At 44.5% G+C, this 71,461-nt stretch overlaps 1 protein-coding gene across 5 annotated transcripts; it reads right to left on the bottom strand.

The window, feature by feature from the left end:
* Positions 1-23,106: 23,106 nt before the first annotated feature.
* On the bottom strand, positions 23,107-65,805 carry INF2 (inverted formin 2). Of its 5 annotated transcripts, none has more exons than XM_038138565.1 (23): positions 65,698-65,805; positions 47,131-47,539; positions 45,686-45,801; positions 44,987-45,146; positions 44,165-44,198; positions 42,995-43,136; positions 42,752-42,893; positions 41,317-42,252; positions 39,546-39,691; positions 39,399-39,460; positions 38,668-38,770; positions 38,499-38,584; positions 37,887-37,987; positions 36,494-36,564; positions 36,270-36,377; positions 35,305-35,375; positions 34,530-34,650; positions 33,798-33,962; positions 33,004-33,106; positions 32,032-32,190; positions 30,336-31,049; positions 28,803-28,862; positions 23,107-25,717 (listed from the first exon to the last, which is right to left on the bottom strand). In XM_038138565.1, exons 2-22 carry the CDS (start codon positions 47,522-47,524, stop codon positions 28,804-28,806), a joined length of 3,993 nt encoding a protein of 1,330 aa, XP_037994493.1. In that variant the 5' UTR covers positions 47,525-47,539; positions 65,698-65,805; the 3' UTR covers positions 23,107-25,717; position 28,803. The 5 variants fall into 5 exon arrangements, with proteins under 5 accessions (XP_037994493.1, XP_037994495.1, XP_037994494.1 ...); XM_038138567.1 differs by having other exon boundaries at positions 28,803-28,859; XM_038138566.1 differs by lacking the exon at positions 65,698-65,805 and adding an exon at positions 60,389-64,970.
* Positions 65,806-71,461: the final 5,656 nt, after the last annotated feature.

The raw sequence follows: 71,461 nt of genomic DNA, 5'->3' as shown, positions 1-71,461 counted from the left end.
GATCAAAGTAGGAGAAACTTGCTCATTGGGAGGAGTATTTTTTTGTAACATCCCTATCATGATTTCTTCCAAGCATTCACTTGCACTTGAAAATTGGTAATTGATGTCTCACTATGCATCTGCTTGATCACGACATCATCTAAGCCACTCTCATTGCATCAGATCTGCCAGAGCTAACAGATAAAGTCCTTCTAATTAGTAAAAGATTGGCTAATAAAAACAATTAATTGCTAAATGTATGACACTTTCCATACTCTCCCTTTAGCCTCTTTGCATCTTCTCCTTTAAACCGTTTCTTCCTTTTCTCAGATTTTGCAGCTTGCTCCTTCCTTTCTTGGTTTTCCTGCATTCAGACAGAATGACAAATAAAACAATAAATAAGAGTTTCTGAAGGAAAAGCTTGTTAAAAAACTCTCAGTTTGCAATGAATAGGTATTCTGAACATGCCCTGTGTGCATTTAAAACTCTCAGCTGCTGGGGGGTTTGAGGGTAAATAGCAGAACAGAGCTTCCTGGTCAATCCCTTTGGTCTTCTCCATGTGATGATGTTACCAGCAAACTATTTCGTCAGCTTTAACTGCAACTTTCAACTATGGACTGAAATGCATTCTTCTTAATTAGTCCCTTTGTCCACAATAGAGAACATTAGTTTAACTTAATTAGCATTCTAGAGATTTATCCCATAGCAACCTTGTTTGTATTCAGGGATTTCTACCAGAATTTTCAGGAGCTGTTCAGCTGTGTTAAACAGCAATTCACAGTTTCTCTTCAGGCTCTCATTAAATTTGCCAATAGTATTTCTGCACTACAGTTCAGGGCCAGAGTCCAGGCTGGATGTTTATTGGTACCTCTCACACAATTGCCAGAATGGCATAAATCCTGTTGGGATTTATGTGGATAGGCAGGATTCTGGTTTCCACAGAGCTGCTAGTACCAGAATAATATGATTAATGGAGGAAGAAAAAGGATTGGAATGATTACTGCTAGCAAAAGAAGACAATTATTCAGTGCAAGAGTATTCCTGGCTTTTGATAACTAGCACAACAGTGGGAGGAGGTAGTTCTGACCAACTGAGATAACTATAGTATAACATAAGGATGATGAAAGCCATTTTCTTAAATGCTCCTGCAGTTCTTGTTCCAGAGCTGCATTTGTCACCAGAACATTGCCATCCCACCTGCCATCCCACCTGGAGGCTTGCCTGCTTTTGATTGCAACCAGTAAGTAGTTAATCTACACATTGCAGGTAGATCAGTACTTAATAGGCTGCTGTGTCATATGACAAAACCTAATAACATCCAGGAAGATGCTGATGATTTGGTGCAGATAAGATTTTTGATGAGACCTGTGTGGTCTGCTTTGCAGAGAGTTTTAAGCAGAAAATACAATGTCCCACAGTAGTGATAAATCTGTTAGATTGCTGTGGATTATCTGCCAATATTTCCATGAGATGAGCTGAACAAGTCCAAGAAAATGTGCACAAGTTTATAGAATCAGCCTTTTAAAAAAGCAAAAATCCAGGATCCTTTGGTCTGAAGGAACTTTCAAACAAATAGAGAAAACTTGCGAGCAGTGAGAGTTAATCTGTTTGAAATATAGGAGCATTAGAATCTCAAAGTTGTGGAAACTGTCACTGGGTGCCTTGAAAGGGAAAAAAAAATCCATGTACTCTTGACAGAGAAAGAAAATTATCAGTTTGCCCCAAATAGAGGGTACTTCTGAAAGGATGGGTGAAGTCTTACGCAGAGGCTAGAAGCCTTCACTCAATAGAGCTCCTGTGTACTTGCCTGATAAATTCCTGCTGTGTCTTAGCATAACATCTTTGAGATACTATGGCTGCTGGGAGACTTGCAGATATGTGGGCCCTTGGAGAATGTCTCCATGTATTATGCCATAAGAAATAAAGGAGGTGAATTCAGGGAGATGCTGTTCTACTAATTGGACAGCACACACAGTAGCAAGAACAAGCTGAAACACATTAGGAATAAATTTCAATATAATAATTTCAAATCAATTGAGCAAGCCTGAACCAAATTTTTCTTCAGAAAAATTGTAAAAAACCCTCAAACAACATAACAATTCAATGCAAACACATTTAACAAAGTTTCTTCAACACAAGAAAGCCCAAAAAGGTACAGTGGTAGTAGGGCAGAAGAATAAATACTCACAATCCTTTCTCCACCTTCCTGGATTAGTGAAGGCAGCTGCAGGGATGAGATTTGGTGAAAGAGGAAGTCACTTCGGATTTGCACTTTGTGGGATGTTAGATACTTGCTTGATTTTTGAATTAAAAGATGCTCCAAATAAAACTTTTTATCCCCACACTATCTGAAGCACATCCTGTTCCAACACCATATGCACCTACTGAAGAGCAGCTGCTCCAGCGTGGCTGTCCTAGGGGAGGACACAGAGGAGCTGTCCCAGTGCAGAGCTGTCTGTATAACCTCTGTCATCAACTGAATGCTTCCTAGAGCAGAATTTGTGGAACATTTTTTTCTCCTTTTCCTGAGATTAGACCATCTCTTTGCTGAGAGGTCCCTTCTATGAACAGCTGCAAATGCTAAGGGAAATCAAACATTTCCCACAATCCCCTACAATCACACAATGATTCTTTTCCCCACAATTTTACCACTCAGTTCTCAGCAAAACTCCATTTCTGATTTTTTGTCTTTGAGCCGAGGAGCTATTTTCTCCCTGTCTCCTTCCTCCTGCCATCTGCTTCTTTTATTTTTTGAGAACTGGTGAAACAGTCATCAGCCCTGGGTGACAAACCAGCTCCCTTGCCTCCTTTCACTGTGTCAGTTTTGGATATCATTTGGATATTTGGAAAGGCTTTGTTGATTTGGGTTTTTTCCCTCCAGGTAGATGGAGAGGAAGATGGCAGAGTCTTATTAAAGTAATTCCATTTGTGTAACTCAATTTTTTTGTTACCTGAAGGATAAGACATCAGAAAGAACCCTCAGGGAAGGGAGAAAGATTTTGTTTGAACAAAGTAACAAACCCCAAGTCTCTGTAGATAAGCTTAGGAGACACGAAGAATCGCTATTTATCGAAACTATTTCCCTTCTTATTTGATGTGGGAATGGAAAGATAGCACTAACAATTTTGGCAGTGCTAAGAGACCCGCTTTACACAGAAGACTTATCTCAAAATAAAAGTTACACCTTAGCATTAAAGCTTAAAATAAATGGCACTGGGAAGAGATGATGCCTGTGGCTGATTCTAGTGTAAAAATCAAAATCACAGAATAAAAAGATGCTTTAAAAATGAAAACCTTCAGCTTTTCAGTATGTTGCTGTTTCAAGTACAAATAGTATCTTTGCCGTTGTGATAATAAGAAAGCAAGGCAAGAGGAAGAGGAGATTAATTCTAGGTCTGCAGTGGAGGAGAGGTGCAGACAACATGGCTAATAGCTGTGGAACCTTTGAGGCGAGGTGCTGCTGAGAAATGGAACGCAAAATAAGATGGAAGGGAGTTTATATTTTGGAATATAAAAGAAGCTTCTTTCTACTTGCTCTGACCTGGCTGTGAGCAAAAGGCACCCAGAAATGTAGTTTGAATCTCCTGCAGCTGTACTAGGACACTCCATAATCTTTACTGGGACTGTTTCTCGAAAGAACTGCAGTTGCTGAAATTACCCTTCACGGTAAATTTCCAGTATAGCTCTCCACAGATGCTGACCCATTATGTTCTTGACTCTCAGTTCTTTCCTTTGTGCCTAGAGTTTTAGGAACTTTAAGGATCAAGCCTATTGCCAAAACATCTGTGGTTTATAGGGTTAATTTTCCAGACTGTCTGTGGCAGTTTCAGTTCATTTCAGAGCCTGGGTAGCTGCATTGCTTGGAAAATTTCAGCTCAGTGCTTCACTGGAGAAGCGGATAGTGGGAACAGTAGAGGATATATTTTTGTCTTTCATCTTCTATAACTTCCTCAGAAACTTCATTGTTTTCATCTGAATCCATACTCTGCCCTGAAGCACTCCTCCAGCCTCTCTTGGCAGCAGAGCTGTCTGTATTCTTGAAGTTCTTCCTGCAATGCAGATGGTTCTCTCTACAGAAGGTTTATCCAGGCTGGGGCTCTCCTGGAGTCAGCACAGGAATGGGTGATTCTTGCTGTTAAATGTGTATGAATGTGAAGCCACTATCACCTGGCATTAAGAAAACCCTAAAGGGAGTACATTAGGCCAGGAGTGAAGTGTGTAGTAAGGGAAATGAAATAGAGGTTTACTAGAGAGTTTACAAATTGGAAGGTGCTCTACACAACTTTTATGGTGAAGTTGCTCCTCCCTTTTTCCTTATTGCAAGAAGTGAAGTCCTATGAGTTAAGAAATATAATCCATTGGGAGATTTGGAAGGGTTTTGTGGGACATAAAACAAACTCTTTGGAGCTAACTGGTACAATGAAATACCAACACATAAACACACCTTCCAGTTAGGCTTTGCCTATTGGAAAATTTACCTTTGTCTATCAGCAAAGTCTATAAAGAATGTCAGGTTGCTCATTCTTTCACATGCCACAAAGGTCCTATTACACTGAGGTCTGGTTAATAATTTTCAGTAGGAGAAATGACTTAAACTGTTCTCAACAGCAAAAAAAAAAAAAAACACAACCCCAAAAAACCCCCAACCCCCTCCACCCCCCAAAACTAAAAAACAACCCAACCAACCAACAAAACTAAACCTCACAAAAAACCAAAAAAAGCCCCAATTTTTATATTTGCCCACATACTCATTTTCTGCTGCGGTTTGCAAGCACATAAATTTACTTTCTTTTACTTCTTCAACCTGGGTTACATAGCCCAGCTTAGAGTAGAAGAAAATATAAATTATTGCTCGATTAAAAAAGAAAAAAAAATTCTCAGCCTATTTCTAAACAGTCACAAGGGCAAACCACCTGTAAAGTCTTGAGGAAGATGTCTCTGAAGGTTTTCATTGTGCTGAATACATCTTCCAAAGACAGTTTTTTTCTGTCTTCACAAAGATAATCTGCAAGTTCTTCCTTCTTCTTTCCAATGGTGGCAAATTCCTTCTGCAGGTCCTTTGAAGCATTGAGGCTGCCCTGAGACACATTTTGTAACACAATTTATGCATATTAAAAAGTAGCATATTCTGAGCTGCCTAGAAGACTTCAGCCACTTAATAGAAAACAGTCAGTTTTAAAAAACTAACGACTAAGATTGGTTCACCATATGTGATATTTATTTGTGAATGGAATCATCTGCATTTTCCCTCATTTCATCATACAGCCATGTGGAAATGTGGCACAGCCTGGGATGATTGAGCACCAGGATTTCTACCTTACAACTTTAGTTAAGTGATCCTTTCTGAGAATACAAAAATCTAGGATGTTAGGCAATATGATTTTGAAGGTGGGAGGGGAAAGCGTATTGCAAATCTATCCACTTTTTTCCCCACAAAGCACAGTGAGACAAAACATGTTTCTGTGCTGCACTGTACACATTTATAGTTGCAGCCTACACTTCATTTTTAGGGCCTTCGTTTCTTTTACCCACAGAAAAATCTGTCTGGTCCTTGGCTGTTTCCATATCCCAGTACCACGCCACAGAAATGGAGGAAACTCTGGGATACTCCTTCCATCAGGGCACAGTGGGAGGGTAGTAATGACCCCTTTCCCATAGGGCTTTATATCCAGTTGTAACCTGAATTACACTGCCTTTAAGAAGAGAGTGTTTAGGAAGAAAGATGGGGAACATGTCACACTCACATTACCTACTTGCACAGATTTTCCATGCTGTATTTTTAAATCATCTGTCGACGAAAATAAACGCTTCTCTATTTCCAACAGTTTCTTCAAATTGGCACCTGCCTCGGCCTGCATGGCGTCAATGTGGATTCTGAAAGGTCCACAAAAGGGACAGTACATTGAAGGGGAAAGTCTTTTGTTTGCATTAACTTAAAAGGTTATTATAAACATTATCATCTCTGCAAATGAACATGGAATTAATTGTCCGACCCTGCTTTTGCAGGTAGCTCTTTTCTGTATAAATGCTTTTTCATGTGCACAAACCCTCATCTAAGAAAGACTCTGTGCTTTTGCTCTCACTACCTCCCTGGCCTCCCTGGATGGACTGTGGAAGAACTTCACTGTTCTAATATTCAAAAAACTCCAAAAAAAATCCAGCCTATTTTTATTCATAGGCAAACCAAGTTCATCTCCCCTGTGCCAATACTATCCTTATGTAGCTGGTTCTTTTCCCTCCTTGCCTTTTCTCCCCAGTCTATTTATAGTCCAAAATGGTATCTCATCTCTGTGTTACTTTATCTTGTGTGCAGATCCAAACACAACCACTGCCAAAACAACATCTTCTCTAGTTCTGAATCACTCTCTGGGCCAGACTAAATTTACTGAATCAGCAAAACCTGGCTTGGTGTTTCACAGTGCATCCAGATGTGAGCAGCATTAAGAGAATCCCTTGCAGGATTTGCACCATGCACAGTTCTCCACAGGTTGATTAGCAAATCAATTTTGTAAGTTTGAGAACTTGACTAAAGAAGAGGGCAATTACTTTATACAGAGTACATTTTTATCCTTGGCCAGCAATATCTACTTTCAGTCAAGAAAAGTATTTCTGTTATGACACAATCCAAAAAGAAATTCACAGTTGAAAATAGCATTCAGTTTAGCTTCTGCAAAGCTAACTCACAAAAGCCACAGTATTTTTCTGTTTAATTATAGAGTTAGAATACTTTCAAAAAATTATTTAGCAGCTACATAATAAATGTCAATCCATTGGCAGATTTAAAAGTTATTCCTTCTTTGAGTTACAATGACATCTAAGTATCTACACGGTGCCTGTGAATCCTCTGAATTCATAACAGGATTAAAAATGTTAATCCTGGTGCTACAAATTTGGATTCTGATTGGCGTAACTGAACATATCTCCATGACTCCTTTGAGTTAAAGAGAAAGAGCTGGTGATAGACTCATGAGGCTTTCAGGCACATGGGAGAAAGTCAGAAGTCTCCACAAACAGGTTTTTTCTTTCTACCCACATGTATTAGAAACATGTGCTGATAGTCAGCTCTGGGAGTCCTGAGATCCCCCCAGCTGCCAGTAAACCACCCCAATCATTCCCTTCTTACATAAGCTTGGTACCTTCAGATGGGCTTTCACCTAAAAATCACAGAATGTGCTGAATTGGAAAGGATGCACCAGGATCATCATGTCCAACTCCTGGCCCTGCCCAGGACCATCCCCAAGAGTCACATTGTGTGCCCCAAAATTATTGTCCAAACAATTCTTGAACTGACTGAGAAACCTCAGGGAAGATATGCTTCTATTGCAATATGTGGAAGAAGATTCTGGTCCTTGAAAATGAGGGAAATTCACTATCTACACAGTTTTCTTCTAAAGTAGTACTGGATCCACAGAAAGAAAAATCACCCTGAGCCCCACCTAAAAGTCTTAACCAGGCTGAACTATAAAAATTTCAACACTGTGTGGTGCTGAAGGGAACCACTCTCTCCTACAGCAGAGAAATCCTGTGACCTTATTACACCCCCATAAAATGACTCAGCTCCTTGCTGGCTTTAAAGAGGCTGGCAATTCATACATTACAAAAACAAACAATAACGTCCTACCCCACTGCCTTGGAAACCAAGTCAAGATCTCTGGGAAGCTGCAGGAGATCTCTGTGTTTTTTTTCAACCTCCTAAAATTGAAGAGAAAAAATGGTTATCTTATACAGGCTGTCAAAGAGCATGAAAGTTTTTCAGCTGGGCAACATCAGGACTGAAAACTTAACACTTCAGTTTCGTTCTTATAAGCATAGGGATAAATTTAGTCTTGTTCATTCTTTTTCTCATGTTGACATCCACAGGGAGTAAAAAAGAAAGGAAAAGACTCATTTTAAGTGCTCAGGCTGACACCCCACAAGCCTCCACAGTGTGCAGGCTGACCTGAGATTTTTTCTTCATACCACAAAAATAAATTTCATTTGACAGATGCATTTGGGATATGTGTCAACACAAGGGAGCAGTTGAAGAAGAGAAAGAAAACAGCACGCAGACATGTCAAGTGAACTTCAGGAAGGAAACCTAGTGTTACCTCCCTAAATATTACTGTGTATGGATGTGATCTCATCTGCACAGAGAGCTGTGGAAAAGTTTTCATGATATTTCCAGCCAAGAGGCTCACCCTCCAGGTACCTATAGTGGGATATTATTGAGGTAAAAGCCCCTTAGCTTCTGGGGAATTAATATTTCAGAATAATGCAAACAAGATTAATTTCTTAGTTTTTTTGTACCTCCAAAATATGATGAAGCAGGGTAATGTTGTTTTGGTTTGCTTTTGTTTCTGTTAGTTTGAGCAAGGCATTAATTTTAAAACCTCCAGCATCTCCACTGTGACGCCCCTGGAAGATACAGAAAAAAGTTCCTTCCTTCAGTTTTCGAGTCCTGCATTATTTTCTGTTGTCTTTAGAATACAGCAAGTAAAGACATAATTTTACTTACATAGTTCAGAAAGTTTCCAACTTTAAGAATCAATTGGCAGAACACTGGCAGTCGGCGACTGGTAAGAATTGCTAAAAAAGAAGAAGAGAAACATTTTCAATAAATGAAATTAAATTATCTGAAATAGGATTTTCATTAGGTTTGACAGTGATGGTAACAAAATTGTCATCCAAGATTATGTCAAGCCATTGTTATGGATTTGGAAAAACACCAGTACAGAAATAAATCAGCTGAATGGAAGTCAAATGAGTAACTTTCTATTGTGATCTTTTCTTTACAAGTAGATGGAAAACTAGTTTTTCCATTAAGTTTGGAGTATAGATGGGTCAACCCTGCAGCAGCCTTATGAAGAAGAACCACATACAAGAAAGTGTGTAAACTTGTGAAAGTCTATAGTCCTCATTCCCAGCACATATTGTTCTAGTTAAGAAAAGCCAAGGGCTTTGTGCCTCGTTATCATTGCGTTTGATTATCATTGGGGATGATAATCAAAAGATGCATATTTTCACAGGAGAATCTGGGGTAAGAGTAAAGTTTTTGGCAGAACTAGAACAGAAACACTAATCCTCACAATGGGATGGAGGGGGAGCAGGGATGTCAGGTGAGACTACAGAGAGCTGTTGATTGCACCCCAACAACCATAACATTGACATCAGACATCCAGGTATAGCCCTGTTTTGTGTGTAAACATAAAATTTTGCAGTTTAAGTGTTTAACAGGAGATCGATGACTCTCTAAAACCATTGAACTGAAGCTGGAATGCAAGAGCATCTTCAATAAAGAGACAACTTAAAACTAAAAGCAGGGCTAATTTTGGGTGGAGGAGTCTCCTGAAATATTGGTGAACATTATCTGGGATGCCTTTTTCTGGCCACGTCAGATTCTGGTATGTTGCTGTGTCCTGTTCCACCACAGAGCTAAGCTGGACTGCATCAGTGCACACCACAGGAAAAACTGGAATTGATTCTTTGTTAAAGACAAAAATCTCTGCTGCACACAAAAACATAACCTATACTTGTACAGGATCTGGCACTGACACCTCCATCTCAGGAGAGACCTTACTGCTGTCTACAAGTCCCTGAAAGCTTATTGTCAGAGGGAGTTTGGCCTCTTCTCCCAGTGAGAGGATGAGAGAACACAACCTCAAGCTGCACCAGGAGAGGTTCAGGTTGGACATCAGGAGGAATTATTCACAGAAAGAGTTGTTAAGCAGCAGAATGAACTGCCCAGGGAGGCAGAGTCACCATTCCTGAAGGTGTTCAAGAAACTACATGGCACTTAGTGCTAAGGTCTCGCTGATAAGGTTTTGATGGGTCAAAGGTTGGACCCAGTGATCTCAGATCTTTTCCAATCCAAATGATTCTGTGAACCCTGAAAGTGTTCAAGGCCAGGTTGGGTAGGGCTCTGAGCAAGCTGGTCTAGTGCAAGGTGCTCCTGTCCATGGCAGGGAGGTTGGAATAGGATCATCTTTAAGGCCCTTTCCAACCCAAACCATTCTGTGATTCTCTGATGAAGGAAATTTCCTTATTTCTCATCAGAACTCCTACTTCAGAGCAGAACAGCACAAACTGCAATTCTTCGGAATGTGTTCCAGGAGCAAGAATTTGCAGAATCATTTTGATGTTCACCACACATTCAGCAATTAAAAGGTTAATTTTGATTAGATTATAGCATAGGCTACCACTGATGCTAATCAAGTAGAAGAAAGTGGCTGAACCCAGGCACTGGTGCAGCACTGATGTACTTACTTTCACAGGCTGTCCTGATGGCTCGTGCTTTTGGCCACAGACACTCCAGCAGAATTTTTGTTTCCTCACAAATCAGCATACATTCAATCCTCAACTGGTAGCTAAAAAGAGATCGGTGGAAAAAAACACAACAAACACCATGAAAAACAAGCCCCACAGGCCTGATTAATTGACTTGTGTTCAGCAAGAGCATCATCCATTTTAGGCAAAGCGCAGTACCAACATTCTTATGGTCTCCTTAATGCTCTCACATGAGAACTGGATTATAAATAAATCAAACACAGATATTTCCAAAGATGTCCTAGAAACTATTATCATCTCCTCTTTCACAAAGCAATGCTGGACTGACATCTGGCAGTGACTACCTTGCATAATGAGGCCATAATTTTTTACAATTCCCGGGCAAGACTAGCCAGGATTTTAGATCTTTTTAACTTCACAAACAAATTTGAAATGACATTTATGCTTCATCACAGATTAATATTGTGGAAGGAAAACATTTTCTAAAGTACTTTTAAATCTAGCTGGAAGTTTGAGAAAATGAAAAACCCCATTTTCACCACCACATTTTCAAAAAAAGTGTCTCTGGTTGTGGCATGGCAAGTGATCAGATTTATGGAGGGCTACTGCTATTAATTATAACATATCACCATCTTTTTGTGAGCAGCAGAAAGAGTTCTCTGTGTGCACCTCATTTGACTTGGTAAAAACTGGGGAGGTGGTGAAAGCACAGGCACTGCTGTGATTCACTCTTGGATTTGTGGGCTCTCCAGTGGGTGAACTGGGATCTGTAGCCCAGGGGTGGAGTGAATCAGCAGCCTGGTGACAGGATTCAGTCTGCAGCTTCACGCCACACAGGGATAGCTGTTCAACACTCAAGAGTTTTTTCAGACCAAGGTTATTTTAACTGTAGTTTGCCAAAGGTGTCTGAAAGTCTTTCTGGCCTTTGGAAGGAAAAGAAAAATTCTCATACAAGGTCTACAAATAGCAGTCAGATGATTTATCCTGAAGACTGGATGTCAGGAACATTCCTCTAGCACAAGAAACAGAGGCCTTAATTTTTATGGACAAGTCTTGTAAGAAACATACTTATGGAAAGAAACAAGAAAGATTTTGCCTACCTGGGAACTTCCAAAAGATGTAGATAAAACTGATCTGCATTTGCCAGTTGTGATTTTTCTTTTTTGCAAGATTTCAGGCTATTTATCTAACAGGGAATAAAAGAGCAAAATAACCAAACAATTTAATTTAACAGGGAAAATAACCACACAAACATTTCTGGTGCCATTTTCTTCTCACAGGCACGGAACTTGTTTTTCTGAGCTTGCTGTGTGAACAGGCAATGGGAATAAAGCAGATGAACAATAAATTCTATGTATGAACTGGCTTGCAAGGGCAAACACGTAGGTTTTGTTTTGACTGGAAGGTCCTTTGCCTTTGTACAGCATCTCCTAGGATGAATTCCTGACCTGTAGGCAGAGATTCAGGAAGCTATAATGCACAGGCACCCAGAAACCCTTTAAAAAGATGGGTCCTTTCCCTTCCTCCTCTTTGAAATGTGCTCTGAAAGGCTCTCTATTCACCTAAGTCTACAAATCCTACTGTGCTTCATCCACTTAATTAAAATAACAGGACAGAGAGCAGCACTTGGTCTACACCTGTGTTGAGTCTCCCAACATGTTCTTGCTCAACCTTTGTGTGAAGAGGCCAGACTGTTGCTGGGATGGACTTCTCACCCCTCTGCCTTGGAATTTCATTGACCTAGATGCAGCAGGAGGATGTGGGATCCAATCATAGCTTCTTGCTTTAGCAGTGCAAGTATTTCAAGCTGAGCACACAGCACACTGAACTGTACCAGAATGACACATTTAGAGATACCTCTTGGTCTTCAGGCAGCAGTTTAAGTAGCTGTCTCAGTATCTCAGCATCCAGCTTGGATCTGTCCCCTTTCTGAATCATGGCAGCAATCTCTTCATTGGAGCTGCAAGAAGGAGAGAAATGATGTGGAGCACCGGGGGAGTAACATGGCAAAAAAAGACCTCAATCTCTCTGCTGGCACTCCAGGAGCAACTGAAGTCATTCATAATATACCTGCCTGCCATTACAGTTTGGATCATAGTCCTCAAAATTACTGTGGAGATATGAAAACGAAAAGGTTTTTCTTTTAAGCCTAAAGCAATATTCCTTATAATTTAGGTGTGCTTTTTGGCCTTTGCTCATATTTACACAACAAACCCCAAAGCTCTGCTTTTACTGTGGGCATCCAGTGTCACTGAGAAGGTATTTACATTTGAATTCCCCCACAATTTGCAGCAAAGACAAGGATAAAACCAATGGCTCACAGAAGGTTTTAACTTAAATCCTTGCCTGAAACTTTGGCAGGCAACATGTGTTTGAAATGCTTCCAGATTGCTGTGGTTTGGGCTCTGGAGAGCTGGGCTCCCTCAACCATCAGTGCTAACAGAGGCTCCAGAGCAGCCTCATCCCTCACAAGAGCAGTGGGACTCAGCTCTTTGATCCCAGCTGCTCCCAGGAGAGCTCAATCCCTACCCAGGGAATCATGCAGGAAGGGGAAATAGCATCTGCATTAGTCCATGCACCATTCTCCCACACTGAGAAGCAGTTTGTCATGGAAAAAGAATAATAATAATTAAAAACATCCCTCCGACTGATTCTGATTTATTCTTAATGAAAAGGGATTTCTTGGATGAGTTTTTTCTTGAAACCCTTTTAACATGGGCCATGACACAAAGGGCAGAGAGAGAGAGCAGAACATCCATCATCATCCTGCCATAGTTTCAGGGGATCTAAGAGTAAAGATATTTTCCCAAAAACTAGTACAAATTCCTTTCCTCCTCCACCCCTCCATGAGGGCTGTGACTTGGTAAATTTCCATTTATTTAATTATTCAAACAGTTTCCTATTTATAGAAAAACTTCTCATAAAAACTATGTATGATTTTGGATCTGAGGCCCTGGAAATGCCTCTTTAAAAGCAATGAAGTGACTTGAAACTTCCACTCAAAAATCTTCACTAACAGTTCCTGCCACAATTTGATATTTATGACAATAATGCCAAAGAAAAATATGTCTCTACATAAATGTACTCCTATTTAAGAATATTGTCTCTTTAGGAATCTGTAATCCATTCTAAATTTAATACCAGTTTGAAAAATTATATTTGTTGTCAGGAAAGAGACTGTCACCTATCATTATTTAAAAAAAAGGAAAAACGTTGACATCTTGTTAAAGAAAGATAGTACTTGAAAAGTATTTCTTCTAAATTAATTTCATTTAATATCTGAATAAACACATAGACACATCAAATCAGTAATTCAGATGCTATTCTTCAAGTCTTACCACTTAAATTGCTTCAGAAATATACTCAGAAGGAAGCTTTTCTTTGGACCTATGAATGTGATCTGTAAAAAGGAAAAAAATCAGTCAGCTAGAAATACATTTACTTCGGATTTAACAGGTTTCCTAGAGCTTTTGTTTGTTTATTGGTCGAGATTTATTCTTTTTTGGTAATATTATAATCAATAACCTTCATTGATCAAATTCCAATGATAACAATACAGGATATGAGATACGTTTTAGAAAGAGGCAAGGGCATAAAGAAGGAAATTGATTTGCTTACTCCAGTTCATAAGAATTAATATTGAAATTCCCATGTCCTCCCTGCCTCAGATGCAGACCTATCCCTCAGCAGAGTTACTTCAACTTGTTTCATTCTAAACCTCCCCTGTGGTTTTTTTTTAAGGCAGCCTCAGGCAGTGGATCTCAAAATATTTCAAACTTTCTTGTTATAAATGATTGGCAACAATAAAGAATGAATAAGCTTTCCACTTCCAAGAACTTTGCCATTTTCTACAAAAAGTGGGCAGTCTAAGTACCTCTTCTGTTTTCTTTATTTTTGGCCTTGTTTTCTCTGTAGGGATTGTTGGTGGGACAGAGAAAAGAAGCTCCAAGCTTGCATAGTCAGGTTCCACAAGCTCCTTGCTGCTGCTTGGCATCACAGCCCATATGGAGTGGCTTTCTGGAAGAGAATAAAAAGCTCAAGATGGACCACAGAGGTTGAGGAGCAGTTTCAAGGTGGTGTGATTTGTAAGAGGGAAAACACTTTTGAGGATGAATGAAATATGGTGCTCATTAGCCCTGGACAAATGTGAATTATTTAAGAGTGACAGCTCCCACAGAGAGCATCCCAAAGGTTTGAAGCCTAATTAAACCTGGAAGATTACTGCTACATTCAATTCACTGAGGTGAAGGCAGGAGATGAACTTAATGGGCTGCTTCAAATTGTTTTTGCTATTGCTGACCAGCTACACATTGGAGGATTGTGGTACCAAAACAGGGGATGCTGCATCCAATTAGGTAAACACCTCTTTTTGCAAGAGATAAAGACTCCCAATCCCAGCATTATTACCAGAATCGTTGGGACCTATCCAAAAAACAGACAGAACTTCCAAACATCATCTTGTACAACAGGGGAACCTTTAAGACAGGATCCCACCTCCTTTTGCTTTAGGAGAGATTGCAACAGTGACACTGAATGCATTGGGGATGAATCTCAGTTTGTGTCTCTGCACAAGAAAAGTGGTCCATGGCTTAGTTTTTTTATATCTGTGTTTATATATTTTATCATAGCAGCAAGTTCTTGCCCCTTATGACCCCTTGTCCTGGAGATAAGCAAGGAAGAACAACTGAGATTGGTGTTGTGTGAACTGAATATTAAAAACTGCAGCAAAACTGGAGATGTGTTTCCAGCCTCTTTTCTGGAAGTCAAACAAGACCTTCAAGCCTCTTTGGCACACGCTAACCACAGACTCTTAGGGTTATTTTGTGTGTGCGTGTGTGAAACACCACACAAATCACATGCCTGTGCTTGGGGGCTACCCTGAGGGTACACATTCCCCAGCCCCAGATCTTGGCTGATCCACCTTTTGGCTGTGCAAGAACATAACAAGCAAAGTAAAACCTTCAACTGAGAGTTCACTCACTAGTGATGCACCAGCAATTCATTAAGAAGAGCCACAGAACATGACCATTCAGAGGATCTTTCCATTCCACACACTCAGAGCATTTTGCAAACCCTAATCAGTGCAGACTCACAACACCCCTTTAACGAATAACAGAGATTGAGAGTTAAGAGAAGGTAACTTCAGCAGCCACACAGTCTCAGCCCAGAGCTTCTCCCAAACGAATATTTCCTCCGCTAATTGGCAGAGGACTGCCTTTCCATATTCATTTTATGATTATGATTGAGAGCAAGCAATAGGACCGCATGTGTGACCTGAGTTATGAGTGAAGGTTTATTCCCCCAACATCAGTGCTTTCCTTTGGCTGCGAAGTGCACGAACCCATCAGCCCAGTGCTACAAACAAGCACGTACGTCTCACCACGTCAGAGGGGAGCTTCTGCCAGTGAAGCACCTTCATCCGCAGCGTCGGTGCCTTCCTAGCGTGGAGTTGCTCCCCACACCCACAGGTAGGATGACTGCACCCAGGATTGCTGCATGGCTGACGAGATGGGAGTGATGGGGCGCTTATGCCAGGCATGGAAACAGGGGGAAGAGGCACCTTGCACCCAGGAGGTAGGGGAGGAGGTGGAGGCAGCTGTGGTAGCAGAGCTGGCATGACAGACTGTTCTTGGGAGGAAGAGGAAACATCTTTCTGTGAAGGTGATGTGCTCCCTGGACAATGCTCTGACTTCCTAGAAAGGCCAGTTGTTGGAGAAAGGCTGAAGTCTGCCCTGGGGTTCTCCTTTTCCAAGTCCATGTTAACTTGAGCATATTTGTTCACCTTGGGAAGAGATCTTCTAAGTGCTGTTTTGTGGTGATTTGAGCAGTGCATGCTTGATAGCAGGCTCTCCATGGCTTGCCCTGGTCCCATTTTCCTGCTCTACAAGACAACAAGGAGGCGCATGGATTAGCAAAGTTCCTCATGACCGCTCTCTACTTGTAATCCCTACAGAGACACAGAAATAACAGTGGCTTTCACATTAAGGTAAGCAACAGGAATATTTCTATCTGCTGTACAAGTGATAGTTCATAGCAGTTTCACCTTGGCAAGTGGCAAGCAAGGCAGCAACCCTTACCTTGTTGTTTTCCCCCTGTTGACAGCTGTTTGGTGGGATGAATGAAGGGATGAAGAGATGCCTCCTGGAGAACTTACTGCAGTTGCTCTATAGAGGGGACATCTCAAACAGCAGGGACACAGTCAACACTGAAAAACCACCACGTTGCCACAATTTACCTTGAGTGTAGAAGGGTGCAGGGGATTTAAAGAGAAACTCTCAAAATAGCCTGATAAAATAAACAAGCTACAGCTGAGGAGGAGGAGGATTCAGGATGAGCTGCTTAGGTACTTGTGGCTACACACAGAAATTACTTGTAAGCATTTCAGTAAATAAGATTGTATTTCCTATTTTGCCTTTAAACCAAAATTAATCTAGGGAAAATTTTATATTTGTCTTTAGACTATACAGTTTCTCTCAGAACTCCTTGCAAAAGACTGCAGAAGTCCCTATCTTGTATGTATGCCCAGTTTTAAACATGGAGACAGTCCTACCAAAGTCAGTAGAGCATTTGCTGGCTCAGGACTTTGCTTTGTTTGCTTGACTGAGCAAACCTTTGCAAACAATTGCACTTCTTGTGGATGAGCAGCATCCTGGGACACTTAATCTCAGTAGCTGGAGCTGCTGTGTGATTTCTCTCTTTAGAACCTCTACAGCTATGACCATCAAAAATGGCAGGAGCAGCACGTGCTGAAAGGGGAGCAGTGAGCAAACTATCAGCGCTGCAGAAATGACACAGTAGGTGCAGCATTTTTGGGGACTATATGTAGGCAGGAACAAAGCCCCCTGTCATCCCATTCCTGAGCAAAACACACATTAATAGCATCAGCAGTTTTAACTAGGTGGGGACTTTCATTTCCAGTGCAGCATGAGAGATTTTTTTGGCACATATCCCACATTTATGTCCTCAAAGAGCTAGGTTAATACTTATGAATGATGATATATTATGATGTATCATGATACTTATGAATAATTTTCCTCCTGACACAGCAATTTTGGGCAGTTACCGACACAGAAAGAACTCATTAAGGGAGCTGCATTAAAACCTGCAATTGATGCATTTCTAGTCCACGGTATACCTATAAAGCATCTCTTATAATTTGGAACAGTTTATCTTTGGAACCTAGCAGCTCATAATGATGACAGTCTCCAGCTCTTACAGCCCCAGTAAAATTGTGAACCAATACATCTAAGGCAAAAGAAAGCAATAAAATTTTGATCTCTTTTTTCAGTCTTAATTTAGTAAGAATGGCTTACATTAGAAACATTAAATGTTAAATCAGCCAGTAAATAACATTTGATTTACATACTAAATGGTACCAGTTAAAATAACTAAGTCAAATGCTTATAATAGAAAATTAATATTAACCACATTTGCAGTTTACTTGAATTAATTTGTTGTTGGTTTCCATATTTCTTTTTGCACAAATAAGCAATTTCCCCAAAGGTAAAGTAGGCTTACATTTAATTTAAGTAAACAACTTAATGTATACCCTTTAGGACTTCACAATCTTTGTGGTAAACTTGTACATATGTCTGTAATTACCCTAACAGGACAAGTGAAGGATTCAGCCCTATGAGAAAGCCTAATGAGAAATGAGAAAGCCTAGTAAGAAATAAGCCACTTTTTGATAGAAGTATTAGGACTAAAATGAGCTGATTAAAAAAAAATCTTATTAGAAATGCTCATGTTAAAATTCTGCTGCTTGTTTATTTTAATTAAGCTATAGGGAGAATCAGCAAGACTATTAATTAGGAAGCTCTTTTTCTTTTAATCAGAGTGCTCATCTAAATTGCTACAGGGTTTGTGTAAAGAAAGTCTTATTTTTAAAAATCCTACTAACAAGTAGTACTATAGAAGAAACAGCTAATGTGCTTTGAATGATAAATAGGCTTATAATAATGTATCTCCAAAGATTATAGTTTAGAGACTATGTAAAAAAAAACCAAACAGGCTTTTAAAAAGATTAAAGTTTTGGTTTAACTTCAAGGCAGCTGTAACTCACATTGCTGATAATGTTCAAATGAGCTTGTGGGTATATATTAAAAAGAAATCTCTGTGTGAAATTTCCCCTTAGAAAGGGCAGCCTCCCCTCCCTGGTGAATACATACATTAATAAACACACATCTCAGTGCAGCCAGCCAGGCACTGGCACCTCTTAGGCAGGGCAGGGGACAGAGATTGACTCAATACATCAGCCCGATTCTGATGATCCTGTTGAATCAGTTAACTTGCAATTATCTGTGAAGCTGTTTTCAGTGCTCTACTACTCCACCTTTTGTTTTATGGGGAAAGCTGATGATGCTTGAGGACCACAACAATCCAGGCTTTCATTTCCACTTTGTTATCTGACTACTGACATGCTAAAAATAGGCACGCATCTCATTAGCCTTGAAAGATAAACTGTATTTTGACAACATAGGGTTTAGAATTTTAAGGCAGATTAAAAAAATATCTTACCTCTGTAATTTGGATCATGTAAGCACTCCCAATTTTTTACTGCTTGTGTTGCTAATGGATTGATGTGGGACTACCTTGTTTTGTAAAACTTGATTTTCTTTGTAATGGGAATTTAAATTATTTGTCATTATTATTCTATCAACAGAGATTTCAATGTTTCAGAAGACCTGATATTTCTCCTTATGTGCTATAAATACCGAAAAGGCTTCTCTTGAGGTGGAAGTTGTTTAAAAACTGTACTCCACAATCATTCAAGGTAACCACCAAAAGTGCAAGCACAGAGTCAACACCTGCAGTGTAAGGTAGTTCTGAGGATATGAAGATGTACTTCTTACCAAAGGGCTGGAGTTGAGCAGCAGGAGGTGCAACCCAGCTGGGGACAGGCTTGGTCACTTGTTTATGCAGACAGCTGCTCCCTAACTAGAACAAAGCTGTTGTTCATTAGCTCCCAATGGGCTCCACTTGCTCTGCTTTGGGTTCAGGCACTGACTTGCATTAAGATGCTCCTGGTGTAATATTCCTCTCTGTTGACTTTGCAACTTGTGCAATTTACTCGTGATGATTATGATTCTTACTGGGATAAAAATAAGAAATAGGAGAAAATAGAAATCATAATCCTTTCTTGCACAAGCAATCTTCTCACTGTAAGATTCACTCTTTTCCTTTCAGATAAATTCCTAGGGGTTTTCAAGTTTTTTCCGCAACCTAGGGTCAGAGAGGCCTTTGGGGAGTCGGAATTCCTTGCAGGTGCCCCTCTTCCTTTTGTTTTGATTCTAGTATGGCTGCAAACAGTAAAGAGGAAAAGGGAATTATTTTTTTTTATTATTGCTAACAATATTTCTGTTGTGGTATTTTTCATCAGTGTTTTTCAAAGTGTTTCAAATGAAGCCATTACCCCCATTTTAGAGATGGGGAAACTGAGGCACAGGTTCTCTGCTTGCCCACAGCCTCTTAGGGAGCCAGTGGCAAAAAATGAGTAATCTCAGTAGCCCAAGTTCCTGGCATTTCATTTCAGTGCTCTGTCTGCCAAACCCTCTTTAGTCTTTGCAGTACACCTCTCACTAAGATCCACGTACTGCCGTGCCTCCATTTCCTCTTATCAAAAAGCTGGAAGTTGTTGGAAACTGGAAGCAGTTGGAAAAAGCTGGAAACAAAGTGAAAGCGTTCGCTTTTCACTCTGTTCACTTTTCACATTCCTGCTGGCAGGAATGTGGCTGCTGAGTATGTGTGCTTAAAGCCTGTGGACTCTGCCCTAGGGATGGAGTTAATGAAAAAGTCCTCTAAGGGAGCTGGCTCCACTTTTTGGCAGCTGGTGGTAAGGCAGGAACCTTGGGATGCGCTGCAGAAGGAGCCTGGGCCAGCAGCAGCAGCTGTGGGTGGCAGATGTAGGAAGCACTGCTGCTAAGACCACTTTGCTGGGCTCTGGGCCCTGCAGCAGTGATGAGGCAGTCCAAGGAACCATGGAAAGGTGTCTGTAGAGTATGGGGACAGACTCTGAGAAGCAGAAGACTGGGAGAAGATATGTTGTAGGATCAGCAGAGGAATTTGTAGAGAATAAATTCTTCAAAATTTAAAGAAATGTCAACAGTTGCTTCAGTTTGGCCTTGTATAGCTAAAGGGATTAAAGACAGGACATAATAGCTTTAATCTTTGGATATTTGCTAGGTTTGAAGACAATGCTGTGTTCTCTCCCATTAGATCTACACATATTTGTGCCATGGTTTGCACCCAGGCCTCTGCAGGCAGCTGTGTGTGTCACAGAACATGCCTTATGGAGATCATGTCCTTCTCTGTCCCATAGACCTCTAGGAAGGTAGAGCAGTTGAAAATATTTGGAGGGAGAAAACCTCCTTCTTGTGCTGTTGTCGCTGGGGTCTCTCCAATTCAGGAGGTGTTTTAGAAAAAGGAACAATTTGTCTGTGATTCAGGATGGGTTTGTAGACTGTTGGCATGGTGAATGCAGTCACTACCCCCAGGGCATATTCTTCTGCGCATAACACTGGCTCACCAAAGAGGATTAACACACAGACCTGAAAGGGTTTCTGGACTCTTTATTACTCCTACCTTTTCTACTTCTCTTCTATCTGCTTCTTGCTGAACAGAGAATCATAAAAGCATTGGTTGGAAAGGACCCTGGGAATGGTTTTGTCCAAACTGCCTTTCAGAGGATTATCATCACTGCTCTGGTTTTGTCTAACTGAGCTGTGAAAATCTGAACAAATGGAGGTACAAGACATGGCAGAGTGTATAGAAAAACCTGCTGGTCTCAAAGGATGAGTCCCAGGAACTGTGTGCTACTCAGGGTTTCATTTAGATTACAAAATCAAGTTGTGGGTTTCAAAGGATTCCAGGACCAGATTTCACAGACCTGTTACCCTTTTTGCCTGTGCTGATTCTGCTTCTCCTCTTTCTTCATCTATTCTGACTGATGGATTTGGTCATTAATTGTCACTAATTCATGACTAAACTTACAGCAGATTGTGCTGTATGAAGCCACATAAGCACCAGACAAACACATCAGGTTCTGCATGCCCTGAGCAGGGCAAACCAACCCTGACCATAATAATGTAGGTGTCATCAGCAAAGACTGCTGCTCTTAGAAAAAACCTACTTTGACAGGCTGGGAGTGTATCTAAACTGACTTGATGGGAGCTGACTGCTGCAGGGTGATTCTTGTCTTCTGACTTTGAGTAATGCAAGCTGAGCCTGCCTAAAATCTCCATTAGGGAAGCACAGGGCTCCTGCTAATTCCTACAGACACCTGGCTCTGTGTGAACTGTCACACACAGCTCTTGCAGGAGTTGTTTATGCTGCAGCAAAGAGAGCATTAGAGAGTTCCTAATGTGAATTAAGTGCTAGCACAGCATGGATGAAGGGGTGAGTTACTCACAGAGCTGACTGAATACGTTGATTAACTTGCAGTGATCAAATTCTCACCTGGTATTTAAGGTCTAGTACCTGCTCTGTACTAAGGAATTGGAAACATTTTTCATTACTATGGACCTCATTTCTGTCGCAAATCCTGCAAATCATGTGGTTATTTTGCAAGATTGACACCATGCAGTAATTGCAAACATCTAGAGAGGCCCTGTCTCTATCGCTACCCCATTTTTAACCCTCTGTAGTCACACTGCTAGTAATGGGAAAGCTGTTTATCATATCCTGCCCAGTTTTGATTGTGAGGTGACCAAACAAAATGTGGTTTCTGATGGAGTTGGTTCATGACTGCATGACTAACATGTTCACCCATATTTCACGGCCATGACTATTGCCACACAGACAGAATGAGCCAGGGTTCCTACAGTGCTGATGTTCAGCAGTGGTAGGTTTGCATGTTGAACTTGGCTGATCACTGTGTACCAGAAATATGAAGCCCTAGATCCAGGCTTTACATTTAGATGGAATGGAAACTGGGTAATTTTCCTAAAACAGGCTTATGCATTTTTCTTTTATTTCAATTTATCCTGCCTCTTTCTAACTGGAACAGAAGTATTTCTCAGCCCCCATGGCTGTATGGAATGTAGGAGAGGACCAAGTGATACACTCAGCCCAAGAGATATTGGCACAGCTTTGAGATTTCAGCCATGCTCCAAGTAGAGTGCAAAGCTGTGGCGGTGCTCATGAACAAGATATAGCTCCACTTCTTTCTCTCCTTCTTTTCACAGAATCATTAACGTTGGAGAAGGACCTCCAAGATCATCAGGTCCAACCTTTGACCAAACACCGCTGTGCAAACTAAACCACAGTGTCACATCGAGTAGTTTGCTGAGCATTTATAGGGATGGTGAGATGTCATATATAGAGAAAATTAGGAAAGCAAAATTTCAGCTAGAAATCAATCTGGCCACTGCTGTTAAAGATGATAAAAAGTGTTTTTATAAATATACTCCCAACAAAAGAGGGACAAGGAAAATCTCCATCCTTCATGGGACGTGGAGGGGAACATTATCACTGTGGATGAGGAAAAGGCTGCCTTCTTTGCCTCAGTCTTTAACAGTAAGACTGGTTATCCTCAGAGCAACCAGCCCCCTGAGCTGGCAGACAGGGACAGAGAGCAGAGTAGATCCCCACAATCCAGGAGGAAATGGTCAGTGACCTGCTGTGCCACTTGGGCACTCACACATCCATGGGGCTGGATGGGATCCGTCCAAGGGTACTGAGGGAACTGGCTGAAGAGCAAAACAATTGGTAATTATTACTAAGCATATATGACAATTATTTCCATATATATGACAATTATGCTTAGGTGCTTTATAGCCTATGTGGAAAATATAGGACTTTGATGGATGAATTCTCATGAATTATGATCTACCCCACCCCCACCAGAGAAAGGAAACTCACCAAGTATTTATTTTTATTCTAAACTTTGAAATACTTTCAGTATTGGAAAAAAAAAAAACAAAACAACAAATCCCACCAAAACTCCCCAAAAACTAACCCTGAAAATCCATCTCATTAAACATATCTGATTTTTGATGTGGAATATTTGGAAAAGACTTCTGCTGATTTCTCCCATACTTTCAATTTATCATATAGCCAATGCTTAATTATAGAATATGCATTTATTTGGCAGCAAGAAGCTTGTGGTGGTCACAGCCTGGTTTACATACCAGACCCCATGTGCAGTTGCTGTAATTCACCACAAGAATTCTGAGGTCTGTACTCATGGTTGACTTAAAAGACCACAGCTCTGTTGAATTGGCCATGATACTCTTTTCACCAACAATTAATTTGGTCTTGCAACCACTGAAAAATCTTTAGGGTCATGAGCTTTATTTCAAGCTCATAAATGGAACAAAACTGCACATCCCAGTTGAATTTCAGTCTTTGACCCACTCTGATTCTTTTTTTCTGTTCTTCTGAAATAATCACTGTAATGGAAGCAGAGCTGCTCTGGAGCAATAAATTATAAATGTTGTGCTTGAGGCTGCTGATTGGGATGTGATTGAATAGATAATTTACAGACGACTATTGAACAAAGAGCCTCTGGTGGCTTAAAATAACCCATTTCTTTGTAAACTCTTGAAAGCAGGGGAAAGATAATGCCAAAAACCTTCTCTTTAAAGGCCAAGGTAAGCACACAGAGTAATAAAATCTCTGGCTGTGGAAATGAGCTGCTCCCTCTGGGTGGAAATGAGGGAAGCTGAAAGACCCAGATGGAGAAATGGACACATGCTGTAGCATCTAAAGTGAGCAGCCAGTGGGGCATCAGCAGGAAAGGTTCCCCAGGTAACAACCTGTTCCCCAGTCCTGCATCTCCAAATGATGATGTTCCTATTGATCACACAGTGGGGTGGTGAGGAGGAGTGGCTGTGCACTGCCAGCCTGGGCTGCAGGTTCTTCTGGAAACACAGAGCTGGGAGAATGTGTTGAATACTCAAGTTTTTGCAGCTTGGAGTCTAATCTGAGAGCAGCAGAGCTAGATTGAGGAGTAAAAATATGGTGCTTGGGTGATGCACTCTGAGAGTGGAAAAGAGGGGGAAAAAGGGGAGATACCTGTAGATGTGATAGAGACAGTCGTGCAAATCCAAGCTGGGTGACATGGTTCTGCAGGGGTGCTGGGGGTATCCCTGCTTCTGCCAGCAGGAATGAGTTTTCTGTTGCAACAGGGCTGTGCTACTCTGCAGTGTCTCCTGCACTGAACCTGCCCACATGTCTGCTCTCATCTCTGCTTCTGTTGACCAGTTCTCAATATGCTCAGTGATGCCTTGGTTAAAGCAAACCAGTGATTTAATTCTTGGTTTCACTTCTAAATTTTCAGTATTACAAGGGCATTACAAGTCCTATTAAGCAGAGCAAAATAAGCTTTAGCCTGCACATTAGTTTAGCCACAGTGAGTTACCATATAAACGAACAGTTCTGAAATGTACCCAGCTCTTCCACTGGATTTATGTTTCAGCACATATCACACCATAGATTCAACAAACATAGATCATTTTAAATGGACAGCTATGTACAAAATTATTATACAGTGTTATTACAAAACTTGAGAAATAAAGCTCTGAATTTTGAAAACACGGTACTGCACAGTCCCAGTTTTAAAGCCAAAGTAACATGATTCCACACGTTCTGCAGCTTGGACACGGACCCTTGAGTACAAGCAGCTGACAATGGAAGTCAAACCCAGAGGTTTACTACAGGATAAACTGAAAATGTGTCCAATAGAACACTCTGGAAAACCTCTTCCTTTTGCTTTAGTAAGAGAAACCAGAGCCCTGGCTCTCCAAAAGTTGATGAGTGCATCAGCATGTGTGACAAGACTACTTAAGACTACTGATGCACTTCAACTTAATTGCACATAAGCATCATGTAGGAACTAGACACTGTTTATATGGCCATATGCTTAGTAAAATATATACTTTTTCTTTTACTTGGTTTTTCCCCTGTAACCAATTTCCCTTGCTTTAAGTGCTTGAGAATAAAAATACATTTGTCTCATCTGGGTCTTGGACCTGGTCCAATGTAAGTCATCAGTGGGCAATGAGAAGAGGGACTTAACACACCTCCACCTGTGATGGTACAGCCACTGCTTAATTTATATCCTTAATTTAGTTGAGGCACTGCTGTTTTTAACACTTCTTTAAGGGCTAAACGCTGCAGTCTGTTCTTGGGCCACACTCAGCTGTCATTTCAAGAGGAGTTTGGCCTAAGAGCAGGTTGAAAGCCTTGGCTTCCAGTGGATGACAGGTCTGACCCTTTCACTGCCACTATGCAAAGAACCATCCCCTGCCCCCAAAGGTGCCCAGTGCAAGGGGCTGGGGGGAAAAAGTCTCTGGGGAGGCTCTTTAGGTCCTGGGGAGCGGAGTGAAAGGCTGCATGAGGAGAGGCTGTGAGTCTTCATGGGGCAGAAGTTGTCCATAGTGGCATTTCACTGATGCAGAACCTGGAGTCTCAGAAGCTGGCAGCACTCCAGGGATACATGAGATGTTCTTTCATACCTTCTGCCTTGCCATGACACCTGCAGGAAGAAGGGGAAATGCAAATTATTTGCAACTATGAACAAAAGTGGTGTGGTTTTGCATGCATGTGTATCTAATGGTTGAGGTACTACTAGGGAAATCAGTTTCATCTGTTCCTCAGATAATCTAAAAACAGGTAGTTTGATGTACTTAATAAAAACATGTTCATGTTTCCAGAACCAACCTTGATGCTCCAGAGCTTGGGCAACTTTGCTTTTAAGTTTAGTCCAATAACATTTATCCTTCTAGGTATTAAATTGCTGAGGTAAATAAATCTAGAGGATTTAGCAGGACTGTCAGAAAGATGGGGCAGCACACTGTAGCCTGTCTCACTCCGTAACTGAATCAAATACCATTTCTGAAAGCAGACATGAAGGCTAGCAGGAAGATTAGATTGATGATATTCTCACAGTCCATTTAAAAATTGCCCACAGACAACACTGGGTCTGCAGAAGGGGAGGTGAAGCATCTGTCCCTCAAGAATTAAAAGAAAACCTGGACTCTCAATCCCTTCTGTGTCTTGCAGGGGAAGCTTGATGTGCCACTGTGCCATGTGCATGTCATAGCTGCCCTTCTGCCCTTGCCCTCCCTCCTCACCAGGCTGTGGTCTTTGAGCTGGTCTGTACTCCTGGTTTGGTTTTCCTTTTATTTTCTAGGGAATAAATCAAGTAGATTTGTGAGCAGGGAAATTGCTAAAGCCCAGTTGCTCACAGACTTGTGCTTTCAAGGCTCTTCTTCCCCCTAACCATTCCAAGTGACATGCAGAGGGGAGGAAAAGGGGAGCTGCACAAACAGCCATGAACATTTGTCTGTAGGAATTCTCTAGGGCTTAAGGCAGGCATACTGAAAGAACAGCTCTCTTGAGTTCAGGTGTTCATACAGTCTCTCCTCTCTTTTACTGTCACCTTTATAAAATGATTCTTTAAGCTCTTTCTGGACTTGGCTGGAAATGAGATGTTACCAGGGTGCACACAAACAGTGTGACCACCATGCCTTGATTCCAGAGAAAAAACAGCTAAACTATTTCTTTCAAGAACATGAAGATAATCTGGAATACCACTCTTTAGATGTAAAAGCTGACATTTAAAGACATTATTACAGAAATTGCTGCATAACAAGATATGGTCAAGGTGAGGCAAGAATTCAGTAGCTGATTACAGTCTTTTACTGCTCTGAAATATTATCACAGAGTTTCGGGCTAGTCCTGCCCTCTGCTGCTGTCAGGGAAGCTCTAAAAACTCATAAAGGGTTTGAATCTTGATCCCTGCAGCTGGATCTGCACAAAGAAGGAGGAAGATTTCTGTGGCTTCACTGAGACCCATTAACTTCCACATCAGCAAATCCACCAGAGAAAGAAATATCCTGTACCAAAAGAGAACTAGTGGGGACCTGAACAGACCACGTATGCTTGGGAAAAAACATAAAATAAAAATCAGGTATAAGACCCTAGGAAAAAATATTGATTGGTAACACTCCAGGCTTGCTGAATCTGTCTTATCAAGAAGTTCTCTCTTATCTGTCTCATCAAGACAGGAGCTGCATTTGGGAGAGGAAGCTCTCTGGCAGGAGACTAAGACAAGCAAATGGGCTTTTGCTCCTGTCCTGCTGCCCTTGCTGTGTGACATACAGGAGAAGAAGAGGAAAAAGAGAAGTGCAGGTTTCAAGGTGCAGCTCATTGCTGCCCTCCTGGCATCAAAGCCCAGGTAGGCTCTACTGGTGCAGTGCCAGGCACTGCATTCCAAGGATGCAGTGAAACTCCTGCCTGGCTTCATAAAGGTACTGTATGCCCATGCATTCGTCTGTGCTGCATTTCTGTGTCTTCCTAGGACAAAGCAAAACTGTGTTTCATATATTTTTTTTTCAAATAGGACTTTTTTATGCCTGTATGCTTAAAAAAATCTTAAAGTTAAGCTGATCTCATGGTTCCAGCTGCCCTTCCAATGCAGCATGTCCTCTGTTCCTGGTGTACTTCTCACCTATGCTCCACTGCTACTGTTTTCTGTTCCTGTAGGAAATCTTCCTTAGGATTTATAAACCAACAGAGCTACTTCCATTTCATATACTCCTATGGTAATGCAAGAAAAGGGCCAAAAGGAGGGCAGGAGTAGTGAGGACTGTAACTACCCAGTGCATATCCCATTTTCTCTTGCTAGCAGTGATGCTCCAGGTGCAGGAACAAAAGCAGTCCTGTGGGGAAATCCTGCACAGATTCCTCCTGTCTCTGTGCAGGAGCAGGGCTCCCAGCTGGGCTCCCAGCCCCAGGGAACTGGGGATGCTGGACAATAAATACATTCCTTTCAGGAAACAAGACAAAGAGATTTGATGATATTGATTCAGTTCATAAGAGATGTTCATCAGCATGGAAAGGACAATGCGTAACTATGCAATTTCAGTACAGCGGGTGTTTCAGTTGTTGATTTTCCTTGCTTTTCTTTCCACTTGCTGTAAAAACAGGGGAAGTTTTGCAAATGGAAGTCTCATCCTAGGACTCCTTTTGAGGGGCAACTGTATGTTGCCAGCATCAGTGAAGGATGCAGGGATGCAACTCTGGAGTTGAATTTAGCTTTGAGTGGGAGCTGGTATCTTGCCCCAGCTAGTATTTGCCCCTGGGTCCACTGTTTTATTCCCTTTTCCAGATACCCATATTTAAACAGTACTCTAGAAAGTGGTTGCCCACAAGCAAACCAAATTTTGTTTGCTGGTAGGTACTGAAATTGCATTTTTACAGTTTTTGAGAAAATAATGTGATCAAAGCAAGGACTTTGTTCATCACATGAAGTCTGATTGTTTGGTTAGAATAATGGCTTTTAATTATCTGCAGGGAGAAGCAGTTTGGCTGCTGCTGACACAGAGGACAAACATGTGGGCTGTGACCCTGTGTCAAATGGAGATCAGCACTGACTCCACTCAACGCAAGATCAACACCCTGGAGAGTAAAAATCAGAGTAACAAATTTATTTCACATGTGTTTGTGATTAGACACAAAGACAAAAAGCTTAGGTGATATGCTGAATACTGATTAGGTTTGTGAAGTCCCAGTGCTGTGGTTAGTTCACCAAAAAAAATTTTTGTGAGTTTACATACCTCATTGTGCCACACAATCTTTTTTTGTTTTATTATCTCCAGTATCAGTCTCAACCTCTGCTTTTGAACAAAAGAGAGACACTAAATATATCTGACCATGGCAAGGCCGAGGTAACAACAGGGAACTTTTTAGGATGAAAATACTGTCTGGTAGCAGAGAGGGTCCTGAGAACACAGAATCTTTGAATGGTTTGGGTTGGAAGGGAACTTAAAGATCATCTAGTTCTAACCTCTCTGATGCCATCCCTGGATGCCCAGGGAACTCTGGGGCTTTTGCAGGCTGGGGTCAGTTCTGAAGCCAGAAGTCCTAATTTCAGGTGTCAGGAAAGAATTGCCAGGGCTGGGAACACAGGATGCTCCCATTGCTGCAGCTTCTGCTCCTCAGATGAAGCAAGCTCAGGAACCAACACTACAGGAAATAACTTCTCATTTCTGGCTTGTTTTTAACCAGGGGAAAGCGGCATGTTTAAAAATGTAAATTACTACAACCCTGGGGCATGCTGCATTAAAAGGCTAAGTCCCTCTGTGGTAGCTGCTCAACCTCTGCTGTCTTTCTCAGCAATGGGTATTCAAACACTCCTTTCCTTCCTCCTCCACCCTCCTTGAAATCAAGCATTGGTAAAAAGAGACTTTCCCAATTGCCTGCCCATTTGTTTCACCTCAGGATCTTGCAGGAAACAGGCTTTGGAAAGTATATTCTAAGTTCTAAAGGCTGACAGACCCATCTATCTTCCCTACAAGGCATCTCCAATTTGGGATTAAGGTACCCACCCAAGGGTGGTAGGATCTAAAGGACTTGGACACTCTTCCCAGGTTTGGGACAGGCTGAGGACTTTTGGTAAGAAGAGGGGGGCCTGTGTGGCTCCAGGAGCTGAGCTCCCTCCCAGCCCCAGCAGGGCAGCCCAGCTGGAGGATGGATCCTTGGTGGAAGCATCAGCAAGATGCTCTTTTTCAGTCTCTGACCTTTCCCCCTCCCTCTGCAGTGATGGTTTGAGGGCCTGATGTTTAGACGAAGTACCCCTGGGGCAGGTTCTCAGGCAAAGTGCTGTTGCAATGAGGGGAAAAACCAAACAAGCCCAAGGCAGCATTGATGTTGCTGCTTTTATGTGTTTATAAGTAGTTCAGAGGGGTGATTGCTCATTAAGTACCAAGTATTAACTGCTCTTAATCACTGCTCTGGAGCCTAATGAAGCTCTTGTTTGCACATAACCGTGCCTTGTAGCTGTCTTTAGCACACTTGACAGATGTGCTTATTGCCATCTTTACTGCATATGTGTAATGGGCTTTTGAATTATTGATTCATCATTACTCCTTTATAAACTACTTATACACGTCACCAGAATGAACTATGCTTGTGTTTTTCTTTTTAAAGCTCTTTCAGGTTTGAAAAATATAATAGCTGCACGAAACAGCGTGACTCTAGGGGCAGGGGGAATTGGGCCTTGAAGTGGAAAGAAACAGGTGTGTACAAATATATCAGAAGGTTCCCAACATTTGAGTCAGTCCCCAAGGGCTATTTATAAAATAGGCTACCTGAGTAGCTTTTGCTGTGCCTCTTCTTCTTCTTCCTTTTCCCTGATGGCCTCTGCTTTTCCCTGTCGCTGTGAGTTTGCTCTGGGGGAAGTGTTGCTGAGCAAGAGGAGTCGGTGGCTGGCTCTTCCGAGAAGGACTTGTCATGAGAGGTGTCCAACAGCGAGTCTGTGCCAGGGTCTTCATTTTCCTTTGTCATTTCTTTTGACTCTGCCTGCTGAGCCTCATTGCAGGGAGCAGGCTGAGCACTCTCTGAGCCATCAGCTGGGCATTCCTTGTCCTGGCCTCCTGACATGGACCCGTTAGTCCAGCTGAGTTGGTCCCTCACAGCAGGGGCTGGACTGCTGCTCACAAAGCTTATCCTTGTGCCTATGTCAGCCACAGAGAAGGCAAGGGAGCCGCTCTTTGTGCTGGGCTGGAGGCTTTCCACGTTGTTTGCCTGCTCCATCCCGGGGCCCAGCGTGGTCTGACTGGCTCCATCAGCTTCCATCATGCTCTCTGAGGGGCTTTTGCTCTGGGACTCCAGTGGCAGACTTCCTCCAGCACTGTTTTTAGATAATACCTGGCCTGAAGCTGAAGCACTTGTAACACCTCCACCTGTCTCCATTGGGGCAGTGGTTGAGGGAGGAGTGCTTTCTGAGGGATGATCATCCTTGTTTTGCTTGGTCTTGTCATCAATCTGCTTCCCTGCTGCTTGTGGATGCTTCAGGCCCTGTCCTTTAAACAGAAAATACACAATGAGCCACAGGTGCAGTTTCACCAGGAATCAGCCAAGATACACCTACCCTGCAGAGGTTACAGGTCAGCAGCTGCCTGTGGAGGGAACAATGGCCCTAAAGCAGCTGTGCAGAGACAGCACAGTTTATTCTCCCCTTATACCTGTGTGGTCACCCTGGCTGGACTCCAGGCTCCAGCTCAGCAAAGCCTCTGATTTGTTTTCAGCAGGTGTTAATGTGTCTTTGCTACAAAATGGCTGATTTCCATGGAGGCTCCAGGACTTGCAAGGAAGCCAGAAAGTTTACAGCAGAAGAGAGAACCTGCCTGTGAGGTCCTGGACCAGGCTGGACTGTTGGCTTGGCTGTCTGAGGACTTCAAGTCTGCCCATTAGCCAGCCTTAACCTGCCCTTGCAGAGCAGGCCTAGGAGAGCCATGGACAGACCAATGTCCTTGGATCTGCCTAACTGCACTGACACTGAGGTCGAGAGACTAAAGAAAACCTAAACCCATGGGCTGTCTCCTCACAAGCACCTAGAAACGTGGGTACTTCTGCAAATAGGGTTTCTTACCTTTTTAAAAGGGTTTCTTCAGTCTCCCAAGTGTAGATAAGATGGGATGCAGCAGTCTCCAAGACAGAAACACACTGTACTACTGAGACTTGAGAGCATGCAGGGGACTTGTGTGGGGATAACAGCAGTGCCCCATCAGCATGGTGCCATGGCTGACACATGGGTCAAGCACCTCAGAAGGTTTATCAACACAGATGCAGGGCCATGCTCCTCCAAATTCCTGCTGATTTTGGGACAGACCTGGCTAGTAACAGCTCAAGGCTCTTTGCTCCTCTTCTCCTTGGCTGCAAAGCCTTCTTAAATAAAATTCCCCAAATACAAACACAAAGGCTTCTGGCTGGTGCATGCTTGGCTCAGGCTCAGAGGCAGATGGGAATGAAGAGCTGCAGGTACAGTCAGGTCTGTGTCCTTACCAGACTGGCTTTCCTCTGGGCTCTCTGCAGACAAGGGTTTAGGAACTGCCTCTGACTCGTGTCTGTTCTTTGTCTTCCTCAGCGTGAAGCCTTTCCTGATGTCGGCGAGCAGGGCGTCGATGACACACACCTCCTCCTGCTTCACCAACCCCTTCTTGACTGGGGGAGAGAGATGGGAGTTACACCTGCCCCTGAGACAGGCCAGGAGGAGACTGCAGCGATGCCACTGCTGGAGGTGGCTCCTGCTGTCCCAGCACAAGCAGCCACCAGGCAGGAGCAAGGCACCTACACCAGACCTGGGAGCAGCCAGTGCTCCGTGATCCCACAGCAGCCTGTCCTGGTTAAGACAAGGGATTTGCTCCCAAGTCTTGGTGCTACAGCCTGGCACCAGTGGCACCAGCTCTGCCTGGACATGTCCCTGGTTGTCCCATGACAATATTCCCCGTTTGTTATCAATGTTGGTGGGAACCCTTTCTTTTTTTTTTGGAGGAAAAATGATTTTGATTTTTCTTTCCTCTCAGCTTCTTCCAATTACATTTTTCAGTCTTTCATTTTCATCCAGAAGAAGGCATATTTAAGCAACATGCAAGATTTTTGGGACAACTGTGGTAAAGAGAGAGTATTCAAGTGTATACAGGGACCTTGGATGGTGCATAAGTCAAATGTTTCTTTTTAGATTTGGGATTCAAAAGTTATGTTTAGAAACTGGAAAAGTTAACTGAAATATTTAATTTGTGGTGATTTTCTTTCCTCTTTGCTGTTCAGTCAGCAAACCTAAAATTAACTTCTCTGCCCAGCTGCAACTGTGGAAAGTCAATTCTTAGCTATGGCTGTAAGACATCTAAAAGCCTTTAGTCAGCCATCACCTGGAGACCTACAAAATAAATTATCACTAGTGCTCCATTAAAGCAGGACCACCAAAGAGCTCCTATGGCTCCATCTCTATTTTTTGAAGCCATTTCAGATACTCACTGACTTTTCCATTTTCTCCCTTCTGTCTCTTCCCCTCTTCCTCTTCTAGCTGTTTTTTCCTCTTCTCTGCTTTGGCAGCTTGCTCCTTTCTGTCCTTGTTCTCCTGCAGGGAGGTAACAGTGACATGAGAAGGTTGGGTAAATGTCTGCTGAAGAAGCTGAGGAAGAGAAATGAGATCTATAGATGAAGGAAGAGAAATTCTGGCTTTGTCCTGTGCAGTAAATAAAATGGGCATTGGGAATAAGGGCTGTCTTACCAAAATGGTGAGAGGGGACTGCTGATTTGGCCAGGACTCTGCCACGTCCCAGTCAGAGGTGGCAGTGGTGCTATGCTTCACACAGCTACCTGAAGTGTGCTCACCTGCCTGACCTCGAGCTGAGGTGAAAGTGGGAGACACTGAAGCCACAGCTTTTTCCAAACAGGTGGCTTTTTTACTCCATATCCCCCTTCTGAGCCTGTTTGCTCAGGCTGGAGCAAAGGGTTAAGTTTTGTAAGCCCTTTTCTCTACAACTTGCACACTTGGCCCAAAAGCATCTTTGTGACTGATTGTGCAGCTGAAGTTGCAACAAAATCACCAATCCCTGGTGTTTGGGCCAGGCCCAGCAGCACCAGAGGATGCAGTGGAGGAGGGATCACACACCACTTCACTGGGAGACCTCATGCCAAGTGCCAAAAGGAGGAGGCTGGAACCAGGTTCCCCCCTGGATTTGGGGTGCCTATTCCACCCCTGTCCATTGCAGTGGAGGCAGCTTCCAGCACTAGGGGTGCTCAGCATCCTGTGTGCAGATGCCAACCTTCAGAGCTCGGATGAAGAGATCTCTGAAGGTCTTCATGATGCTGAATATGTCCTCTAAGGACAACTTGCTTGGATCTTCACAAAGATAATTTGCAAGTTCTTCTCTCTTCTTTTCAATGGTTTCAAATTCTTCTTCCAGCTTTCTGGAGGCATCAATGCTGTCCTGAAACACATTAAATGCACACAGTAAAACACCATCCAGAGGACAACGAGTGAAGTACAATGAGTGAAGAGAAAGGATTAGAGCTTAGAGCAGGACTCTGGGTCCTGGCTTTTTTAACTGCAGCTTTTGGAAAGCAGGTGGGAAGAAATTAACATTTGCAGATGATCTTTACTCTTGGCAACTGTGCTGTGCCAATTTACAGGGCAGTCTGGCTTGAGCAAGACATGGAAAGCTTCATGCAAAGCTTAATTCCAAGCAAAGAGCTTCACTCTGGTGATCCACACAGAAGGTGACCATCTTCTTTGAAAGTGAGGAGTCCCACAGAAGCATGGACACAGCAGCTGGGGCACACACCCTAAGAAATGGCCTCACCAAAGGTATCTAGGTTTGGGGTGCAGCTGGCAAAAGCATGTTTGGGTTGTGCAGCATTGCATCCTATTTCCAAATCTGAGAGCATGTCTTGTGGCAATATTTTCTCCCCTCCCATGAGGCTCCTCAGCTGCAGATGTACCATGCACCACCTCTCCGTGTGTAATGGGGGAGATCTAAGGCAGCTCCATTACTGACCTGGATGGGTTTCTCATACTGTTGTTTCACATCCTCATTTGATGATAAGACTTTCCGCTGAAGCTCCAGCAACTTCTTTAAATTGGTGCCAGACTCCGTGCGTATAATATCAAGATTAATTCTGAAATCACACAGAACCCTGCCATTAGTTGACACTCCATCATCAGTTGACACAGCCTCTTGAGCTGACCAAGGAGTGGACAAGTCTGAACTGGTGGTTTGGTCACCCCTCTGCTTCCCACCACTTCACTGAACTGAGCCCTGTGCTCTGAACTCTCTATACAGTCCAAGCTCATGGAAAACAGCTTTCCTCCACAGTACTTATGGAAAGGCTGCCAGGCCTACCTAAAATTTTGTGTATTGGGTAGATAGATGAGTGCCAAAAAAAGCCCACCCGTTCAAAAGGCTGTTCTCCACCCATGCTCAGCATTAGCTCACTTTCCCTCCCTGGAGGTACTTTAGAAATGCTTCTGGGTGGCTGACCTTCACCAGCTCCTGCCACCACAAAGGCAGTGAACATTTCAGAAGGGTCTGGGAGGCAGTTTTAACTGACTGCTCTGCAAATTTCAGTCCTAAGTGTTGCCAGCTGTAGTAGAATTACTATATATTAAAAGGCTTTCAACATTCATCAACCAAATCTTTCAGTTAAAACTATGTAAGATGCCATCTTGTTAATCTCTATACCAGCTGTGTGTGTCCTAATTTCTGGTACATTGTTGATGTGCATGGGATTTATTTTTGTTTTTAATTCAAAGGAAGTGACACACAATTTTACCCTGCTGCTTTTGAAACATATTCAAGATCCTTTGGCAGTTCCAGTAGGTCCTTGTGGCTGTTTTCTACTTCCTGAAGAGGAAGAGAGAAAGAAGTGTTATTTGGTGTGTGTCAGGAGCCAAGGGGAAGCTGGGGGGAAGACACATGGACAGAAGTGTCCAGGAAGGATGACTGTGCTGTGTTCTGCTACTGCCCCCCTGTCTGTAGTTTGCACAGAGAGGAAAGGCGTTTCCCCTGGCTATAAAAACACAGAAGAGTACTGCACCCTCAGAAATACTCGTAGTTCAAAGCAAAGCAGAGCTCCTCTTGAGCATGGAAGGAGGCAGGACTGTGGTTTGATGCAATCTGACACTTCCTATGGTCCCAGAAGGGTACTAAAAGGCCTTGAATCTTGCATTCTTTACTTTCACAGCTGTCCTTGCTGAAGCTACTCCCAGCTAAAGCAGGGCTTGAACATGCATAACTGAAACCAAGGGACATTGATGAATGAAGGTGGCAGAGCAGAGCATGGAGAAAAAAGATAAAAATAGCATTGCAGGAAATAGGAAAGCCATGGGGGCTTGGAGAGAAGCATGAAAAGCCTGAGCACAGTCTGGAGGAAAAGGGAAAGTCCATGGAAAGGCAGAAAGGCTGAATGGGTACAGATGAGCCAGGACAGCTTTGTGCTCTGTGGTTTGCAGCTGCTGATGTGCAGATTGCACAAATATGAAAGGAAGTTGCAGACACTGTGGGAAAAGATGCTGGAGGGAAGCAGATCAAGTCTTAAAATAAGGAGTAGTGCCCACAAGCAGCCTCCACCAGAGTCACCAAAGTGATTCAAATCCTCCTGACTTGTGACACTCTGGGGCTTGCCAGGGAGGATGTGAGTATGAGCATGGGGCATTAGCCAACAGCAGAGTAGGAGAAATGTTTCATCAGTGATAAAACCCTCCCTCTTCCCTGCTGTGCAGGACTTGTTATTGGTACCTCTAGAATATGGTGGAGCAGTGTAATGCGGGTTTGGTTGGCTTTGGTTTCTGTTAGTTTGAGTAAAGTGCTGATTTTAAACCCATCGGCATCGCCTGTGTGACTTCCCTACAAGAGAGAAAAAAAAAGCAGATGTAACTCCTGTGTCCATCCAAATTAAAAGCCTAAAGGAGATCATTCACAGACTGTAATGGGGGGAGGAGAAGACAAAAAAAAGTCCTTACATAGTTCAGGAAGTTTCCAACTTTGAGAATCAGTTGACAAAAGACTGGCAGGCGATGGCTGGTCAGAAGATCTGAAAAACATAAGGGACTTTTAAGCAAAAGCCTCTATTACACCAGAACATTTCCTAAACTGCATTGAAATTGGGATTCTGAATTCCACTAAATCAAATCTGGTATTTTGGCTTTGCAGCCCAATGCCCAACCAGCAGAGAAACTGATTCCATGCAGATTCAGTTCAGTGGTTTGTCAAAGTCTTTGTTGATTTATGTTTCTTTCTTTACATCTGGTCTGTCATTTCCTAATGGCAAATAACCTGCAGTTGGACCCTCCTCACTAACAGCAATCAAGGTCCTGCCTTCCTTGCAAGTTTCCCAGGGTGGGGCAAGGGTAACTGGGCTGCAAATTTAATCTTGCCAACTTTCAGCTGTGCTGTGGAGCCAGTTCTGACTGCACTATGATCACCTGCTAGCTGCTAAAACCAGACATGCTCACCCTATTCCTGGTCTCTCATGGTAGAGGTGATTATGGACCAGGCATGAAGAGTACAGTCCCTGTCCTTGCTCTTACAACAGGGTCCTGCAGTCCTGTGCTTTCTGAAGCACTCAGCTTTGAGGCAAGAGCAGCTCCAAAAGAACATCTGGGCTGCTGGGAAGTCACTTTGGGGGAAGCTTCAATTTATTCCAGCGAACAGCTGTAATGCCAGCTGGAGAAAGCCCCAGCAGGAGTTGGGGGAACTGGCTCTGCAGGACAGGTGACACTTGACAGTGCCAAGAAGAGCATACTGCTCTCGGAGGAGTGGGACCAAAGGTTTCTGCCACAGGAAGCCAAAATCTATTGCATAAACTTTCTGTGTACTCACCATATTGGAGCATCAGCAATTTATAACCCAAAATAGCAACCTTTTTCTTCTGGGTCCATTTCTAGGCAGGGAAATACTAAAGCATTGCTGCTTTTGTGGGAAGTTTTCTGGCAGTAGAGAAAACTGCTGTATGAAATTCTTAATTTGGGAAACAATGCTGGATGGATGAATTAGCGCAGCAGGGCCAGCTCTGCTGTCTAAATTCAGCTCCTTTGAAAGGACTGATGAACTTCCAGCACTTCCCCATTCAAAGTGTTTCAGAGATCTGAAACATCTGCTGCAGAAAAAAAGGGATAAGGATGAGAGAAAATAATCTTTGGGGGCTTTGACCATCAGTGGAGATACCTAAAGTTGCATCCCATTTGCAGCAAAGCAGTGAATGGACCACACGGGAGTTCTTTGGGGTTTGGGTAGAGCACTGCAGAGCTCCAGGGGAGTTTTGGGGGTAACACTGCAGAGCTCCAGGGGAGTTTTGTGGGGGTTAAAATTTCCTGTCTTAAATCAGACGCAGAAATAAGCTCAGGTCATCTATACCTTCACAGGCTCTCCGGATGGCTTCAGCTTTGGGCTGAATCATGTCGAGCACGACGGCGGTCTCCTCGCAGATCAGCATACACTCAATGCGCAGCTGGTAGCTGAGGGCGGAGATGGATGCTCAGCATAAAGGCACTGGGATCTCAGCCAGCACAGCCCCTTCCCCACACCACCAGCAAGCCCATGCCAGCCCACACTGCTGTCAACCACATCCACACCAAGCCACTGGTGTGGCCTGTGGAGGGAGGTGAGGGGCCCTGAGGACCAGCAGGGATGGAGGTTCTGCTGGTGCATTGTGATCAGCAAAGAGAAGAGCTTCCCCTTCTTGGCACTGCATTCGGCACTGCCTTTCACTAAGTTATAGACCTTCCTTGGGCACATCTGACCCTGAGTCTGGGCAGCTTCAGCTGGTTCAGAGGGAGAGGATGTCCTGGATCAGGAAGAGCCCTTCATCTAAGGGTAACAGGGAATGGGATAGCTCCAAGGTGGAAGGGGGAATCCACCAGTTATATCCATCAGTGTTGGTTTGTGAGGCTCCTATAAAGAAACTTAAACTTCCCAGAGGTAAATCAAGAAACAGACTTGGCTGAAGTTTATGACTAACAACCTTACCTGGGAATCTGAAGGAGGAGAAGATAGAACTGATCTGCATTTGCTAGCTTTGATTTCTCTTCTTTGAAGGCCTTCAGGTTTTCTATCTAATGAGAAATAAAGAATCAAGACTGCAGGGCTGCTCTATGTACTCAGCTCTGTGAACCAAGGGTAGTGTTTTCCTCCTGACCTCATGCTTTTCAGGCAGCAGCTTCAGCAACTGCTTCAGAACCTCAACATCAAACTTGGCCCGGTCCCCATTCTGGATCATGGCAGTCACCTCTTCATTGGAGCTGCAGGGAGGAGGAGCAGAGCCAGCTATCAACCAAAGACCACTTTCCAACTATCACACACTACCGAGAGATTTATCTGTGCAAGCACTCTGTGCTTTCCCTAGTAAAGAACCACAGTAATCCAAAAGGAAAGGGATCTCCCCACAATTAACTTAGAATCAGGACCTGGATCCCTGCTATGACCCAACTCTTATTTCTGGCCCTGATCAAATGACTCAAGGTCAGAGATGAATCCTGCAACTGGGATACTATCTCTGAGCTTTTTTTTTAATCTTAAAAGAAAATGGAACTCTTCATTTGTTCATATGCCCTGATTTGAGGAGGGATTTGACCTCCAGGTGTGTCTCACAGTCTGTGTCACCCTAAGAGTCTGTGCCACAACTTTAACTGTAAAATGAAGATCTAACTCCTTTGCCAACATATGGGGAAGTTATATGTAAAAACATAATTAAACACCTAAACTCAGTATATTAAAGACAGTGTAGGACAAAATGGGGAATGTTCAGATGATTTAGTAGCATGGACCACCAAAGCACATTGGCTAGAACAGATTTTGTGAGGACCTTCCGGATACTGCAAAACCTGCTCGAAGTTTTGTCAACTGTCATGAAAACTGGCCATATCTTACCATTTAAATTGCTTCAAAAATATGTTCAAATTGAGACTTTTCTTGGAGTCCAAAAATGTGATCTTCATTAAAGAAAAAGAAGATATCTCATATTAGATGAGCTGTCTGCAGGGTTCTTTACTCGAAAAAACGAGGGGGTCTCCTCACCTCCTTCGGCTCTGCCTTCACTGGTGCTGCTGTCTTCTCCTTGGGGGTTGGCTGTGGGAAGCAGAACAGCTGCTCAATGCTGCTGTAGTTGGGCTCTATCATTTCCTCACTGCTGCTGCTCACAGAAGCCCACATTGAGTGGCTCTCTGAAAGAAAGAAAAAGTGTTCAGACTTGTCGCCACATTTTTCTTCACAGAGAAAAGCAAGGCGCAATTCGTCCCGAGAATATTTCTCGGTTTCACATTCTCTGAACCTCAGAGAAAGGAAAAAAATTCTTATCAATTGCTGTGCCTATGTTTGTGCAAAAGTAGAACGCAATATGGAGATTGTTTACCCAGAGTGATGGTGTTTTGTTTCCTTGGCATATCAGGGCCAAGTGTGTGTGTGTGTGTGTGTGTCAGGACTGTCAGCTGACAGTCAAGAGATTTCTGTGCAGAGAGTGCAGTTGTGTGCAGAGTTGAGTGCTCGGCAGATTCAGTTTAGATGTAATGTAATATAGTATAGAATATTACAGTATTATAAAGTAATTAATTAGCCTTCTGATAAGATAGAGTCAGATGCATCATTCTCTCCCCTTTGTCGGGGTTGCCTGATTCGATACAGACTGGCTGCAGGGACAGCTGAAAGCTCCTGGTCCCTGGGACAAGGTGAGCTGCTAGCAGGGACACTCTTCAGAACATGAATGAAATAAGAAGAGATATATTTGTCTCTTAATATGACATATTTATCCTTATTAGTGGACAAATTGTCATCACTGAGGAGGGGCAAGTGTCATAGGTGGGATCCAAAGGGGCTGAAGGGCAATTAAACCTGGTAAGGGGAGGCAGCACTGGGCACACAGAGGCTGTACAGCCCCATCCCTCCCTGTAAAACTGTGTTCTCCTCCATGCTGGGCAAACTGGATCAGCATGACAAGGACCTCAGACATTTAATTTCTAGTCCCCTGGTTGATATAATTTTTGCTTCCTTGCATACTAACAGAGGGACTGGACACAACTTGGACATTTTCTGACAATGTCCCTCTCAGTTTTTAATTTTATACTCAAGTCTCCTTGTATAATGATGGCCACAGGACTGCTTGAATTAATTTCCACTGCAATTTCTTATATCTTAAAAATAAAATCATCACCTTAACATGCCTGCAGAAGCCTCTACTGCAATAATCCCAACATTTTACAGCTCTTGTGATTGAAGACCTGCCTTATTTAGATTTCACCTCTGCCTACTTTCATGCAGTGGATGCCTTGCTTGTCTAGGACAAAGCTGACACAGCTTGTCCGAGCTTCTCACATTTCATGCTTCACTTTGAATCCACTAGTAGAGGGAAATGTAACCCAAAAATCAAGAGATATGTGATGTGATCCTCACATGTACTCTTACTCATGACTTCAATGTACCCAGATACAAGCACAGATGAGCTGGGTAATAAAAATGTGGGGAACTCAGATCAGAGCCTGATCTAAGGCACATCATAGTGATTAGGAAAATATTCCCACCCCTTTCTCTTCTTTTAAGTTCAAAGTATTTTAGTTATAAACAAGCTATTCCAAAGCACTAATCAGTTGGAATAGTTACTATCACATGAGTAATTTCATGTTCCTTTTGTATCAGCTCTGTAAGTCAAAAGTAAAAGAAATCAAGGAAGTTCTGTATCCAAACAGACTCAACCACATCTGACAAACTTTAAGATAGTATTTCTTCCCCTGGGAAGCAAAAGCAGCAGTGCAAAGCACCCCTAAAGCAGCAGTGACTTTATGCCAGAAGCACCCACCTCTCACCACGTTGGAGGGCAGCTTCTGCCAGTTCAGCTTCTTCATTCTCAGCGTTGGTGTCTTCACTGCCTTGCGGGGAGGCCTGCCCAAGCCCAGGGGGCAGCTGTACTGGGAGGCCACCACGGCTTCTATGTGATCTCCTGTCATGCCAGGAAGGAGGGGTGGAGGGGGAGGGATGCCACCCATGCCAGGTAATGGAGGAGGAGGGGGTGGGATACCAACCATGCCAGGCAGTGGAGGTGGAGGCGGTGGGATACCACCCATGCCAGGTAATGGAGGTGGAGGAGGAGGGATACCAACCATGCCAGGCAGTGGAGGTGGAGGAGGAGGAATGCCCCCCATGCCAGGCAGTGGGGGTGGAGGAGGAGGAATGCACCCCATGCCAGGCAGTGGGGGTGGAGGAGGAGGAATGCCCCCCATGCCAGGCAGTGGGGGTGGAGGAGGAGGAATGCCCCCCATGCCAGGCAGTGGGGGTGGAGGAGGAGGAGGGGGAGGGGGAATACCCCCCATGCCAGGCAATGGGGGTGGAGGGGGAGGGATGCCAGGGAGTGGAGGGGCTGGAGGTGTATTTGTCATGGGGGATGTGGGGGTCATGGCTGCTGTGCCAGAGGGTAGAGGTGGTGGGGCTGGAGGTGCCGGGTTGGGAGCAGTGTTGGAGGGAGGGTTAGATTTCTCTGGCAGAGCACAGCAGGCTGTGAACTGGCAGGATGAGATTTTCTTTTCGTTGTCCAGTGGCCCTGAGGATGTTGCTGGTGCTCTGGTGGGGTTTGATGATCCCACTGGACACCGAGCTGCACGTGCAGATGGCTCTGGCTCAGCCTGGACACCCCCAGCTGCGCTCCCAGACAGGCGGTTTTCAGCTCGCTTTTGCTTGTTTGGATGTTTTTTGATAGACAGCAGCCTCTCAATGACTTCTTCAACTGTGTTCCCTTGGACTAGAGAAATGAGTCAGGGTCAAGGAAGGGAACAAGGCCCACAGGCTGGTTCATGCTATTCAACCCTCACCAAGCAGGGGATCTGGAGCCATGGAAAGTCCATTTCCTGGAGTCACTTTACACAACTACACTTTTGGCTTCTAGGCAATTTCCTTCCCATGTGCCCAACCCACAAACACTTCATAGCACGCCTGCCAGCAATACAGGCCAGCACCAGTGGCAGGATGCCAGTGAGGACAGATTCCCACTGACTCCCATGGGCCAAAGCTCAGGGATTAACCATTAAAACAATACTGGGAATCCCAAGCCCACTGCTAAATGTGACCACCCACAGGGATGAAGCTTCACTTGACCTTATACAGGAGGTATAGCTTTGTCTCACTTCTGTTCAGCTCTTACCAAGTCCCGCAGATTATTTCCTGCACATTGGGGAAAGACTTTTATAGGACAAGGGAAAACAAGAGCAGTGTGCAAGGCTGGATGGATGTGTCATTCTTACTGTCATTGGCGAGTAAAAGGGCTCTGTTCACTACGGCATCCAAGGACTCCCAGAGCAGGAGGCTGGAGTGATGAGAGGGTTCCAGGTGCAGCAGGCTCTGCAGGATGGACAGCAGCTGGACAGAGACTGGAGAGCGGCTCACCTGGAATTCAGAGCAGCTTCTGTCACAGCAAGGTCAGCTCCCAGCAAAGGGGATTAATTTTGCCATTGTGTGAGGGGCACCCCACGTGAGGGGCAACTTACTTTGTTGAAGAGAGATGAAAAGACCTCATGATGATCATTCATGTTTATGCCATCACATATCCTTAATAATTCCTCATCATCCTCTATTTTGAACTCCTCAAATGTGTCACACTGGATAAGCAGATCCTCCTCCTCGATGTCTCTGCAATACCACAGCATTCGTTTTCACTGGAGAGCCCTTCACTAATTTTCAGATGACTGCTTTTGTAAAATGGCTTTTATCTCCTTGCCTCTCAGACTCGGCCAGTTGGTGTTGAAAGTACCCAACTCTGCCCAATTTATAAAGGAGGAGATGCCATCAGTGCAATCTTTCTTTGACTGAATGTACCTCTTCCTACAATCAACAAATACAAAGGAATGGGATTCTCATGGCATAACCTGGCCCAGCACAGGCTTGCTATGGAATTCTCCTTGGAGCTGTAGCAACAGAGTGGCATTCTGACCATTTTGAAACAAGGCCACCACCTTCATTTTTTAAAGTCAAGACTAATTGAAAATATTCCAGTGATGTTTCTTTTTGAAAAACCTCCTTCTCTGTTATTCAAAACTGGATTTAAAAAACCACAGACACTCTAAAGCTGACTTTTTCAGCACTCTCAAGACCACTCAGTGTTAGAATTTTACAGTTGCTGCTCTAATAAAAGATCTTCTCTTCCCTAATTTTTTATGGTGTTGGATGGAGCAATTTCAGTTACACGGATAACTGCAACTCACATAAACTACATTCTAGAATTAATCACAGATGTTTCTGATGGAACATAATTTTTAAATTACATTCAGATATGCATTAGTAAATAGTTTTAGCTGGATGCTTCTGGGACCAACAGCAGCAGTGAAGGGGTGTTGAACACAGTGAGCTGCTCAGTGAGCCCACAGCATTGCTTCAGATTCAGTCTGAAACAGCCTCAATGAGGACATTGCTACTCCATCTGTGCCCAGAGCCTCCGTGCATGCCATCTGTGCCAACAGCTGTCCCCGTGACACTGTGGTTGGCAAGAGCATCTTAACACTGGCCAAATGCCTCTAGCTCCCATGGAATGGGTGCACAAGCATGGTCCACTCCACCCAAGCACACTGCACTTCACACAACAGAAGGCTGGATAAGTATTAAGTTTCCAAAACTACTTCACTGTGAATCTCATTAAAAAAAAAAAAAGTTAAAATCCTTACCTTAGCTTGTCTAAAACATCCAACAGCTGAAGCCCTGGCAGGTGAAAAAAATAAATATAGTTGCATTATGACCCACTTGGTACTTATTTGTAGTGATATATACATATGTTGTGTTCATAAACCCTTTTAGTAGAGAAAAAGTGAAAATATCTTCAGATGGATCTAACAAAGTGGGTAGAGTCATCTGGTGAATGATGAGACACCACAGCACACATCTGCAGCACCTGTGTGAACCACTGCACAATCCCCCTGGGACACAGGCACTGTTGAGGCAAGAGTGACCTCAGTCTAAATGAAATATCTAAAATCAGTCTGATACAGTGAAATGCTCCTTGATTTCCATGGAGAGAAGTGGAGCCCAGGCTCACCAACTCAGATGCACCCAGCATGTGAGGTGAATCCCAACAATGGTACCCAGGAGCCTGGGATTCTAGCAGTTGGAAAGTTCTGGAAAGTTCTGAACCATGAGAACTCTGTAGCTCAGCTGAGTAGACACAGAGTGAAGAAACTTTATCAGCTCTCACAAGTAGTTGCAATATATGGAAATGTGGCCACATAAGATGGTTGGTTATAGAAATGCTCTGAAGGAGCTCGAGTGATACAGTGCTGCTGGGATTCCAGAAAAGATCAAAGCTATGGGAAAGCAGCAGTTAAAAAAATCTGTTGACAGAAAGGCTGTTGAGAATAGAGGTTAAAAGAAAGAAGAAAATTAACATCTGCAGTTTTGCTCCCCAGCCTCTTCAGGTACCTTATGGATACATCTGAAAAAAACCCATTTGGTAACTGACTTTCTCCAGGGAAGGGTGTAACAAACATCCTTACCTATGAACTCGTTTCTGATTTGTGTCCTTGTTCTCAGCTCTTCTTTGCCCAGGATGATGGCATTGATGGCACTCAGCAGTGTCACCATGTAGGGCACGTTGTCCGTGTTGGACAGCTCGTTCATTATGATGCTGAATCGGTACTGCTGGTTCTTCACACTCTGTGGGTAACACAACTGATATTATGACAAGGATGGTCTACACAGACATAAATGCCCATGAGTGTGGTGCAGGCTCTCAGAAGAAATTAGCATCTGAAATCCTCAGTTTATCCCACTGTGCAAAGGACCGGAAGGCACGGGTAAAAGCAGCACTCCTCCATTATGGAGCAGGGGCTGGTTGGCACAGAAAGTCATTGAAAACACCTCTTGGATCCCTTTGTGCTTTCTGGTAACTGATGCATGTACCTGAGCTCGTGGGCAGTGAAACCTGTGGATGTGGCACCATCTATTCTGGTGGTGCTTTTGCTGCCAGAAAGCACCTTATGGTTGGCAGTCATCTGTCCACACAAGTCACAGAACAGCACCATAGACCTTCACTGACCACAAAAAACTTCCTACAGCTTTCATTTTATAAACCCCTACTTCTCTTAACCAAAACAATGCAAAATAAACTTTATTCCCACCCTTTTCTGTGGTACATGGATCTGTCTGCGTGGCTCAAAACCGAGCCATTCCTCCTGCTCCAACCAAACACTTGCCTTGTAATGGTCCAAAGCATCCAGAGCCAAAGAGTGGCCATTTGATGAGTAAATGCACAGTGCAGCCAGGAGCTCAAATATTTGCTTTTTGACCATGACATTAGTTGTGTCAAGTGCTGTAGGAAAAACAGAACAAAACAAAGCAGAATTTATAATTACATTAATGTTCTGAATCTCAGTGTCTTCTGCTACATGAATTATGAGCAGCAGTAGAAAAGAGACTGAAGGAGGGGACCCAGTACAATGGAAGATGGGAAGAGAAATATCTTAATGTACAGATATCCCATCCCAATAGCATTATCTGATGGTAACTTCTAGTGAGAACAGTAAATGCCACAGGTATCCCTTTGGCATTTTCGTGCAGCTTGTGGTTATTCCTCTTTTCCATGTCCCGGTGACATGCTGCAACAGCAGCCAAGATCTTTCAGCACTCATGAAATTTATTTCCCATTTTCACATATGGATATTTTCTAGAACAGCAGATGAACAATTTTCTTTGATTAATGGCACTTATTTCTTGTGCAGAAAAGCTCAATATGCATATGAGTTAGAACAATTGTTACTACAGGTCCCATGTATTCCCTTTTTGCACTTCTCTTTCTGTGTGAGCCCTGGGAGCTGGGAGGGAATGCATCAGGCTCTCTTATTTTTCCTATATTAGAGCACAAAGAAGCTCCAACACTGAAAATCCAGGATAGCGGCCCCCCCCCCCCCCCCCCGTTTTTACAATACAAAAATGCCAGGTCCATATTTTATATAGGCTAAGAAAACACAGGGTGAAGAGGAAAGAAGGGGACTTCAAAACAGAAGAGGGAAGAAAGTCAGCTTTCAGACTAAATGCATTTTAAACAGCTATTAATAAGGGTTTCTGGGTACAGAAGTTATCCTTCCAGCAGCAGCACCATTAAGTGCTGTACAATAAGTCCTACAAGATGCCCTGATGAATTTCAAAGGTAACGATGAGCCAAGTGAATGGCAGGAGAATGTAAGTGGTGTTACCCACATCTTCCAGGAGGAGCAGAGTGAGCAGCAGAGAGAGCAGGCTCTCTTGAGCCCAAACATGCCACTTTCCCTCCTCTTTACAGGTAACAAGACTCCAAGCCCTTTCAGTTCCATTCCTCTGCCCTTAGGGCTTTCAAAGACTGAATAGCAAATGTCCGCAGACAACCAAAGGATTGAAGCTTTCTCATGCCTGTGCACTGATAAGGCTGGGTTTTATCCCCAGCTTCTCAGCAAACTATGACAATATTTCTGTGGAAATAGCACTGGGTGGCAAAGGCAATGTGATTTCATAGCAGTTTTATTTTAAAGAAAAAACCAATCTCATTAATCAGCTGTGACCAACCATTTCCAACTAGCCTGGTGCAGGGCAGGAGGATAAGCAACAGGAAAGTGCCCCCACCAATGCTGCATGTGGTGGATGAAGCAGGAAGGTGTCTTCTCACCTTGGAAGAGTTTTCTGACGTAGCCCTCGTTGCTCACAATGTATTCTATGCCTTTGTGGGAGTTCATGACTGCTCGCACACAGCTAATGCAGGTGAGCTGAAGCAAGGCATCGGATATCCTGGCCACTCCTCGCCCTGAGAGCCTGTCCAGGGCCTCCAGCAGGAGATCCAGCCCAGACAGCTCCAGGAACTGGACCATCCAGGCATCATCACTGTTCTCCAGCCTCTTCTTCAGCCCGGAGTAGTTCACCACTGAGGGCATTTGCAGGAGACGGATGCACAGCTCTGGCTCTGCATTTTCCAGGTTGGCCTCTGACTGGTCGGTCTCCTGGGGTCCAAGCTTCTCCTTCAGGGCAGCCCACTTCTTGTGGGCTCCTTCCTTTTTTATTGACATGGTGAGCGGTTTGTTCTGAAAGAAAAAGAAAAGACAAACTAAGAAGTTTGTCTGGACTGACCAAAACCTATCCAGTAGCCCTGCTTTTTATCCAGTAATTGGGATGTAAAGCCCAATTGCAGCAGGTCCCAGCTCTCCAGCATGTAGAGCATACACTGGAACCAGTCTTCTGTTGAAGAAACTCAATATATCACCACCTTAACCACACACATTACACTCAGGCTCTGAAGACTCTGTGGAGAGACTTTTAGCACATCCAAGCCAGCAAATACAGCTTTAAAAGTGGCCAATTTGCACCAGTCAATTGCCACTACCTGTTTTCATGCAGTGAAAGGAAAAGGTTGGAAGCAGCATTATAAGCTCTGAACTCTTAATGCCCATTAAACCACTCCAAAATCTCACTGTGCTGGAGAGGCTGTGCTGTTTCTAAGCATTTGTAATGGGATGAAGAAATCATTTTGACCATATCCTGCTCATAAGAGCATCTGATTACCTTGTTCCTTTTTCGCTTTTGCTTCTTTTGACTATTGTTGAGGTTAATTTTATAGCACTCACTTAATCTCTTCCTGTCTGCTGTAATAGCAAATATGTTTGTACACATGGTGTTTATGCCTGATAATGTGAGAGCCTGACAGGCTGTGAGTGCAGGTACAGCAGCAGGAGGCTGGCTACAAAATTAGCAGAGCACTTTTTTGAGAAGGGGAGCAATGGCCCGTCTCCCTGGAGGACATGGCCTGTCCAGCCAGGCCATCAGCAGCAAGGAAGGCCAGGAACTGATTCAGCACACAGAAACTGCAAAGCCAAGTGTAACTCTTGGTGCCAGATTTTATGGTTTTAGGCAGGATTTTTATTTTTCAGACTTACAGGGATCAAGTCACACCAGGCAGGTCCTTTTCAAAGCTGCACGCAATGGTTTTGGCCACTGGGATAAGGTCAGAGCACCATGCTAATAATGCCAGGGCTGTGGATTTGATCCCCATATGGGCTGTTCACTTAAGAGTTGGATTTGATGATCCTTATGGGTCCCTTCCAACTCAGAATATTCTGTGAACCTGTGATTCTGTTTTAAAGCTGAATTACTCCCATAGGTGACAGTTTGCCCACAAAAATTGATGCTACCTCCCCGTCCTGCCACACCACCAGTACCTCTGTTCCTGTGGGCTGCTGAGCCTGCAAAGAGCTCAAAATAACCTGGGGCCAGTTGGCCCCAAAACTCAGCATTTAGGGAACTGAAGGGATTATGGGAGACTCTTATTTTCCCTTCCCAGCTAAAGCACAAGGCTTTATAGCCCAACAGTGACTAGAAAAAAATGCCTGAAAAATCTAAACTAAGTAACTTCTGGAAGGCTTTTTTCCAGAAAGCCAACATAAAGGATGGACCCTTTACACTGGGTTGGAAAAAAATGTCCTTTTGAAGCCTGCCTTGTGATTTTTCCTGGGGACTGTGCCATTGAGAAAGGTCCTTCCCTGCAGCAGAGCTGCATGGCTTCTGTTTTACCCCAAGAGTCATTTTGGCAATCTCCCCTTGGCAAATATACAGCCAAAAGATTTGCTCACTGATTAGTGACAGGCATGATATTATAGGCCTAAATATGCCTCTTGGAAAGATGCAAAGTGTGATGGGGTAGGACACTGGAAAAACTTCTCTGAGAAAATGTGATGGTGGGACTTTCTGGCAGCTCACAGCATCAAAGTCTGCATTGAGAGGTCAGAGGGGTGGAAGAGTTAGCAGGATATGGTGTCAGAAGATCCATTTAGAGAGCTCTGGAGAAACCCTCTTGCAGAGTTTTCTTTTGCTTCAGTGGGAAAGAAGCTGGCCAAGCACCCAGTTGCTCCCTGTTCTGTTAGCTTAAAAAATGATGGTCACGATCCAAAAAACATGAAGTGGCAAATATACCATCTGAGAACACACTGTACAGCTGAAAAGTGATAAAAAGGACCATAAAAAACCCAACCCAACCAATCCCCAAACAAACTTCCCTGCCAAAGCACAGGCTTGAGCTTCCAAGATTTGTCATCACTCCCTGCAGTCCAGAGCCCTTACTCACTCTTGGTAAAATTCTTTTTGGGATTAGTCAACCCCAGTCCCTCCCCTGTATTCAAGCCCAGGAATTTGGGTTAGGCTTGATGCAAAGGAGAAGAGAAATCCTTCCTCACTGGAGGGAGAGAAGCAAAAGTTTCCCGCCCAGAGTTCACATGCTGCCCTGGTGATGGGGCAGCATCCTACACCAGTCATGGTGACTGCAAATCTACAGCCATGGGGCTGGAGAGGTCCACCTGCAGTCGAATTCTCCTCCACAGTGTGCATGGAGCCCAGACATCTCTTCCCAGTGCTGGGGTCAAGCTGGCCCTTCGGTGTAGGGCAGTACTGAGAACCATCTGACCTGGGAGCTGGTCAGCCCCTGGGGCTGCAGAAGTAGCTGCCAACTGCAAGCTCCTCTCCTCTTGTGTGACTTTATTTATACTCAGCAAATCACTTTTCTCATTTGAACATGAATAAACATTTCTTATCCAGCCAGATAACAAAGCAGGCTGACTTTTTGCTCCCAGATGTATGAATGCCTCATTATATTGTATTTGTATTACATTGTATCAGCTACAGCAAGTCAGAGAAATTACAACAGCATTATTGACCTCAGGCTCAGCTGATTCCTGAAAATTAAGCTCCACCAGTGCAACAGGAGGCAGGAAATACCGAGAGAGCATCCTGTTTACCAGCAGATTTGTTCTGAATTATCCTTCCCTCCCACCTGCTCCGCACAGATGTGAAGAGATGAGAAACAGAACCGGGCAGCACCTCTCCAAACAGTCCTGGCTTGTGTTTTCATGCACTAAAATGAACAAATTGGATTGATTAAATATTCTTCCCCACAGAGAGTGCACCCTTTTTGTAGAAAAGGATAAAGGTAGCTAATGCATCTAATTGTAAAAAGGGAATAAAATTAACAGGAGCTGTACTACATAAATGGAAAGGAAATGAATATGGAGGAGATGGTAATACGACTTTGCAGATGGTGTGATAAATCTGTTTACAAACACAGATAAGAGTGATATATTGTGAATGCAACATCTTCCCATCTTTTCCATGAAGCAAAGTGTTGCAAAGATGTTTGGATACATCCTCAAAGGGCTGCTCGTTTTGCCTTTTATCTCTGACCACAGGAGCTTGTTAGCAGGTAAATGATCTCAGCAGAGTGACACAGACAAGGACTGAAATGGAACACATCTATCTGGCTGTCTCACAGAGGCTATTTAAACTATGTTGGCTGAGGAAAGGAAAGTGCCCTGACAAAACCAGACAGGACAGCTGAATACACCTCACCTTTTGCCAGCAGAAGGCCACGGGGAGCTTTGCTTTTTGTTTCCCAGGGCAGAGAGGGGGCTGTGATGGTGGAAGCAATGTCCCCAGACCCTGTGTCTGACCATGCCTGCAGCCCCCACGCTCTGCCTCCACAGCTGCCTGCTCAGCACTGGGGCTGGGTGCTGCTCCCTTGGGCACAACCTGACAGTGTGTCTGTGCTTGCTGCTGTGGGGACACTCACAGCCACAACAAAGAACCACAGAATACTTTAGCTTAGATTAAAGACCTTTAGGATCATTGAGTCCAACCGTTAACCCAGCAACACCAAGCCCACCACTAAACCATGTCCCCAAGTGCCACATCTACATGCCTTAAATGCAAACCTCTCCTCATCTTCTCACCCTCAGAAGCTGGTTAGCCCTGATGGGGAGTCACTGAACGTTAAGGGGTTAGAATGGACCCTAAAGATCATCTAGTCCCATTCCCCCTGCCATGGGCAGGGACATCTCCCACCAGACCAGGTTGCTCAAAGCCCCATCCAGCCTGGCCTGGATGCCAGGGTTGTGACATCCACAACCTCCCTGGGTAACCTGTGACAGTGTCTAGCTACCCTCACAGTAAAAAATTTCCTCCTCTTTTAATCTGTACCCATTACTCCTTGTCCTGTCACTACAGTTCCTGATGGAGAGTCTCTCTCTGGCTTCCCTGTAGGGACCCTTCAGATATTGGAAGGTTGCTGTAAGGTCTCAAGCAGCATCAATGTAAAAGTACTCTTAATTTTAGGAGATTCCTTTCGGAAACATAAAGGTATCCTGAGAGCTTGTGTTCTTGCACATGGCAACAGCAACATCACAATTCGTGGTGCCAACTCCTTGGATCACTGGGTTTGCAAAGTTATAATGTTCCCTGCGTCCATCCAACCTGGTCTGTAAAATTTTCTCCTCCTTTCTTTCTAAATCAGGTGCTTCCCAGATTCAGTTTTCTGTGCCTCTCTGTCCTTCAAGTCCACTCCCAGGGAGATGACATCTGTGGGAGATAAATCAGGGCACATCAATACTTCCTCCATCCTGTGAAGCTGCAGAGAATAGAGCTGCAGAGCACAGCTTTCAGTCTAAATTATTACATGCCTCCAGGATGACACGGATCACAGCAAGGACTGGGGAGGACATGTAAAAAGAGATTTCTCAGGGCAGCTAAGTATAATTGAGTGAAAAACAAAAGGGAGAAAAACTGCAGGTCAAAACTATTCTGATTTTTTGGGGAGCAGATCCACTGTCTATGCAGAAGAGTGGGACTTTAGGGCCGCTGTATGTGAGGGGGAATAGCAGCTCCTTGCTGCCCTTTGAAGAATTCTGGGAACATCCCAATCCCACATGCTGCCCTCACAGCCCTCTGCTCCCCTCCACAAGACTGCCAGGGTGAGGAAAGCTCCTTTGTGCTGCTCAATCCCCCTCCCTTCCATGCCTGTTCCTGGCACTCAGGAGCCTGTTCTGCCTGGCTGACTGCTAATGACAGGTTTCACTTCTGGGGAGCTCCAGTTTTCCCTCTGCTGCTGGGAATACGCCAAGCCTTTGTATTTTGCAACATGTCAGACTACTCAGTCCCTAAAAAGAAACAACATCCTGCCTTTGTGCTTTCCAAAATCACTTCTGGAAGTGTGATGCCTTTCCTTCACCTCTCGTTTTGCTTTCATTTGTGCTGTTGTTTTCCTATGCAGTGTTTTAAGAGTTCACCCACATAAAGGCCAACAAACCATCCTCCTATGCACCAAGATGAGCTGGGGGAAACCACAGATCTCTGTTTTAGACACCAACCTGACCCCTTGGTGTGAGCCCTTCCGTGTCTGTAGGAGCCAGCAGCATTTTCAGTCTCCCAGGGCAGCTGGGATAAGGGCATGGTGGGAAATTCAGGCAAGCAAATCAAAGGCATGGTTTGCACAACAGACCTTGTCCCAGCAAGAGCTGCTCCATCCTTCTGCTGCCATGGCCAGCAGCCTCAGCAGTCTTCAGATCTACATATTCTCTAGATCATCTGTATCAGAGGCCAGAATGTGTGACTTATGATCAAAAAATGAAAATGTTTTGGAACGAGTGCCCACTCTTGCTCTTCAGTACTGAAGAAGGTCTCTGGCCCACTGTGCTTGGCTTTGGCACAGCCTACAAGGAGCTCTCACAACACAGCCCAGGTCAGCTGTGGCCTCAGCAGTGCTGCAAACCATTATGGGGAATATTCTGTCTTTAGGAAATGAGGGAGCATGGACACACACCCTGCTGCAGCTGGCAGACAGGAACTGTGCCATCCACACTGACTGGGCCTGGCACTGTGCTGGCAAAGGCTTCTGCAAATTCCCAGAAAAGGACTTCAGTGCATAGACAAAGAGTGGCCATACTGGTATAAATTTGTATGTATTTTGCCAGTATAGCTTATTCTTTCACAAATAAAGGAAAAACATGTGGTTCAGATTCAGTCCCATTCACCACTATCAGGATGCTGTGTGCCAGCACAGCTTTTCTCTCCTGGGCAACTACAGACTACACTATTGTGAGATGTCTCACAAAATGGGTAAATGTGTCCATCCATCCAATATGTATTGGTAGCAGTGGAGTTACACCAGGTTTAACCCCACCAGTTAAAAAAAAAAAAAAAATCACTGGTACCTTCTTCCTCAGTAAATAAACACATTTCTCCTTGGGCTGCTACAGGACCACAAACAAATCAAGCTCAAGTGAGATGCTCAAAAACATTTATGTCAGGGTCTTCAGCGGCCTCTAAACCGTTATTTATATGAGAGGTTCCATGAGCTTAGCTTCAAAGGGGTTTGAAACCACTCTTTGTTACTATAAGCGTGAAGACACAATAATCACTTCCCTAAATGTGGTGAGCCAGGTTTAAACCAGACTGGTGCAGCTGTCAGATTTTGTTTCTGTAATGGCCACTGCCACTGGGGGGGAAAGTGGCTTCTCTGTGTGAGTCTGACAAAGCAGCATCAGCAGCTTTCCGTGGTGGGTATGAACCCTGGGCACCCTCAAGGTACCACAGGCACAGCAGGTTCCACGCTGGAGGGATGTGAGCTGGTGGCCAGCACTGGCCCCAGTCAGAGGGTGCCAGCCCCCAGTTCTGCACCAAATGGGACCACCAGTGCCTTACCCCAGTCCTTCCCCACCGCTGCTGCCAGCAGGCCCACGGGAGCCAGAGGGGCATCCTGACTCCAGCCAGAAAGGAATGGGACTCGGGTCCAGATCCCATGAAAACTCTGATGGAAATAAGGTTGGTCTGGAGATTCCCATGCTCCGGTGCCCACACACTCAGGCAGGGGCAGCAGCTCCATCTGCCAGCGATTTCAGCGCCATTCAGCATTTCGGGATGCAATTTATTATTATCATTTGGGGTCATGTGAGGAGCAGAAACTGTTACCCAGCAACATGGACAGTGCAGTGGTAACTTTCTAAGACTCCTGGCTTCTGCTCTGTGGGAAGCTGTCACACAAGCAGATATGACAGCCAAAACCCTTTTATTGCCTTTTTTTTTTGTTGTTGATGTTTTTAAAAACCTCCCTACGATGCCAAGAGGACAGAGAAAACTGTCAGAGGGAAGAATTCCTACTTCAGAACTGAAGCCAAATGATTCCATTGTCTCTTCCACATGGAAGGATATTTCTCAACCAGTTGTGTGATCCCTCCCTTCCCCAGCCAGCTCCTTTTCTCCTTCTCTCATCAAGCAACCTTCAGTCAACATACTGTAAATCCCCAAAGAGTGTCTTTATAATTCACACACTCTAAGAAAGTTCAACAGGATGTCAGTGTCTGATAGTATGCAAATACCACTCTCCGGAAAGGTGCAAGGAAGTGACTTTTCTGTAGCCTGCAGGGAAGGCATTTGAATGTCATTTGTCACCATCATTCACCCTGTGCTGGTGGCTGGCTGGGGGTCACTTCCCCTTGGGCTGGGAAGGTGGGAGCCTTGCCCCCACTGCCTGTCTGTGCTCCAGTATGAAAAAGCACCCCTGGCATGGAGTGACTCAAAGCAGGGAAATGACCAAAGCTGGGCAATGCTCTGGCAAGCAAAGGAAAAACAATGAGAAGAAAAAAGAGGATGCAGGGTGGTCAGGGTGGTGGGATGGAGAGCACAGCTGTGGGTGGGGACAGCCCCCTGCATCTTGCATAAGCTGAGCTGGGTTTTCTGGCTTTGTGGCACCAGAGCTTTAAGCAGTGCAAGGCCTCAGGGATCTTTGCAATGCTGGAAGAACCAGGACAGCTTAAAATATTGAGGATGTCTAAGCCAAGGCTGCCCACCCTAGGAGAGGGGCCACACAGCAAAGGCTGGGAGCTCAGGCAGTGTCCCCTGGACAGGGGCTCGATGACAAGAATTCTGCTCTCATCTGGCACCACTAAGGTCCTGCTGAGCTTCAGCCCAGCTTTTATGGGGTGAGCAGGCTCTGAAGACATTAAAGGCTCTTTTTTACAGAAAACATCTCTGTGCCTTTCTGGCTGATATTTAATGTGAAAGCTAGTTTGTGAGCCACAGCTGCAAAATGCATCCACTCAGCCTCTCGGGAGGTGTTAACTGAAACCCAGTCATTATTAAATTGTGAATATTTCAACATGGCCCATTTCAGCATAAGCCTCCTGCCTGGCTCAGGGGTAGCAGCTAGGCTTCAAATGTTTATTTCTTACTCTGTGAGGTTCCACCCTGAACTGAACCTCCCAGATCAAAAGCTGGAACCCACATCAAGAGTCTTCCTGCCTTAGGTGGGAAACTCAAGCCTTGAGTACATGAGCACAACTCCACCAGTATTAGAAATACACTGATCTGTCTGCCCCTTGGTCCAAATTCAGTGGCCTTTAAGAGACCAAACTGCCCACTTGCTTTCTAATTAAAACAGTTTCTCCATAACAATGTAATGTCCAGGGAAATGACTCTGCATAATTCCCCATCCTGCCATAGGAAACACTCTGGGGGTGTACCCATACAATCCAAGGCTATTGTTAATTCAGGATGGGTTTTACAGCAGCAAATGAATGTCCCTTTACATTTCATGCACTCCTGAAGTGTAATCCCCAAGTCCTCAAAAGATTAGTTGCTAATCTGGCTCTTGGGAGCAGGACCAGGCTCACAGCAGGTTTTAGGGGAAAAAATAAAATTTAAGAGGAAAAAAAATCCTGCAGAGAAAGGATTGTGATAGTTCAAATTCCTGTCCTTGAAAAGCATGGAAGCAATGTAAAAGGTTATCAATCAGGTCCCATTAGGTTTCATCTGAAGCCTGGATCTGAGAAATTACAGAAATGTTTCTCCTTCTAGAAAGGTTCCATCATTTCCAACATGAGAAAAGCCCCACCCAACAAAACCCACAAAACCCCCCCAAAAAACCCAAAAGCAAAAAAGCAGAAGTGGAGAAATTGGGCTGAAAAGCAGGAAAACCAGCTCTCAGGCTGCACTGTTCCTCTGCAGGCCACATGGACGTGAACTTCCAAGTTTCTCGGAGAGAGGGCTAAATGGTTTTCCCCCAGCAAATCAGCCCAATTGTACCCCAATTTTCTAGCAGATGATTTGGTGGTCCTCTGAATAGTAACTATGCCAAAATCAATTAGATTACATCAAGAACTAAGGGTTTAGTTTCATCTTAGGTAAAGTATAGCAAAGACTCTCTACTTTTTGACTATCACTCTGCTGCCTCTGAATCACAGTGCAATGGCTTGACTGCCCACATGGCTGGTCTACAAAATTCAGGAATCCAATTAAACAGACATAAATACAACCCATTTGCCTTTAGGAATTAGATTATTCTTAATTACAGCAATCAGTGTCTTCTCACTGCTCTACGTTTCTGCAACAAATTTATTCCCATGCCAGTGTCTTTTCAAGGAAGTCATGTCAAGGGTTTTGGAAAGGGAACACCCAGCTCATTCTGGGCTGGCAGGGAGACCTGTGCCAGACAGAGGTCTGCTGCAATGGCTCTTTCTAGGAGATCCTGCCTAAAATGCCTCATATCACTCCCTTCTAAATCACTAAACATCAGCACAGATGTTACTCAAGAATCCGAGGTGCAATATTCACCTCTGCATCTCTGTGATGGGTTTTGTTGGGTACTCTGGCACCCATGGGGCCAGTGATGACAACTACATGTCTACAGCAGGAAAATTAAGAAAATAAGCTTGGATAATTCAATTTCTCTGTTCATCTGAGAACTGAACTCTGAGTTAAGCAAGCTGAAGGACCAGTGTTAAGCAACATGCTAAAATGGCACTGAAGGGGAATTAGGCATGGAAGAAGACATACAAATTTAGGGGGAGTGCAAAGGAAAATTAAAGGGAAGAGTCAAATCCTCCCCCTGCCCACAAGGCTTCTGCTCTCTGGAACATGATCTTATACACTGAGGGCAGCAGGAGATGCCAGAAGAGCTACTGGGATGTAAATGGGGTGAACTAATGATGACCTTCCCAGGCATTGGGACAGCACAGTGACAGCAGCCTCTTTGCTCCCTTGTGGAGAGCAGAGACATCTGAGCATCCTCAGGAAACCACAGGAGCAAGACAGGAACTGCAGAGCTGACTGCTGCTGGCTCTTACTGAATTTCTCTACTCTCCTTGAAGACTGACATCCCTCCAGCTCTCTTGTCACAGACCAGCTCTCCGATTGCTTTGTGGCTGAACGCATTCACTTTAGAGGATGTTAAAAGTAGGAAAAAAAAGCCTTCTGAAGTCATCTTTATCTGATGAATACTTCAGATAACAAAGGATTCTGCTACTGCCAGTAGCATATTTCCAGGAACTTTGCATCTAATGGGGTTGATTTGCTTAAAACATCCTTAACATCTGCTCTGGAGTTCTTTTGGTAAGAAGCTTCTGCAAGAAAGAAACATGGGGAGGGTGTTTTGGGGAGGGTGCTTCCACCTGAGGAGATTAAACCATGAACTGTGAGGAACCTGGAGCTTAAATTGGAAAGGTGTTGACAAAAATCTCTGCCAAAACGCCAAACTGCACCACCAGTTTTGCCCAGAGCACAGAGCCATGTTCAGGTTTCTAAAGGATGTATGTGCTGCTAAGCACAGGCAGGAAGCCTAATATTTACTTTTTATTTATCCTGCATACATATAGTGCACCCGTGCTAAGGCTGCAGGGGAGCAACTTAGGCATTGCCAGGATGAAGGGTACCACGGCAGCTGAACTCTGCTCCCCGGTACACATGCTGGTGCTGCAGCAGCAAAAAGATGTAGTTACAGAAAAAAAGACCTTCTGAGCCCTGCCCCAGAGGGAGAGATGCAGGCAGGTCCAGTCCAGGGTTTAGCTGTGTCCTTCCAGCACAAGCACTAACCCTCCCCACCTGCACAAGGGTGAGGATCTTCAGGCAGGCAGCAACTCTTCCCTAAAAACCAGTTTGATGCTGGAGGTCCACAGAAGAAAGGGTTGAAGGCACCCCTAAGCCAAAGAGCTACCCAGACCCATATTTACAGACATCCCTTCTGAACAGAGCTACCAAGACACCAGCATGGTGCAGGAGGGGGAAGTGTTTTTCCAGCTGCTCTCCGAACAGGCTGCAAATGCGATTCCCTTCTATCGAGATCAGCTTTTCCATTCAGCTGCTGCTGAATCACAGGGGTTGGTATCTCATCTGCTGAACAGCCCAAATGCAAACATCCTGAGTGTTTTTGTTCAGATAAGGCTGACCACAGCCAGGATTCCTAATGGCAGGGGTGAAGCACGTATTGCACACATTAAGGAGACCAGCCCCAGATACTGCCAGGTACTTTCCTGCTCGCTTGTGTGAATGTGAACATTACCAAGGCTAATGAGAGAACCTGCTCAGCTGCTAATTCAAGAAGTTAAGCATTTGAGCTGTTTAAAATAAATGCTTGAAGAAGGCTGGCTTAGCATGATTTCAACATTAATCCACTCCAAAGATGCCTTCAGAGTATTTTCTCTGCTGCCGGGTAAAAAAGTTTGAAGAGCCTATTTTATAACACAGTAATCCTAAAACGTTAATGGGTTTAACCTTTCAGTACTCATTCCAGCTGTTTTGAGAGGACCTAAAATTGTCCTCCTAAATACTAACTTTCCAGTTCCAACCCAGTCTTTGTATTAATGTGAAGAGATTTTAGTATGGCCCAACCAGCTGGGGATCATAGGAACGGTCCCATGCTTGGTCAAAATACTTACTATAAAAGCAGTATATCTAATGATTATCATTTTGACCTTTTACAGTTTTTCCTTATCACTTTAGATACTGTTTTGTTCTTTGCAAAGAAATCAGTTGTTCAATCATATCCTCAGGTTTGCATAGTCCAAAGAGCTGCAGTGCCTTATGCCAGCTGAACATGTGGCTGTCATTAATCTTCAAGAGGAAAATCACTATATTTGTTTGATAAGTTAATATACAATGAATATAAGGATATAATTTTATAAGTGATTCATCTCTTCACATATGGCTTGCTTTCTTACAAGTGTTACCAGAACATGGGTTTGGGAATTACAGGCTTGTAAATCAATTTAGCTTTGTGTTAGTCCTTTCCCTTCCTTTCTAGATAAATAGAGGCCTTATTTAAGGCTTGGTAATGTTTGCAGAGGTTCAGTCCATTTCCAGTAATGGAAACAACAAAACCCAAAATTTATCCCCAGGCTTATAAAAGAAGCTTCAGGACTGGGTAAATATAAAATAACTCATGAATATTGGACAGCTTGTTCTGAAATGGGAAACTACAGCCCATCAGTGCATAAACAAGTGAGCACAGCCAGGCAGGCTTGGAAAGCAGCCTTCCAAGGGAGAAATGGAGCAGCTCAGCCAGTTTTCAGATGAGAGCTACTCAGGGAGCCTGCTGCCACATCAGCATGACACAAACCAGAAAGGAAGCAAGTTATGAAATGTATCAGGGAATAAAAACATTTGTTCCCCAGTTCACCTTCATGGCAGGCTCACATTTGCACTGTTTGTCCTATAAGCCAAGTAGAAGACATATGCAGAAATACTTTCTAAATTGAAGAGCCCACTGCTGACATGACAGGTAAATATTGTATTCTTACAGTTTCTTGCTCTGTGTGAACTTTTTTGCTCTGGCTCAGATCGGATTTGCTTCACTGCATTGTGCACACAGTTGAAAGTTAAGCCAACCAATTCTAAAGGATTTATCTTTTTTTTTCCTCTTTTCTAAATAGCAGAAGTAATTAATCTGCTTCACAGAATGAATCAGCCTTTTCTGAGCTAGAAACACACAGAGGAGATTGTGGCTGTTTCTGGGGCAGGAGGGAGGCTTACTCACACGGCTGATGCAGCCACCCAGGGTGTACAGCTGTGGGCTGCAAGGGGGGCAAAACCCCAGAGCTGCACCCCAGAACCCCCCAGTGCCACCCTGTGTCCCCAAGGGACCTGCTGGGACAGAGGGAATGGGCTCAGCACTGCAGCGCTGATGGAAGAGATGAGCCAGTGCACAAGGAATGGTCCAGGGAGGGCTGTGTGGTTTTGCCTCTCCTCCTGCAGCCCCTGGGTGGCACATCCAGCCCGTGAGGGCTGCACCCACTCTTGGGAGTAAATTCTTTGGCAGCAGGGGCAATCCTTGTATTTAGGTGAAGTACCTTGATCTGGGCCAGACGGTGGGATGAGCTGATTTGCAGTTTGACTCCTCAGAGGGCTGTGGGAAGAAAAGCACTGCTCACAAAAAGCTGCTGCCACGTACTATGGGAACGTCTGTTTCCACCTGGGGCCTCTGTCAGAAAATAAATCTAATGCTTAGCTCACTGCTTCCAGCCCATGCTCAGCAATGACTTAACAGCAAAGCAGGACAAGCAAAGAGCAGACAGCTCCCAGAAAGGGGAAGCCAGCAGAACAGAAGCAGCATGGAGATAGCTGCCTCATTAAAAATAACGCAACTTAACCCACGGAGCGAGTGTAACAGTTATGCCTTTGCTGCACTGACAAAAGCAGAGCTGCTCAGCAAAATTATAAATAAATAAATAAAGATGATGCCAACCTCATTCATTGATCTGGAGAGAGGAAAGGGGCTCTGCTGCCGCTGCTTCCCTCCCTTCAGCCCCTCTGCCAGCCAGGGTGTGCTGGGGAGAGGCTGTGTCTCCCACAAGGGAACGGCTTGCCTTGCAGTTCCCGGGACAGGAGCGGGGCTGGAATGTCCCTCCCTCTGGGGAACACAGGGAAGGAGTGGGACAGGTGGCCATGGCTCCCTGCGCAGAGCAAATGGGAGCAAAGCTCATTGGACCTCTGCAATGCCAAAATCACCAACATGTTCCATTTTAAAGTACAACTAAATGTAGAGGTTTTATGGTTGCAGGATGCCTCCTTTCCCACACTTTCCTGGAGTGATCTCCAAATTCCTCTGATGTCCTTGCTTGTTAAAATGTGACTCAGCTTTCCCATCTGGAAAAGTGGAGGCTCACATAGTTCCAAGGTGGCCAGCTGCCACCAGTGATGTCCTATGTTAGCATTAGCCATCAGCTTCGGAGCAGCAGAGGCAACAAAGGCTTTGCAAGTTGGGTTTGGGGCGAAATCAGTGCCAGAGAGCCTGCAGTTACTCTGTGAGCAGCAATGCAAACCATCAGCTGAAACCTCCCTTGTGTACCTTGTGGGGAAATCCTCTCAGCACCAAGGAGTGACTGAGGACACCTGCTCACAGACTCTAATGGAATAGCAGTGCAAAGAGCAAATCCTTCCTCTGGCCTCTAACATTCCACAAAATGAACACTGCTCACACCTCAGCTGAATAATGATCCTGGTAAAAATTACAAGTGGGAAGTAATTTCCAAGTAGCACCACCTGGTGATAATTACTACAACCATGCCAAGTTCAACATCAGGCCTTACCAACTACAGCATTTGGCAGCTCTTCATTTGTCTGCTCTTGTGATACGGGACAAAGTGCTGGAGCCATGTCCCTTCTGAAGTGAGCTGTTTCTTTTGTGGTCATTAAACATTTTGGAATCAGCTGAGTGACTCCAATGCTGGAATGAGGACTTCATCCACCGTCTCAGTCCTTTCTGGCTTTGTCTGGTGTCCTTTATCAGCTCAGATGGTTTTTCAGAGACCTTGAAATACACCATGAAATGCTACAGAGCTTTTTGCAAACACTACTGCTTGCTTAAGACTCTCATTGATCTGTGGCTCCAGCATTCCCAGCACTTTGAAATGTCAGCTCAGGTATTAAAATAGTAGAAACAGCTGAATCCATGAACAATACGTGTTCATTACATCAAACAGAAACCCCACCATGCTGTTAGATACCCTCCTGATGCTTTCTGCAGATGTGAAAGGCTGGCTGACAAAGCAGCAACAAATGTTCATCTGCCACATTACACAATCACTAACTTTTAATTTTGGGCACTCCTGTAGATGCCAGGCAATGACTCAGGGCCTCATGCTTGAACCCCACACCCTATTTTCTTCCGTATTCAGTCTCATAAAATCAGCTCATCTACCACTGACATTGTCTGGTAGCAATAAAGCTTGGCTGCTGCTCATTATTATTTTTTTCCTAGGAAAAAGGAGCCAGAGGATATTTGCCCTTGGCAAGGAATCTGAGAGGCACTGAAAAGTTTTTTCTTTAAGCATTCCCAATTTGTGCTTCACTCCAGTCCTTAAAGCATGCCTGCAGAACTGGAACCACTGGAATAGTGTGACAGCCCCACACTAGACCTGCGAGCATGAAGCTGCCCTTTGCTAGATCAAAACTCAAAATTTGATGTGACTTGTTTCTTTCCCTGAATTTGTTCTTAGCATTTTGGTTGGCAGTACAAGACCAGAGAAATCTCAGTAAAATTAAAATACAGATTGTTTGCCCACTCTGCCGCAGCACTTGGTGCTCTCAGTGCTTTTTCTGGCCATTGGGAAATGAAGGCAGCCTCTGCAAGACCAAGCTCATGAACACTGTATGATAAACTGCTCACAGGCAATGCTGAGAAACACTGGAATAAACTTGAGCTTGGTGGATAATGCCGAAGGGATGATAATATATTAGGTCAGAAGCAGGTAGTCATGCACTGAACACGAGGGGTATCATGCCGCAGGGCCGTGTCTACCTTCTGCAAAATATTTCGGTATTTTTCACCTAGTTATATAAAAAGCAATGTACAATGTTCATGGGTGGAGCTGGGATAACTCCTTACGTTTATCTGCACCTACCAATTGCAGTATTTTGGACTGGCCAGAGCTGGATTTGTTCAATGTCACTGTGTGACCCCATGACCTGACTTTGTTGGTTCGGTGGTATTTTCTCTGAATCATTATTAATAGACCTTACTGCAAATTTTAAGAGCAAGAATATTCAAGTGGGAGCTTAATCTGAGCTCAGATATGAGTACCGAGCTTGTCTGAAGTTCCTTCAGCTGTTTCAGCTCGATGAATGTTGTTCACTGCCCAACCTGCAGCATTGTGCTGCTCCCCACTGCTGAATTACACCCATCTTCTACTCACAGCTGGCTGCAGTACAATGGTGGGATAAAACATCCTCATCAACAGAATAATCACTGCAGAAAATCCTGATATAACTGATGCCATGGAAGTAAATGGGTGGAAAGAAGGACAAAATGCAACTTAGCTTGCTTTGGTAAGAAAAATTTTCTGCTCAGCTACTCTGGGAAAACTACCCAGCATACCTGGCACACAAGACAGGGATAAAGTTCAGCTTACAACACATTTGAAGCCATTTGCTATGCAGGCCAGTGAAATTAGAAGTTTGCAAACAAAAGATAAAAATTTGTAATAAGCAGGGTACAGACCTAGAAGGATCAGACAGAAAATGAAATGGAAGGGGTCAGTCTGAGTCTAGCAGGGGTCACTACTGCAAGTGAGAGAGACTCCATCCTACTTAACTTCTCCCTTTACGACAGAGCAAGTGGGAGAAAGCTGAGGGAATACTGAACCAGCACAGAACATGGGGCTATGCAATAAAAATGGGATTAACAGAGTGACTGGAATACGATGAGATCTGGCAGCAGAAAACAAAAGTCAGGTGGACACCTGGAGAGGAAAATCCCAGCTTCCCACCCCCCATCACAGGACAAGAGGAACCTGAGGAGGAGGTTAATTGCAGCACCTACCTGGTGAAGGATTTATTTCTAGGTGAGGTGTCAAAACATGAGAGCCACAGGACAGACCTCTGAGCCCTGCAGCTCTGCTCATCCACAGGGAATCTGAAGATTAAGAAGCCCAGCTCACAACTGCCAGGGATCAGCAGAAGCTGGAGCCTGCTTCATGAAAGCAGACAGCGAGTTGGAGCTTGCTTGGCATTGCACAGTAAAGAGAAAAGCATGCAACTCCTATTTCTACCGTGATAAAAGAACCAGACAGAGAGAAGGAAGCAGTCACAGTGCAAATACAAAGTAAGACAAAGCCATATTTTGGAGAAAGGATTATAATATCAGTTCAATTAAGGTGTGAAATTTCCCTTTCCCAGAAGGCTGGCAACAAATGAATTACAGTCGTGTGCAATAAGGCATAATATCATTCTGTGTTTAGATTTGCTGACCTGCCAGGTCTCTTCCTGTCCTACATTTAGATTATCTTTTATACAATGGGTCTTGTACACTGCTTGCATTTTTTCAGCAATATTTTTGGATGACAGCCTAGAATGGGATTACTAACTTATAACAGGACAAAAAAAAAAATCTCATAACCTCAGATTCCTGTGATCCCCTCCCCCCTGCCCTCTGTTTTTGGCAGCCTCTGTTTAGTGGAAAAATAAGCTTAAGTGGATGGAAGAGAAATGAGATTAGTGACCAGACAGCCCAAATTCTGAGCAAGTTCAGTAGGACGACGGCAACCTTACTGTAACTCTGCTGACTGCAACTTTCCTTTTCAACTAACTCAAGCCAGAAGTTTCCTTGCAGTCTACCAGGGAGCCTGAGGTGTTGTGCATTGTGTTTATCCAGAGAAATTCCTCAGTCTTAAGAATTCAAAAAAAAGAATATACAGTTCACAGCGCTGATCTGGTGCAGGGAGGGACAACCACGAGCACCGTTTTGAGGTATTTCTTCTAAAATCAGTATGTCTGAGCACTCCTTCCCCGCCCACGAGCTCTGGAATTCAGCTCCGTATGCTGATGTTGCAAGAAGCCATTTAATCATTGCAGAGTTATTGAGCAAAGGGGAGGATGAGGCTGGAGAGAACTATGTGGGAAAACCGGGCAGGACTTGGGAGACCTTGTCTGAAAACCACTGGATAAGAGAATCCGTCAAAATAACAGCCTGAAAGTGGCCCAGCGCAGACGCAGGCATGCCATCCATCCACTCCATGCTGGGAGATGCTCTGCCAGCCCCAGGCGCAGCAGGACCACATCCCGCCTGCACATCACACCTGCAACCCGCACCACGTTGCACCTACACGTGCAATCCGGACCCCGTCGCACCCGTACACCGTGCGGCTGCACCTGCATCCGAACGACACCCGGCAGCGGCGATCCAAACCAGCCGAGCCCTCGCACGGTGCGTCTGGGCTGCAGTCCGGACCAGCTCCCACCTGTGTGCTCCACTCTCGCACCTGCAATCCGCACTCCATCCCGCCTGTACCTACACCGCGCTGTTGCATCCGCAGCCCGGACCGGCTCCCGCCTCTCCCGTGTCAAAGCGGCAGCGGGGCCCGTCCCAGCGATGCCGCCACATCTGCAGCCCAAACTCGGTCCCACCTACACCTCCCTGCTGCTGTCGCGCCTCCATCCCCCTGCGCTCAGCCATCCCTCCTCAGCTTCGAGCCGCCCGCCGAGCTCCGGCTCGCCGAGCTCCTTCCTCCGCGGACACCGGCTCGTCCCAGCGCCGCAGCGGGGCACAGCCGGGCGCGGGGATGCCCAGCCGGGCTGCAGCCCCGGGAGGGGGTTTAGCACAACTTCTCCCGACCGAGAGGACCCCGCTCCCGCGATCGCCCACGGCGGAGCTCGGCCTTACCGCGGCGGCTTTCCTGCGGCGGGGACGGCAGCGACCCTGCTGCGGCCGGCGCCCCTCACGGCCGGCGCCCCTCACGACCGGCGCCCCTCCGCCGGCGCCCGCAGCCGCCGGGCTCTGCCCGCCCGCGGGAGCCGCGCCCGGTTCCGGGGCGGGGCGCGGGCGGAGCGGGGGGTCCGGACCGGCCCCGCCGGGGAAGTTTGTCTCCTCCCGGGCGGGGGTTCCGCCGCGCCGCCCCGGGGCTGTGTTCTGCTGGGTGTATCCCCAGCCCCGCTGCTGTGTCCTGGTCTCGCCCTGGCAGATCACCCCCGGGGGAAGAGCTCTCCGCGGAGCCGCTGCCGCGTCCCCCTCGCTGCAGAGGGGTCCTGCCCGCCCCGAGGGCTCCCCAGTGTGCCCCTTCCTCCCGTGTCCCGAGGGATCCCGGAGGCGAGCGCTGCCCCGGCCCGGCCGCAGCCGCCTGACAGCCGGAGCTGCCCCGGGGTGAGCGGGTGCAGCCCCCGCCCGGCCCGGGAGCCCTCAGTCCAGCCCTGGCGTTTGGATCCGCGGCCCGGCGCTGGGGGATGAGGGGGGAATCACGAAAGCTGGGAACAGGCTGCACAGGCGGTCAGAGACCCAAGGGATCCCGCACCCTCCTTTAGGGACCCTGCACCCTGGTCTCTGCGATGTAAGCGCTTCACTTTTGACACGGAATCATCGCATATATCGGGTTGGAAAATACCTTTAAGATCATCGAGTGCAAGCGTTATCCCATCATTCCCAAGCCCACCACTAAACCACATCCCCAAGTGCCACATCGACGTGTCTTTTAAATACCTCCGGGGATGGTGACTCAACCGGTTCCCGGGATAGCCTGTTACAATGTTTGAATCTTGTACTTTGCACTGGGGTAGTAAAGCTAATATTTGAGCATTTTGCACAGATTTTAGTGTATCACCATGTAAACATGCAGTCAGATATAGCCTAAAACTAAAGTCAGTACAAGTTTAACATCTCATGATACTTCATATGGGCACAGTGAGCCACCCAACCCAGCAGAAGAGAAGGATCCCTTTTCCATTACTAAAACACATCAGCTCCAGAGATGGCCAACGAAACAATGGAGTTAAGCTAAATATTGACAGCCAAATGGAGAGAATTTGGTGGAAAATGACCCCCTTTGTGGGTCAGAAGTGCTGTCTCCTATAGGCATTACAGGCATGAGTCAGTTCTGATTTCAGGCAGAGCCACTCAGCTTTGCCATCCAGAGAAAACCTCACAGGGAAAATCATGAGGGGAGGAAATAACTGATAAAGTGTTTGCAAAGGGCTGCTGCAAGCCACTGAGAGCCGAGCTGAGACCACTGAGTATGATTACAGTTAACTGGAGGATAGTTACAGGGTGAGAACACAGGGCTGAGTACTTCTGAGACTTCAAATTGGAAAATGAGACCTGAGCTTTCACTGTTTGTTCATAAAACACTCCTCTGTTTTTAGTGGAAGAGAAGACAAATGGAAAAAGACTGCCTCTCTCAAAGATGGCAGTTAACCAAAGTGGCTCATAATTTCTTCTTTAGCCCAAAACAAATGTTTCTAATTGGTATTTTATGCAATACTCAGGTGGTACATACTTAGCTTTACAAATCTACACAGTGGGAAAAATGGATGTGTCCCCTGCAGTCTTTCTTTAAAGGGTATAAAACTGTTTTTTAAAGAACTGTTTGTTTTTTAGGAAATAGTAATTGTCTTTGGCTGCTGCTGCTCTTCTTGCTTTAGCCCTTTTTCCATTCTCTGCAAGTTTTTGCTGCTTTGGTATATGACAAAGAACAAAATCTTTCCTGCTTGAGAGCATTTTTCTTTTTCTTTGTGTTTGTCTGCTGCCTTTGTAGTCTGGAGTAGCCCTGCCAGGGTTTGCCATATGGAAGTCAGACAGGTAGGACATCTTGATGTGGCCCATGGGGCTTCCCCTCCTGCTGCCTCATTCATGCACTCATATTAGGCATTTTCAACATTGAGTTTGTGGCCTCTGTCCCTCGTGGTGACTGTGAGTGTTGGGGCAGTTGGGCTGTAGATCCCTTAATCCACTTACCTGTTATGTCCATAGGAGCCCGGGGCAGCAGGGAGTGTGACCATGGGGCAGCTGGGTCACACACAGGAGACCTGCAGCTCACAGTGACCTTGTACTCGGGGCAGATGAGAGACAGGGAGAGGAGCAAGGGAGTTCTTCCTCTTCCGTGTTTCACAGCTTCATTCATTCTTACTCTAATGCTTGGTACTTGTCTGTCCTGCTTGCATGTAGAAGGACAGCACACACTGCTGTAAAAATTGCTTATGGAGGATGAATTATAACTGCTGGGCCATAAGGGCTCTCATCATGTAGGAATGAGGGGTAAAGCTCAGAAAAGACAAGACAAAGAGAAAAAAAATGAAGCTCTGTGTAAATGCCCCTCATTTTCACCCAAATCCCTTTTGACCAAAGCAGATATGACTGCGGGGGTGAGCAGTGAACACACAAGTGCTCCTTTGTTGGGATAAAGCCACGCTGTGCATCCATGTCCCGAGCTGGGTGCACACGTGCTGTGGCTGAGGGGGTGCAGTAGCTGGTTTGCTTCCCCAGACCTATATCTGCAGTGTGCTTTGCACTTTGGAACGTTGCACCCACAAAAATCAGGCTGAACTCTCCCTGGGCTCTCCATCTGCCTGCCTGGAGGGGCTGTGATCACTGAATTCATTGTTGATGGTCTGAATTGCCATTTCTATTTGGTGTAATCACTGCCAATTATGTCAGAAATGTGTACATAGAACTGTACCACATGGACCAAAATTCTTCTTTGGTTATACCATAAACCACTATTTGCTCTTCTAACCTCCATTTTTTTTCTTTGATTTGGGTGAAAGAGCTGATAGCAAATTCATTTTTATTCAACAGCATCCCCTTGTTTGGCTGCTCGGTCTCACTGTGAAAGGGCTGGAAAGAAATACAACAGCAGCTGGAAGATGGGGCTTTGAAGCTCAGGGGAATTATTGCCCTGGCTGGATTGAGGTCGTAAAAAGCAACTTTTTCAGTGGAGCAAACTACTTCCAAATCATTCTTAGCTTGTATTACTTTGTGTCCTCACTACCTACACTAATATTAAATATAATAGTATACAAGAGAATAGAAAAATTTCAGTTGGAAGGGACCTACAACAACCATCTAATCTAAATGCCAAAAATATTAATCAAAGTTTTTTTTCTTCTGATCTCTTTTTTTTTTTTTCATTGCTGTCCACAGACCTCTGTCAGGTTCCTGATATTTTACCTGCAGTTGTGCCTGTCCTTCAGGAGGGCTGAAACATTTATTTGGTGTTTTGACATGAAGGCAGGGCTACAGGAGAGCTCAGGAATGTAGAGACGTGAGTGTTTGTGCAGACATTCCTTTTCCTTCTAAACAGCAGAGTTTTAGACAGAGATCTGCCATGCTGAGAATGTCATTTCTGCACAGCTGCAGGAATTGTTGTCCCAAGGTCTGATGACGAGAGTTGGTTTTGTGTTTGTCCCTGTTCAGATTAAAATGGGACTCATTTCCAGTGGTGGTGAAGGTTAAGAGCATGTACTGCACAGAAGGATTCCTGATCTTTTGTTTCTTCACTTAAGCCCTTTGCAATGCTTACAGAGAAGGTCAGAGCACAGAAGAAAAGCGCTTTTTGGTTTTGAGTCGCAAAGCAGTTGTCAAAGAGTTGAATTTTCCTGAGGGAGAGGCCCCAAGAGAGTTGAGAACCTTAAAGAAAAGATATTATCTATAATACCAAGCGCAAAATAATCTTTGTGTTTTAGTGTTCCCTGAACCACAGGAGATTGAGATTTAAGAACGCTGAGAAGCAATGTGGTATTTGTAAGTCAGTCATGGTGCATACACACACGAGGATTTAGACACACATTTGCAGTTGAAATGGGAGGAAGATAAGCCTCCCCTCTCATTTAAGAAGCCTAGAGACACTGAATAGGTGAAATGCCTCAGATTGTGTAATTTAGATAAAGACTCACAGATGTCCTACTATATAATGCACCTAAGCACAGTCAATTTTTCTAAGATGTTTTCAGTCACTCTGCCTCATGTTTTTTTTTTGTTAGAGGCTACACTTGGAGAGCAAGAGTCGTTTGTTTCATCAGGGCTCATCTGCTACTCTTACCTTCTCCCCACTTGACAGTGTTTTTTTCTTCGTGTGCCATCATGTCTATTTCCCCAGCAACAGCAACTGCATCTCAAACATGACTTCATAGAGATTAAAGGCTTTCAGAAGGAGCGTCCACAGCAGAGACTGAAGTCTTCTTCTCTTCATTGCAATTTAGGATTAATGGCTGTATTTCCCATGTAATGGATTTTTAAAGCACTGTGATTTTGGCACTGATTATTCAGGCACACCGAAAGCACAGACTAATGGGATGTAATTTTGTACTGATTCAGTGCTCTGGTTTTCTTATAAATCTCTTCCTCCTTGTTCTTCCTGGTATTCTTCCAGGTACACAGCAAAGACGCACTTGCTGTCACTTGCTATGGATGAGGGAATTGATTACAAACTTGGGAGATAGTATTTATCCAGGTATCCCATTCACTGGTGGGATACATATCTGTCAGCCAGACTGGGTGGACAGGAGATGTGTGGTTCCTTGCTCCTATCTCTTATCCAGGTGATGTAAAAATTTCTAAGTCTTCCAGAGATTGGAAATGTTTCCAATTCTGTCAGGAAAGCTTTTATGCCCAAGTTGCTGGAGTTCAGATTCCCATTGCTAGTAACTCACCTAGGAGCATCCTTTGAAATCCTGTGTGTATTTCTTGATAATTCCCAGAATGGTGAATTTTAAGTGGGACAGATGCTGAGAATGGGGATGCTAGTGGGGTTTTACAGCATGAGATTAAAAGACTTTTGGCTCATAAAACACAACAAAATGAGGGTTGAGAGGGCATGTGATCATCTCTGAATATCTCAGGAAAGGTGTCAGTGCCATGCAGGAGCAAAATACCCCCTGGTTATTCAAATGTGTGAACTGTGCTAGCACAAGAACAAATGGGTATTAATGAGAAATAAACCCATTTACACTGGGGAAGAGAAAAAGGGTTTTAATGGTCAGAAAAGTGTTATCGCTGTCAGGAGATGAAAGGCCAAAATTCTAGGCTGAGTTAAAAGGGAGCTTCATTTCTTTATGAAAAGTGATTGAAGAGAGATTTGTCTACAACAGCACATGCCAACTTCAGTGACCACAAAGGGGTTTGATCCTAAATTCTCCTTTCCTTTTACTTAAGCATCTGTTTATAGCTTGAAGGAATGAAGAAGTGGTACATAGTTTGCCTGTGGTACCTAGTTTGCCTTCCCATTTTGGGTAGTTATCAAGTGCAGCTGCTCTCTCAAAATGGGGGTGCTTTGAGATAGGTCACCCCTCCCTTGGCTCCCTCCTTGTTCCTCAAATACTCATGTCAGGCTCAGCCTACATCTCTTGCTTTGGTTGTGGTTCACTGTTGGCTTCCCTTCTCCTTTTGCATCCTGGATGCCTGCAGTGTTTTGTACACTTTGAGGCAGCAGCTTCTCTGTAGGTTTGACTGTCTCTTGTATGGTAACTCCATCAGCTTTTGGATAACCAATCCACTGCCACAGGAAGAAGGACCAACCAGCTTAAGATGTGTGTAACTGGTTATAACAAAATTACTTCATTAATGGCACAGCTCCTGCCTCTTTACCCTTCCCAGAATATTGGACATGGAGATATGGCAAAAAAAATATAATGCTGCATTTCTGGGAAAGGATTTTTGCAAG

This window comes from Motacilla alba, chromosome 5, assembly GCF_015832195.1.
Source record: "Motacilla alba alba isolate MOTALB_02 chromosome 5, Motacilla_alba_V1.0_pri, whole genome shotgun sequence".
NCBI lineage: Eukaryota > Metazoa > Chordata > Aves > Passeriformes > Motacillidae > Motacilla > Motacilla alba.
The sequence above is the reverse complement of the archived record's forward strand: the minus strand, read 5'-3'. Positions and strand labels throughout refer to the sequence as shown.

Coding starts and splice junctions, on each gene's coding strand:
- INF2 (XM_038138565.1), bottom strand. CDS start 47,524: ATGTCAATAAAAAAGGAAGGAGCCCACAAGAAGTGGGCTGCCCTGAAG. Junction 45,147..45,685: donor ATGCTTTGGACCATTACAAG/GCAAGTGTTTGG, acceptor TGTTACCCACAG/AGTGTGAAGAACCAGCAGTA. Junction 35,376..36,269: donor TGCTCCACCATATTCTAGAG/GTACCAATAACA, acceptor CTTCCTCTTCAG/GAAGTAGAAAACAGCCACAA.